Genomic DNA, 60,469 nt, shown 5'->3' on the forward strand with positions numbered 1-60,469 from the left:
TAAAAATTCATAACTTTTGAACGTATTGTCCAATTTTCCCCAAACTTTCACTGATGTGTTCTACTAATATTGTTGCATTTACTCAATCCACCTTATGAAGGTGGACTTGTCCTTAAAGTTGACTTTCTGGGGGGGTTACCAGCAAAACCAAGACACAATCATCATCTCTAACTGTAGTCCCTCCTCTAACATGTGCATCGTTGTCCAAGCTTTCAGGATTAGTGCTCTATGAAACTATAATCCATAACTACTTACATCTACCATTGACTCAAAACTTCAGCAGATTTTCCTCTTTCCCTCTGCAATGCTCATTTTCTCATAGACTTTGTATGGTACCTTCCAGGTACCAAGAGGGAATGGGTTGGGGGGGGGGGGTTGGAGAAACCAACTATAGCAGAATTTTTGAATACTGTAAACAATAATAAATACAGTGAATGAAATTAAAAATCACTGAAAAGTATAAGCACTATTATCCATTGTGTGGTTATGACTTTTATGCGCTGCATGAAATTTGGGGGAACTAGCTCTGGTATAATGGATAAGACTCGAGTTTGAATCCCGTCAAGTGCCTGTGTCCTATGTATCTCTGTATGTATCTCTACCCCAGCTGGATAAAGAAGATCATACTGATTTGTTCTATCTGTGGAACAGTCTTTCCCTCTTGGTTTAAAGTAGTTGAATGATACAGCGAGATTTAAACTGATGGGATCGGATCCCATTTGATGCTGTTGATGCTTTGAACCTATTTTGAATGGGGGAGAAGTTCCTTCCTAAAAACGACATGTAAGAAACATCATGTTTCAGTAATGCTGTTTGAATCAAATGAAAAACTTGTCCAAGAGTGGAAGGATAGTAGGGTCCCACCAGGTGCTTTAACACAGCGATATACTGTCACATGAATAATTATCCCTTTTTATTTTATCATCTACAGAATGTTCTCCCTGTCATCAGTTTTTTTGTTGGTCTTTCATACAATCACTCTTTTTTATTATTTAACAGACTTTCGTACAAACATCCTGCCTTGTGAAATTAGGTGTAAAGTCCAAGAAAAGAATATTCATTGCAGGAGGAATACCAATTCATGATATGGTTATGGATGATTTGAACTTACAATCTTTAGAATGTTTTTTCTTCATCTTATTGAAGAGGAATGAGCCTGAAATATTTCATATTTTATTTTTATGTATGTGTGTGTGTGTGTGTCTGTGTGTTTGTGTTTTATAAATTTAATTCAGTATGTTGTATCTGCAGTCTTCCCATCTGCAGATTTTTGCATTACTTCATTTGGAGCTTGACTTTGTTTTTGTATCTGAAGCATTGAAGTTGATTTTCTTTTATTCTTTAAAAACGATAAGATACACTATAGAAAAGGGAAATTTCCATCTCATGCCTCCATCAAATCCATTTCATTTTTACTCTTAGTTGAAATTAAGGAAAACAGAGGCCTGAACTGAGACGGAGAATTAAAACATGCCATACGGCATTAAGTGGTCCACATTCTGTAAATTTTTCACTTCCTCCATCCCCTTCATGGCAAGTTTTCTCGTCATAACTCCCTGTCAAGCGTCTTGTTTACATTGGTCCCCGAGTTGCGTGTAGGTGTCAGTATCAGGAACAGACACTATTTCTTATACCGGCCTTCCCTCCTCCGATATGGAGAGCGCCTCCGCCTTGTTTTTCCGATTCCTGGCTGTCACGACAGCATTGGTCACGGCACTTGAACCTGGATTATCAATCCAGACCCGCCACTTTTCATCCTTGCAGCAGGGCCGAAATATTTTTAGCATCCCAGGTTTTTCTCCTACACGGTTACGCGATATCCAGTCGGTTGCCAACAATGTCAGGAATGGGTACACTCAATTGGCATCTTCATTCTTTCATGTGAGCGTCGTCGCGGCATATTTCGCCTCTTGTCTGCGCGGTTAATATTCGGAACAAACATATTTTATTGCACCGGTGAAGATGGCTGACAGATCTTCCATTAGGACCCCACTTAAGTGTGGATGTGTCTTAAAGTGTAGGCCGTGTTTTCTGTCTGCTTTTAATGCTTTAAAGGTGCATAGCAGAAGTGTTGCAAGTGCTATGATGGTTGAATGACTCTGTTATCACCCTAAAATTTGCATGAGTCATTTTGTCTAATATTACATAAAATACATAAATTGTATACAGTTTTCTTCTGGCCCATTCTTTCCCCACTTGTTCAGATGCTTGTGCCATTGAATCTTCAAATATGTACTTTGTACAAATTATCAATGTTAGCTTCAGGTCTTGAATTAGGTCTATTGATGTAGACACCAACAATGAAAACAAGAAGTCAACTTATGAATCTTCTACAAGTAGGTCACAATGGCAGAAGCATACTGTACATTTTTCTCTTTTTTATTTTCCTTATTACATTAATATATTCGTTTTGTAATTATTATCATTGTGTCAAACAAAGGGTGATTCTGATCAAAAAGTTGACTAATCGATCTAAATATTACTGTAAAAGCTGTTATTTTTGCAAGAGCTTAATTTTCACGTATTTCACAAATCCGATGTTGGGTCGCAAATTTAACAGCATGTGAAAATATCACCACATGCTAGGGTATAAGAGCACTTACAATGGCCTAAGTGTCAAATTGCATGAACAACATCTCGCCAAAACGTATGTGACCTCCTCATTTGTAAAAATATCTGTACATGAAAATATCAACTTTTCCAGTATTTTGCACTGCTTGTCAATGCCTTATATTTGACAAACTTTCCACCTGCTGAGCAATGTGGAGACTGATTTCAATATTCATCATTTTATTCCTCTGATTTATATGTGAGTCTCAACACATGGTTTATAGACACATTGTGTGGAACTGAATTTGAGTAAATAGCAGGGTGTTTTGCATAGCAGTGCATTTTCTGAAAGGAAACACTCAAACATGATTACTGGTATCATAAGTGAGTTTACTGTTTCAGTTCATTTTTCCAAAGGTTTTATTATTTCAAAGGTATGTTGAATAATATGACAATGAAGTAAGGTTTGTTATTTCGAAGGGTCATTAATCCGAAAATGAAATAGAGTTTGTTATTCTGAAGGTTTGTTAATCTGAAAATAAAATGAGATAAGTTATTCTGAAGGTTTATTTGTATGCACCATCATTTCATTTTAGAATTAATGAGCCATATATAATTTTTTTGGTAATGAACCATCAGCATGAAGAGTTTTATTTCATTTTTCATATCAATGAATCTTTGGAATAACAAACTTCATTTTGTTTTTGGATCAACACACCTTTGGAATAATTAACATAACTCGAGTTTACAGGGTTACATTAGCTACATTTCTGTTTTTTGAAACCCCCACCATGCGCTGCCAAATAGTGCTACTTTCTGATTCCAGACTGGAACCGCCTTAAAAGTTTGAATCTTCTGAGGTGACCATCCAGAAGTGTGATGGATCTGAAATGGGAATTGATTGTGAATACAACAAGATGAAGTATTTCCACAATATTCCCATTCCCACATCTTGATGTGTCAATATCAAAAAACAGAAATGTAGCTAATGTAACCCTGTAAACTCGAGTTATGTTAATTATTCCAAAGGTGTGTTGATCCAAAAACAAAATGAAGTTTGTTATTCCAAAGATTCATTGATATGAAAAATGAAATAAAACTCTTCATGCTGATGGTCTATTATTGTCTTGGCCAATTTATGTATAAACTTTCTAATAATTTGTTGCCGTCTGTCTTCACAAGCATGTTTGCGAGAAACCGCTCGTTCCATAAATATCCAACTCGTCACTCAGATGAATTCCATCTGCCTTAACTAGAACAATGTTTACACAATCTATATTTACATTTGCTGGACCTAAATATTGGAACAACCTTTCTAACAGTTTGAGGACATCTCCAAGTTTAAGTTCCTTTAAGAGTAATCTGAAGAAAAATATTTTGAACAGTTATAAGAATTGTTGATTCTTTATTGGTTGCAAAGAAGTGTAAAATCCAACCTTATATTCTATTGGAATTACAGCTAAGCGGCTCCATCCATCCACTACCTCTCGTGTCCTTCTATTTTTTTTTTTTTGTCTCTTATCTTCACACCACGCATTAAGCTGCTTTCTCCCCCCCCCCCCTCTCTCTCATACACACACACACACACACTCACACACACGCACACACACACACACACATACTATTTTGTTTCTCTCCTCTCTTTTCCGGCATGACAGCGACTTAGTGTAGGGATTTGTTCAGGGTTTTTGTTTCGGATAAGTTAGGTTATAGGTCTTTTTGTCTTAGTTTCTTTGTTTCATCCATTTTCAATGCTTATCAGTCTATCGATCATATAATTTCTTGTATTACGTGTGGGGGGAATGCAGCCTACAAGCTCAGCTTTTTAGCATTCCTCCCCATTTCCAACATTTTCCTATACCTACAAGTTTTCTGTAAATTTATCCTTTACTTTGTATGATGAAATTTATGCACTGTATTCAATTTTTGTAATATATTTATATGTTTTTGTTGGAAATGAAAAATAAATGAATGAATGAATATCAGCTACCACACAGTGTGAAAGTTTGTGATTGTGGCCCTGGTTTGTTTGTGTTTTTGAAATGAAATGAGAAGGAGCAAGTAATAGCAGTAAAATGAATTGCATCAGTTTAACGTTCTGCACATTTGTTATCTAACTGCAGGTCGCGAGCAGACCAGAGACGAAATCAGACGAAGGAAGTCGAGTGGACGTGGATGCGGCTGCTGCACAGATGGCGTTCCTGTGATGTGGTGGCGGCGGGATTCGAAGAGGACATGAAAGGGACGGGGGAAGGAAGGGGAAAAATAGCTCTGGCCCAGGCGAGGGGAGAAAAAAAAGGAAGGACAGCTGTTTTTCCAATTCCCAACGCCTCCTTGTGCTGAGGAGGGGGTGGGGACCGCGACGCGACGACAACGAGGGAAGCTTTGATGCGTCGGTTATGAATGATGGTAGAAGTGGGAGATCATGATGCATAATGAAAATTGATCGCCGGTCTTTGACGTTTCCTGTCGGGAGAGGGGCCATCGTGGAGAGGAACAGAACGAATGAAAGATAGAGGGAGTGAAATAGACTGTGGGAGAGGGAAGAGTAAGGAGAAGAGTGAAATAGTTTTATAGAGAGAGAGAAGGAGGGGGAGAGAGAAGAGAGAGATAGGTACCGTAGTTCAGTGACATCTGTGCACACCACTTTGCCCTGGTAAACCTTTTGAAAGCAGACAACCAGGGCTTGTATTTCATGGTCTTCCAAATATTTGATGTGTCAGTACACCTCTGTGACATCTTTCTACTTGACTATACTTCACAATCTTGTACTTGGAAGTACAATCGCCACTACTTAGTCGAGATGACTTTAGAATGAGGCCTTTGACTCAATTAACCCTTTTTGTGCCAGTGAGTTAAACATGCACAAATTTTACAAACATATCAATGAACAAAAATAAATACAGCATGCAGAGGGTTAAGCAACTCCCCCGCTAGAAGTGGATCAAACATTTAGTCTCCTGTTTGGTCACAAAGTTTGGACCTGCATATGACACTGTAACTCAATATCACTTTTTACAAAGTAACCTCCGAGCATTCACTGAAGACAAAGTTTAAATCATTTCTCAAAGCAAGGTTTATCTTGGTGAACTTGTAACATGTTCTTGGTTGCATAATTTGTCCAATCAATTGCTAGTGCTAGTACCCGTAGCACATTAAATTTTAATTGAATACAGCATCATTGTGCTGATTGTTCTACGATACAGCTACGTTCCTACATGTAGCTCTGTCAGGCAAGCCATTATGTGGCTGGCTATAGTTAATTAGAGTCCACAGTGGCTTCATCATGCTGGTAGACCACATGAGACACTGTAAAGCAATAAATCCTAAATTTTGGTTTGAATAATCATTCGTACACATAGTTTGCATTACCAGGGATAGGATTCAGTCCTACACATATTGATTCTTATATTCCCGTAAAATAAATGCATTCAAAGTTTCTATTTGTGCAAATATATGATGACAAATGCATCATGTTGAACTGATACCCCATCCCTCCTGAAGTGATATTAAAAAGGAATGGCCTTGGTAATGTTGCCATGATTTTTTTGCCCATGAAAGCAGTATTCCCATGTAATCAAGAACAATAATAATTCAGTTCTTTTGGAGCATGCTTGAGATAAGTTCATTTTTTATATATCTCTCTTTCACATCTTTCTTCTCTTTCAGGATATGAAACATTGATATTTTAGCTCTTTTTTACTAATAACAAGGATGATGCAATAGTTTGTGGCATCCTTTCAAATCTGTCTGTTTCTATTAAATAGCAAGGAGTTGCAAAATTCATTGAGGTATTTTTGGAGGATGGATTCTTTGTATGGCAGATATTGCAACTGTTTGATTGTATCATTGACCAAAAATGTATGCCTCCCTTTTGGAAAATCTTCTTACATACTGTTAAAATATGTTTTGTGATCAAACATTGAATGTTTAGAAAGTTTTAATAAAAACAAGTTATGTGTATCTATCTCTTTGGCCGAGATTTGCTTGAAAGTGCTGTTGATGTGTTGCTCGTGTTTTCCCCCTACTGTAACAAAGAGATGCCAGTTTTCAGGCCCAAGTACAAACCCTAAAGGGCTTTTTACACTTGTGTTTCTTAACCCCGGACTTTCTCTGACCCAGGACTATCGTTAGTCCCGTACCAATTTTTTCAGCTTTTTACACTCGCCAATTAGTCCCGTACTATCTCTTGTCTGGGGCTAAGGAGAAAACTGACCTTTTTACACTCGTATTTCTTAGCCCCGGACTTTCCAAACCACATGAATATTCATAATTACGCTGTGTACTGTACACGTACACGCGCGCACCGGCAGCACTTGATTACCTCGTTTCTGATTGGTCAGTGAGAGTCGGACTTCGTCTCCGTCGCTTAGCCCAGGATTATTTTTTCGTTCTGTTTACACTCACTTGCTTGGCACCACAATTGCGGTGCTAGCACCGCAGTTGCGGTGCTAACCCCTGCTATTTTGCAGGGCCAGATAGTACCGTACTATCGGTGGGGCTAGCCCACTTTGGCAAAAACGAGTGTAAACAGAAAGTGGGCTAAGGATAGTCCCGTACCAACGGTGGGGCTAAGGCCCCCCCCCCCCCCCCCCCCCTTAGCCCCACCGTTGGTCCGGGGCTAAGCAAAATTTTACAAGTGTAAAAAGCCCTTAAGAGTACCAAAATTCAGGCCCTTTCTTTTGCAAAGTGGTAGAATATTTCAAGCCCCCTCTTTCACTCTGACTGGCATCCCTGTGTAACAGTCTGAATATGTGAATAAGGCTGAGATGTGGAAAAGAGGCAAGAGTGATATGGACAAGGCTAGAGTACAAAAGATACATGATATCTGAAAGGGATGGAGCATATGAAATGAGAATAATTTTACGTCATCATATATTCAAACCTCAGTTATCCACTCATATTGGGACTGACAGTCATCCAGAGAAGTGATATGGCCAGGTCTCTGCTACTTGAAGTTTATCATTTACCTCATGGTAGTAAGCCAAAATAATGATGAATGTGAAATAATTGTTGGATTCCTGCATTTCTCACCAGAATGTTGTGCACATCAGTCTGAGTGACATTTAGAAAATAGAACAGTTTGCAGAGACTCCAACCAAAAGCATCTCTTAACCTGGAAATTCCCCTGCCTGGACTCCCAGCAAACTGGTGACTCTGATCACATGCTCACATAAAGTGCACATCATGAGCACAAAGCATGACGTCCTACGCCACTGGGATCGGAAGCTCTTTGTTTTAGATTATTTCTAGTGTTATTGTAGCCTCATTTTGGAGTATATATGACAAAACTAAGGTTTGGCTTGGAAAAGCTAAGCTGTTAGTGATAGAAAATACATCTTTAGTGGTTAAAAATACACACAACGAGATTGGGAGAAATTAAGCTCATGCAGGATGAGTTGGGAGTCTGAGTTTTTAAGGGGAGATAGTGATGAAATTTTGTCAGTGATGTGACTGCAAGGTATTCAGCAAAGCACCTCCCCCCTCGGATCACCACTACAAACACATCCAAACACATTATACAAATTAAGAATGTGTTTTAAGTGCAATGACACTATAGATGCCTTTGTGTGATTTTCAGCAAGCAAAAGTAGATTTCACAAAGCATTTTGTTTCTTTCTTGGTTCATCCTTTACTCTCTCTGTTCTCAGTGTCCATAGAGGCAGCATGTTTCAAGATGGAATATTTAAATTCCAGATGACCTTTCAACCCTTCTATGTTTATCCAATCTTCACATTATATCCAAGAGCCCTAAGAGCACAAGGCCTCTGAAGTCCCACGCTCCTTCCCTCTGATTTTTTTAATTGAATTTTCTGTTGTTTGTCCTTAGGGCTCACTCAAACAAACCTTATTCAAGTAAAGTCTGATAATGTGCCCACCTTTTATGTCTGAAGATGGCATTCCTTCAGCCACCAAACATCACGCTATGAGAGACTATGTTTTCTGATGCAGGTGGAAAAGTCAATTAATTCATGTCCTTGTAGGGAATAGATGGAAAAACACTTTTCTCAATGCAAGGCTCTTTGTGAAGTACAATTCCCCGTGATGGGTTTTCCGCAGGTATCAGACCAGTGCTTTATAGTGATCTACTTTTCAGCAATTGACTATCCAGATCTGCTTATTCTTTTCATTTTTATTAAAGGAAGAAAGCCTCTGTGAAAATCACAAGGATGAAAACAGGAACTTTGTAATGAAATAAAGGTATTGTCGTGATACAGTCAAACTCGTCTGAAATGGCAAGTCAAGGGAAACGGCAAAAGTGAACTTTTTGACAAATGATCACTCAAGGCAGGTGCCAAGTTGCAAACCTTTTGAGAAAATTCAAGAAAGTTAATTGCAAAGACTCATTATGAAATGAGACATAAATCAGCTTCTAGTTATTACTGTAAAATCAGAAATTATCACATTCATAAAACTTTGGAAAATCTTGCAAGGAGCCAAAAGTAGGCGAAAGTAAAATACACTCAGAAAATACACAATGCGTTGAATACCAGTGGTGATTTGCATAAGTTTCCTGCTTCAAATGTCGGTTTTACAATTTGTACTTGATCCCAACAAATAATCTCCTCATTATCACCTATTCTCATCTTGTAAGGGTTAGTCCTCATTGTATGGTTCAAGTATTGATAATACCAGCTCGACGTTTTCTTTTGGCATTGTCTTCTGGCCATACCGACTAAAAGTTATTAACGCTGTTGTCATAAGAAAGAGATCCAATGTGTTATTTCATCAATTATGGTCTTTCAGCTATGGAAAATTAGAGGCTGGTGTATTTCACCCAAGGTACACCCTATACATTTCAGCAACAATGACCATACTTTACTTTTTCTCTCCTTTTTTTTTTTTTTGGTATATATATATATCTGGTCTCTGGTTTCATCATTCATTTGCTTGATAGTGACAAAATCTTATGGCGCTATTATATAAAGTTCTGTACCTGTAAAGCTTCTTTCTTGTTTGTTTGAGTTGTCATTTCTTTTTCTTTCCTTTTTTTTTTTTTTTTTTTTTGGGGGGGGGGGGGGGGGGTCAATGTAGCAATTGTTTTGCAATGATATGATGAAATTCATCATTTATATCTTATTCCTGTGTGTATATCCATTTTGCATCTCCCACGATGCACTGCGGAAAACTTGATTTAGAGCCGGATCGGTGAGATACGATGCTTCCAACAGTTGATACTCGCTCTGGGTGTTGCCTGACATCTTTTTTCCTTTTCCTTTGGTGGGTCATAAATGTTATCAGGATGGGAGCATCTCTCGGAATGTGATCTAAAGGTAGGCCTTCCCTGGGGAGAATTATCTTAAGACCAGGGCAGTGGCATGTACAGTATAGTCATAAATGATTTATAGGTCGGAAAACTGTCCGGTTCTTGGGTGTCTCTCTATACCTGGACGTGGCATCGTAAGAAGGAATTGAGAAAAACATGGGGTATCCGATGGACAATTCAATCCCTGCATCATTTGGGAGCTCTGCCTCCAATGGACACAGCATCAATTTGTCATTTATAGATATCTCTCCCCTGGTATCACTCTTGTTCTCAGTACTTTTTCTCCCCCCCCCCCCCCCCCCCCCACCCTTCTTGTCATATATTCATCGGTTGATCTCCCTCTCTATTTCTTTCTCTTTCTTTCTGTCTCTTCCCCTCTTTCTGTAGTATTTATTTTTTCACTCTTGTTTATTCATTTCTCTTTCCCTCTCTCTCCCCCTCATACTCATTTCTCTCTGTCCATCTCTCACTCATTCTTTCTTTTTCTTTCTTCCTCTTATAGTAGGCTCCTATTTCTCTCTCTTTATTTTATTTCAGCTTCTCTGTCTGTCTGTCTGTCTGTCTCACACTTTATTTTTGTTTGTTTCTCCCTCTTTTTGTATTATTTTTTCCTCTCTCTTTTATTCATTTCTTTGTGTCAGTTTGGCTCTCTCCCACATTCTTTCTTTCTATATCTTACTGTTTCTGTTTCGTTTTCCTTCTTCTCTTTCCCTCTTTATCTTTCTGCCTCTTTCCATTACTTTCTTTCTCTCCTTCTCTCCATTTGTCACGTCTGTTCCTTTTTCTTCTTTCATCTTTACTGTACAACTCTACATCCCATCTTTATTATCAGTCAATTCTCAGTCAGATGTTGGAGGTAAATATCACATATACATCTCATCTGATGGATTGTTTGATGATTGAATACTTAAAGGTGCATGGTCCCGGCGTTTTAGTCAAATGCGTATGCGGGCGCACGGCGCAAGTTTCCTATAGAGACCTACGCTATCGACTCCTCTTTAGCGCTTACGCTTTGGCCCACTTCCCCAAGTCCGAAGAAGTCCGATTCACTGTAGTCAGTGGTCCGATCACAGTTCAGCTCATGATTTGCCTGAGGGGGATGACAGCTTTAGCAAGCTTCTTTTGTGATGTCATAATAACAAGCACATATGCACGTACCCTGGCATTACTACAGACTGCGCGATGCACAGAGAAGACAACGAAGGCAACGTTACTTAGCAACACCGACGCACTTTACTCTTGATGACAGCTCAACTTTGGTAATCTTCGTATCAATGCTAACGGTGAATGGCAGTATCATCAACAGCACCCTCTACACTACCGGGACTATGCCCCTTTAAGAAATTATTTCTTAAAGGTTACACAAAAAAATGTGATTGTCATACAAGAGTGATAGATACAGTTTGAGGTCCCATGATTTAGTAGTTTACAACGGATGGTTATCCATTTTTTAATTTCACGTGCTGCATTAGGATTTTCTTAGACCTACTGATGCCTTTACTTGTTATTGTCAAAAAGCCTGGAAGTTGTTTTTATGATTGTTACAAAAACGAATTAAATTATTTAGGAAAGAAAAACAATTTATAGAGAGGGAGAAAAAAAATGGAAAATTGCAAATCCATATTTCAAAGTTACAAGCCTCTGTTGTCTGGCTTCTACATTTCATGTGATGAGAATCCAGAACTACATGTATGCTTTGAATGTCATTTTAAAAACAAGATTATTTTTCTCTGTCCTTTTATTTCCTCTGTACTCAAGCATAATACAAAGTGAAGGTAGCTACTTGGAGTAATTCCCTGTCACAGTAAAAAGATGAGGAGATCAATTGATATTTCACAGGTAGCAGTTGATGTATAAGGAAGTATAATCTCATGTTTTATTTGATATAGTTCTCCTGCTGTTCCTCTGCCTGTCATTCCAAATATCTATTTCACACATTTGCTTTCAAATCATCGTCGAGTAACATCTTGGTTGTACGTCCCATATTGTTTTGGGAATACCACCCTGGCACAAATCTTACTGGTTATGAGTTAAGAGAATGATGTGGATACAGTTTTTGCCTGCGTGAAGCTATCGTGAGGAGCCAAGATTTGCGAAAGTGTTTGTCCATAAAATGCACTGAATGCCAGTGGTGATTTGCGGAAGTTTAAAGGACAAGTTCACCTTCATATACATAAGGACTAAGAGAATGCAGCAACATTAGTAGAACACATCAGTGAAAGTTTGAGGACAATTGGGCAATCCATTCAAAAGTAATGAATTTATGAGTTTTCAATGCTGCCATTGCTGGATGAGAAGACTACTACAGCTCGTGATATCACATGCGTAGAACAGTATAAAGAATATATATAAAAGATTCAACATATTTTCAGTTTTCTTGCATAAAAAAGAGCACTTAACTTGTCTCTTTCAGAAGGCAGGGGGAATAATATTACCATTAACAATATGAAAGCAGTGAGTTGAGGGAATGTGTACTTTTTGCTAAATATAGAATTTTGTGGAATTCTCTTTGTTTTCCTTGTATCGTTCTACACATGTGACTTCATACACTGTAGTAGTCTTCTCGTCCAGCAGTGACTGTGCAGAAACTTTAAAAATGTATAAATTTTGAACGGTTTGTCCGATTTTCCTCCGATTTTCACTATTTCCACTAATATTGCAGCAGTCTCTCAATCCACATGTATATGAAGGTGGACTTTTCCTTTAATGCCGTGAGAGAGGCAGTTGTCTCCAATATGTGAAAGTTTCATCATGCCTGGAATGCTTCTGGTTTTACAGTACATAGCTTCTGTCTTGCTACAAGTGTGATGTGAGAATTTATCTTGCTCTTGTATGCTGATGTCTCACTGCAATCGCTGATGATGCAAACTTCATGTATGATGAGATGCAGGCTACCTGGCATGATAGCAGTACTGTCAGGAATCCTGTCGTTATCAGGGCCATTATGATTATTGATGAGCAACTTACCTTAACCTATGACATTCCTGGGAATGTGGGCAACGACCTGTTTGGGGCCATTAATCATAACACTGATACCATCATCTTATTTTCTTCTTCTTCTTCTTCTTCTTGTGTGTGCGAGTGTGTGTTTATATGCATGCATGTATGTGAGGGAGTTTGTGCGTGTGCCTTGACACCAATGATACCTCGTGTTTGATCCTCTGGAGTTGTCCCGCTAGTGATGAAATGTGTACCAGGACTTTAGCGAGCTTTGGCAACAAGTAAAGAATGTGATATAGACTGTATATGAGAAATTTATTCACTGGCAGGGACTACTACTAGTAATGTACCACTATGCATTATTACATAATAATTGCAATCACAAATATTCAGTGCCCTAACTATAGAAGAGCAAACCTGGGGGGTGTTTCATCAACGTTTGTCAGCGCTGACAACTTGAATCACCATAGTAACAGTCAGTGACCAGATCATCTCAGCCAATCAAAACCAAGGATTTTGCTGAAATTGTCAGCGCTGACAACTGACAAACATTGATGAAACACCCCCCTGATTCTTAGCTCTAAAGCGACAGGACATAAGGCCTACAGTTGTTACATTTGTGAAAATGATGTGTATGTCAGGGTTCAAAGATTATGAAATCAAATTTAATGATTCTGTTCTTTCCTGTTGAAGTTATCCACTGATGTCAGACATATGTTACATTGATTGGAAATTACTCCTTAGAATGTGGCAGATTGAATTTCAAGAAGATTTTTGCTTGGTTTACATTGCAAATATACAACAAAGTGTGTTGGATAAAGCCTGATGTACTAGGACTGACAAGTCACTCCTTGCTGCATGTTTTCTATATGTGTGTGTATGTCTGTGTGTGTGTGTGCGTGTGTGTGTGTGTTTGTATGTGTGATTGCTTTTGAGTTTGTGTATTTGTTTGTTTGTCTGTTTATTTGCATCAAATTCCACACTTCACCAGACAATTTCATCAAGAGAAAACCAAGTTTGGATCTGGATTTACCCACTCAGTGCATTTCCATCATGTTGATGTGAATTGATGTGTCTGTGCGTGTTGGCAATATATATTTATATCTATATCCATATCTACATATATATATATATATATATATATATATATATATATATATATATATATATATATATATATACGTATGTATAGTGATATATACATATATATATATATATATATATATATATATATATATATATATATATATATGTATATATATATATATATAGTATAGATATGTATTGAATCCTGACATTCTTACATATAATTGTAAATTCATCTGTCCCTCTTTACCTATATGTGTCTTGCCTATCTATCCATCTATCTATTTATTTATTTATCTATCTATCTATCTATCTATCTATCTATCTATCTATCTATCTATCTATCTATCTATCTATCTATCATTCTGTCTTCCTATCTATATCCCAATGTATCTATCTTTATATCTATCTTTTTTTCTCTCTCCTGCCTCCCTCTTCTACGTAGCTCCTTCACAAATTGATCTAGATACAGCCTTCGGCAATGGAAGTCGCTGTGGAATTCTGTGAACTGCAGACATGTACTTTGACACAATAGTTACGTTCAGACGGGAGCCCTTAACCTCGAAGTTAGGAAACTTCGAGGTTAGAGCTTGTAGTTAGGGACCGTGAAGACGCACTCGTAGTTAGCAAACCTCGAGGTTTGCTCGAAGTTTCGAGCCACGAGAAATCTTATGGTTAGCGCTCTAACCACGAGCCGCGGGGGGTCCCCACTCGTAGTTAAGCACCGTGTGGACACAAAACACAACGAACTCGAAGTTAAGAGTGACCTCGCCGTAAACTCCGGCCCCCACAATTTCCCTCTGCTTCCGGGTCAACCTCCCAAACGTACACCACAAATACACCACACGTGAAAAACCTATGACGCATGACACAACAACATCATCTTTTCTTCCCATGCGCTTGATCTCTGAAACTGAACACGTCGAATTAACATTTACTCGCTATCAAACTGTATTCTATATTCTTCTCCGACGCTAAAAAAATGTTTTCGACGAATATCTTCATAAAGGCATAAAGTCATCAGTGCAGTGCTATCTCTGCATACCATGACAGAGAAAAAGAGTACCCGTAAGCGAGTCCGACAGGGTTCGACTAAAGAATAAATAGACGCCTTGTTAGCAGTGTGGGCTGAAACTTCCGGTTTTGTGGTTTTAACATCGAGTAGGACCCACTCGTAGTTACGGGGGGCAGAAGCTTAACCTCGAAGTTTCGTAACCTCGAGGTTAAGATTCGTCGTGTGGACACACGTCGTAGTTAGGGGGCAAGAGCGAAACCTCGAGGTTTCCTAACCTCGAGGTTAGGGCCTGCCGTCTGAACGTAACTATTGTTATCTTTGTGAATGTTATCAAGGTTATGTGAAGGCATGTAGTATCCTAGGGCCTGAATATGTTCACGTGTCTGTTAAACCACATAAATAGGATTATAGAGCAGTAAACAGAGACAGACAGGCAGACAGACAGACAGGCATAAAAGATGGTGATAAGAGACTTCTCCCCAACACCAAATTAAGTATGTTTTGCCCCATTTGCTGGTTGATAGAAAGTTATATGATATTAATTATATACATTGTATGACACATTTATTACCTCCGCCAAGGGGGGAGGTTATGTTTTCGTTACCGTTGGTCTGTTTGTTAGTTCGTTCGTTAGTTCGTTCGTTTGTCCGTGTGCAAAATAACTCAAAAAGTAGGTAACGGATTGGGATGAAACTTGCACGAAAGGTTTAGACTGACACAAGTAAGAAGCGATTAACTTTTGGTAGTGATCTGATAATTTTGGGAGAATTTATGAAGGATTTTTGATATTTTGGCAGGTAGGGTCAATGAACTTGGGAGTTCAGGCTGCGCGTATTTGAGGTTTGCATGCACGCACTAAGGTGCGCGCTCTAGTTACTGCTGGGCCGAGGCGCGCTGTGCAGCTGAGGGTTTATGACGTAACAAAGGCTTCTATATTGGGAAATCGGGCAATTTTTCAGCATGTATAGACCTATGGGTGGAAATCACTAATCTCTATGGAAGAGCCCAAAGAGCTTTCCCCAGTGGTAGAGAGGACAAAAAATCTCTTTGGGAAGAGCAAGATCATTGGTGGAAAGTAACTGCTTGGCGGAGGTCTGCGCTCTCAGAGTGTTTTTCCAGTTGGAATTTAATGTACCTTGGTACTTAAATTTCATATGTCTTTGTATTATGATTTTTACAGAAAAGATGTATATGTATGTGTGTGTATATATATATAGATAGATAAATAGATAGATAGATAGATAGATAGATAGATAGATAGATAGATAGATAGATAGATAGATATTTGGTGTGTGTGTGTGTTTGTTTTAAAATTTCAGGGTGTTATTCTGCAAAATTACCATTATGTGAGAGAGGCCAGGTAGTATCTAGATTTAAGCTGACAATGAACAGTTATTCCTTTTGTATGTGCTGTGACAGTCATGCCAAGAATCATTTTTTTTTTCTTCTATTTTCAGCTTCCTGCCATGAAAAAAAAAAAAGATTATTATTGATTTATTTTTTTTTTTTTTTTTTTGGGGGGGGGGAGGATATAATGGGTAATTTAGCCAAACATTGTGAAAAAAAAAAATTAGTCATTTCTGTCTCCCAATCCTCAAATCATGTTACCCTCTGCAGTTCACTTCCTATGCAGTAACAATGAGAAAAGATTCAAGCACAATCTTTCATTTTCTCTCTCTCCTTCATTGGTCCACAGAGAAGTAAAGATAAACTTTCCCCTTTAGTGCAATTTGAGTTTCAAAACTGGAGCTTTTGATTATGTAGTTTTTATTTCTCTCATCTTTCAATATCTCTATCAGTCTATCTGCAGAGCTATTTATATATATAACACTTCTTTATACTATGTATGTCTTTCTTTGTCCAAAGTTATTTGCTGAATTAGGTGATCCGAGTATCCTCTCGGATCACCTATTGTATCTGTACGGATTCTTTCTTCTTCTTCTTCTTCTTCTTCTTTATTTCTTTCTCCTCAAATCTTGTGCAGCGATTAACTCAAAAAGTCCCCCACCTATCACTTTCAAACTTATACCATGTATGTATCATGTCCTAATGACGACAGATCTAGTGTATCAATGTGATCAGTTGACCGTGACGTCATTATGACGTCATTATCTGAAATCACGTTTACATCAATATCTCATTAATGGAACGGAATTTTTGAATGAAAGTAAGATATCATATGGTTCAAGTCAAGGTCTATTGATATATTTCATAAAATTTGGTCACGTTCATAGTAAACGAGCGCGTACGCGCGCGTTGAAATTTAAACATGCTCTAATCAACCTCAAAATTGTTTTGCACACGTTTCAGGTCATTTACAGCATTTCAAAAAAAATCGACGGACGCGTACGCGCGCGCGCATATACGCACGCACAGCTCATATGCAATAGAAATTTCCCGTCTTATCGCACGGATCGAATGTCTGAAATGTCAAGGAATATTTCTACCAAGTTTCAAGTCGATCCGACTCAATATGACGTCATACGGGCCAATCAAAGTTTAAATTCCGCGCGCGCGTCAATGGCGATATACAGTGCAACTATGCCAAAAAACCGCCAATTTTAAATCCGATTTTACTCGTCAGGATGGACGGTGACCCCCCATTTTCTTTACATATTTTGAAAGCTGATGAGTTGTACATGTCATTTCATGGGGTGGTAATGCTGACAAAATGATCAAAAGATATCAAATTTCTTAATAAAGTAAAAAAAGTGAATTTTCAAAATGACGTCATCAAATTTCAAGTTTATTCGAGCATATCTCACTAGTCCTTTGTCAATTTTCACCCAGATTTCAGTATATTGTAGCTTATTTAATGTTCTTACAAACACAAAATTACAAAGTTTTGATTGGATAACGGTATCACCTCGTAAAAATGGATTGAAAGTAATCTTGTCAAATTTGACCAGTTTACGTGTTATCTCTACGGGAGTGCAGTTTTTCTGGAAATGAAAATTGACATGACTATCTTTATCGAGCACTAGCTCACTTACCCTTCGGTAAATTTCTCCCAGATTTTAATATGTTGTAGCTGAGACTTAACGCTACCGTAAGTGTGCCCTTCATTTTTTCATACGCTGTCGAGATCACGTCAAAGATTTTGGTTGAAATTCAAGCTTATCTTCGATGTATTGAGATATTTCTTTCTTTCTGCAACTTTCTTTGCAATAACTCAAGAAAAATGGCCTCTATCACTTCCATATTTTGCACATGTTAAGTTCATGTCACGTAAATTATTTCATAAAATAACAACTACTTGATCAGACACCATCTTGGGTATGTAAATTAGGGTCAAAGGTCATAAGTGTTTCATCCTGTATCTTAGTGAATACCTGTACTATCTTCCCATATTTTGCACACGCAAAAAGCATGTTACAAGGATCATTTCACAAAATAACTACTTTTTACTCAGATGCCATCTTGTCGGTGCAAATTGAGGTCAAAGGTCATATGTACTTCTTTTTGTATCTTCGTTATGACGTGTTATCTCTATGGGAGGGAATTTTTTTAAATGTGAAAATTGACATGATTGTCTTTATCGAGCACTAGCTCACACGGCCAATGTCTCTAAACACAGATGGAACTTGTATGGTCATGCCTATTGCAATCAGGACTCTAATCATTGATAAAAAAAAATCGGATCACCTTAATTTGTCAGTGATGACAAATTACAATCTCTAGTTAAACATTGGCATTGTTAGTGGTTTGTGTAGGATTTGGAGTATGCATGCTGAATCTGGCATTTCCGGGAGTCATTTTGGCGCCCCTCCATGAAATGCATTCGTGAAGAATGAAGAGGAATGTACTGCAATGTGCAATGTAATCATGACAGGCTGGTGTGAGTTAATTTGGTGAAATGTACCAAACAAAGATGGAGATAGACAAAGAATGGGAGGCAAGTACAGTATGAGAAATCAGAGTCCTCGGGGAAAGGGTGTTTAACCTGGTGAAGTGGTCCCACCTCACATCCAACTGGACCCCATGGAAGACCAGCTATTGCAGCTGAATATGGGTTATCCAGCCATCTTCTCAGATAGAAAATTAACAAACAGAATATTAAAAAAAAAATAAAATAAAACAAATCAGAGAGAAAGACAAGAGATTTGAGTCTTAATAAAACACATAAGAAGGAAGAAAAGTTCTGGCTTGGTGGTGGTATGAGTGTAATGCTTGTTATATTGTCTATGTCTTGTTGCATAAAACTTCGGTCTGGTCAGTGCTATATATATTACCTTGTAGCACTGAGGGTGAAGTAAAACGGTCTTATGGCTGATGGAAAGTGCTAAGATGTGTGGTGTGTGTGATGATGAGCTCCAGTTGCGGAACTCAAATTGCACTAAAGTGGAAAGTTTATTTACGTTCTGCCAAGCAACAGCGTATAATCTTACTCCTGGTCCAGCAGTTCATGTTTGTTTAGAATTCTGTGACCCGTTCCCCCCTATCCGTCATTCGGACGATTTCATGTCCTATTCAGTCATCTGTCGACGGACGGCCAGAAAAAGCCTGGATCAGGAGGTCATGTGACCTACCGTGATATCAATCCTTACAGATCATATGAAACAGCATGCAATGCAGCAAAGACATAGTATCATCCGTTTTTACCTTGCCTTTGAGTCCCGTCATGGGTCTGTAATTGCATGGGCTCTATTATGGTTGCAAGCAATAGGCCTATCGCCAGTTAGTGACATGTGAAACTGTGAAAGTCATAACTTTTTGATTAGGATGACATCTCTACCATTTTTTGTCTGATTTTACTCTCTCTCTTTATCAAAATCAGTTTAAGAATGGCATGGAATTTGAGTTTAAGTGTCTTACTATTCTAGCACATTATAGGTGTATCCATTGACATTCCTCTTCTCATAAACATGCCAGGTAACAGAGAGTCATTTGGTGGTGGTGTACATTTGTATGATATATTTTTTTTAATGATGAGTACATCCCTCTCTTTCAACTAAATCATTTTCAACTCATTCTGCCCTTCCCCCTCCAACAATTGCCTTACACCCATAATCTGTCTCCCACTATTCTCTTTTCCCCTCTTTCTTCTTCTCTACCTCCCTTTCTCCCCCTTTCTCTCTATCTTTTCCTCTCTTTTTTCTTTCTTTCCTCCCTTCTCTCTCTCTGAATTGACATCTCTCTTCTGTCATTTTTTAGCTCATTATTCTTTCAAATGTCTGTCTTCTATGTCTTTTTACCCCATCTTCTCATTTAAACTCTCCTTCCCTCCCCTTCTATTCCCTCCACTCTCCTCCCCCTCCTTCTCATTTCCATTCCCTCCCGGTCCCCTTCATCTCCCCCATTTGCCCCTCCCCCTTCCTTCCTCTCCCCTTTCCTTCCCTTCTCCTCCCCTCCCTTCCACTTCCTCCCCTCCCCATCCTCTTCCCTTACCCCTCCCCACCACACCCCATCCCAAAGATGATTCTCGGCCAAATTTAACATTCTTTCTCTAGTGAAATGACTTTCCCTTCTCTATGACAGAGACATGACAATGCAGATGATGACTTCATCAAATTGACAAAACAACAAAACATTATGCAAAATATAATTTATACTTGTTGCATTGTGTTGTCAACATGATAAGTTATCTACACAGGTCATCTTCGTTTCATTGATGTGCCACAGAAGTTATTAATGAAGTTAAGTTGAAAATTTGTCACGACAAAACTGGAGTAGGAAAGGATTTCTTCTGTGATGGTTGCACTATTCACAGCAGAACAAAAAAAAAATGAAAACACTGTAGCTTACTCTATGACATTTCCATGTAATCGGACGCTGCATCAGCAAATGCATTCGTGATTAGAATTGATTTCCCATTATTTGCTACATGGCATCCATCCGGTAATTGCTGTATCTTTAGAGCAATTTACCGCTGATGTGCCTTGAACAGGAAACATTAGTGAAGAAAATTTCCTGATTCCCATCATTCGATCAAGGATAATGATACACGTCCACTGTTACATTCAATCAATGCAATTTAAATGAGTGGAAAGAAAAAGAAGATTACATTGAATGTCTTCAGATTGGAAGCAGAAATCTTCAATAATGGAATAAATGTAGAAAGAGGAGGTAGGGGAAATGAAGGAAGAAGAGGAAGAAGAAGAGAAGTAGAAGAAGGAAAAGACAACGTAAAACAAATTGCAAACTATTTGCATGCAAATCTGCATATCGTGATATCATACCCCTTTTCTTGTTGAATCCCTGGTGAACTGGCATAATTATTCAGAATCAAATCAGGGTGGTAATACTTTTTTTGAGCTTTTCATGAGTGATGAAGCCAATATTATTACATCCTCTTGTGTTTCTTCTTTTAAATCTTGAATTGAATTATCTGCATTTGTCATGTCCACAAGTGAATAAACTCATTTTTTTAAAAGTAGCATCGATTTGAAAAGAGACATGTAGTATTCATTTATAAAGTCTGAACATACTGTAAAACCAGAAATTTATGTGTGAATGAAACTCACAAATTTTGCAAGAAGGCGAAATTCGCCAAAATAAAATGCACACAAGTTTGTTTGTTTTTCTACACACTTCGTTAAATGTCAGTGGCAATGCACGAAAGTTTAATTTCGCGAATGTTTCTGGTTTTACAGAATGTACAGTGTTGTATTATGCTTTGCTTTTTGTTTTTCTTCCTCAATCAGTGCCTACCAGACAAAAAGCAGAAAGAAAATTAATATTTAACCCGTTGAGGACGGACTGATTTTGCTACAACACACATTTTCCATAGACACCTGCCCGAGTATACTCCGGACTCGTCCTCAACGGGTTAATGATAATAATGATGGCAATACTTTGGGTCCCAGTTCCATCAATTCTTACCTGAAATGAAAGTGTTCTGCCAGGATAAATTTCTTTTCTGAACAGGCTCACGATTTTAGGGGAAAATGTCAAGAGTCTCTGCAGGTGGCAAAGTTTCACAGCAATGTCAAATCTCTCCCCCCCATAAAAAGAAAGCCTGGTCAATGACACATGTTGTGCACATGTTTACACACTAGGAGATGCTTGTGATGCTTACCGCCTCCAAAAGTCTTGGGGCTATTGTTTGACTGCCAGCTAAGTTCTGAATGTAAACATGCTCATTGCTGCGAGGCGGTGTGATGATTGTATAAATGCATACTGCCATGATTTTTCTCTCTTTCTTCGACACGAATCAAAACAAAAAGAAATGCACATTGTACACGTTGAAGGAAGCTGCCAGTCTACAAGACTTGCAGAGCTTAGCTTTCATTGCATTGGTATGAATAATGCATCTTACACTGAAAGGTTTTATGCACACTTTCAGACAAATTTGATCTATCTCCCCTACACCTGCTTGAAAATCACACACACACACACACACAAATTAAAAAAATAAGGATGATCAGAACACAATGTACCACAATACAATCTGTTTCAGGTGAATGACACAAACTTTTTTTTTTCTCTCTCTCTCTCTCTCGGTTTTTTTTTTTTTCCAAGTTCACTCTTCGTACAGCTATCCAAATTGTAGTGTTTGGCAGTCATGGTCTGTGGTGGAATTTCTTTCTTTTAGCTTTCCATTGTTCTTATTAGCCAAAATCTGTGTGTCCTTCTTTTGTGATCAAGAATTGATCAAAATTTCTGTCAAGCCAAGATGTGCACTATATTTTTCTAATCTCAAGTAGTCATGCATAATGTTCTGTACTGACTTGCATCTGATTTCATTCAAGAATTTTTTTCACCAAGGCAAAATTATGCACTTGATTGTCGGCACCGACATTTCCTTGTAAATTTGAATGTGTGGAAGAAACATAATGGAGGAAACATAACTGCAATAGCATACACTCCAATGCATCAAAGATGGAAGGAAAAAACAAAATCATCACACAAAAATGCATACATGCTGACACACACACACAGACAAGTATACAAACATATACACACACACAAACACAAATCACTTGTATTAATAGCCAGCTGTCCGTTCACTTGGTGAAATACATAACATGCATTCATTTCATAATTTGAGGCAAAACAATCATATGAATCAGGCTCTGTTTTGTTTTTGTTTTATGAAAAAAATAGATCTTTCATTTCATGGAACATTTCAAAGTGTACAAAGGTTACAGCAAAGAACTAGATGTGGGTTTTACCACTCTCTGGCTCTAAAATTGCATAGATAATACCAAGATAAATACAAATGTTAAAATACAAGCATATATTAAAGGTAGGGAATCCCATTTGCGCGCCTTAAATGAAGAGCTGTATAAATACAGTGGTATGTTGAAGAGAGTATCATTTTAGAAACTCCCATAAAGTATTGAAAGTGGAAGGTAACATTTAGTACATTTTTTTGACCGTTAGATTTTGAATTGAATTGTTTTCGGGGCTCACCGTAAATTCCAGTACATTACTAGGCTACCTTTGCAGACCCATGTACTGCATGTGTGTCCATCATGTATATTTTGTGAAGAAAGTTCATCAACACTTACAAACATTTCTATATACATTCTTGCCACACACTCTATATGTTATTACATCAGCTCTTGTACTTTTAGATTTGTGTTTATAGATCACAAATACAGAAGAATGCAACAAAAAGGCTTAAGTGTGGCTGACACACAGAACTACTGAGTACTGTAAACGTGGAAATTTTCGCGGTACATTAATTTTCGCGGATTTCGCGCTACGTTCGGCTAGCGCGAATTCAAAAACGCGCGAATATATCTTCGCAATTTTCTATGCACATTTTGAACGGCCTGAATTGCGTGCGCTTCGTCGATGATACTGCTACGTAGTACAGACATGTTTACGCATTATAGCAGTATCATCGCACGCACCGCACGCACCGAGCCCATGGCCGATTGGTGTGCTACATCTCCGCGACTACAGTACTAGTACTACAGTACATGTATCGAGTAAAATACGTGTACAGTGTACTACGTAGTTGAGCGCTTGTACTCACACTCGCGCCGCTCGCTACGTCGCTTTCACACGCTGGCATCGCTGGATGAAAACAGCGACTGTGTATTAGCCCGCTGCGGAGCGCGAATTTAAGAGCCCGCGAATATGTTTTCGAGCCGCTCAGCGCGAAAAATTAATCGCGCGAAAATATTGACGTTTACAGTAGTTGAGCTTTGTGCATTATTCAAATTTTAGATAACTGTTGACTTCCAAATTTCTAAGCAGTGGCCTAAGCAAGTCCCCTGAGGTTCATATTTACTGTTTTGCTGCATTTTGGGAGGTCTGTAAAAGGTATCCCCTACCTTTAACGGATGATCAAAGCCTATCTCACACAGGTCTTCAATCTGTGCGTTGCATATGGACGGAGTGTAGGTAACTATCAACAGTTCCCTGTAAGAGAAAGGTCACTGTCACCATGCTTTGTCAGTGGTAATAGTGACTTTCTTGCAGAAAGCCAGTGTTAAAGCAGCATAAAGTGGAAAAACACATGGAGAATTTGAGAATTGATGTGATTATAATTATACATTGTAATAATAATCATCATCATCATAATGATGATGATAATAATAATAATAAGTAGTAGTAGTAATAGTAGCATCATCAACATTAACATTGCTGTGACTTTTTTTCCTCTTTTTTTTTTGAAGGAAAATGAAATGAGTACATTAGATTTATCAACAGAAGCCTGGACGAGTAAGACTACTCATCCGCACAAACGCACTTTGGGAGAAAGGAAACAAAATATGAGCTCTACGCAGGACTCTGTAGGCTGCACTCCAGGGTGACTGTTAAGCAATCAATCAAAGGGTGCTGATGATACAACTGGGTCCTCTCCCCTAGGACCCTCCCTGGAAGATGGGGAAGGGATCAAATCTCACCAGGAAGTAACGTTTCTTTACCCTTGGATGAAGAAAGGCCTTGCCCTCTTAGTGGAGTACCTCAGTAGAGCGCAACAACAAGCTGTGTTCCCTCTCCCTTCTTGTATTTTCTTCCAGTCCTTTCTTTTTTATGTTGTACTCTCTCATCTTCAAACCGACAAGGAAGAACACTTCATGTGTCATCCACATGGTAGAGAGTGAAAGCCTATACCTTTGTTCACCTGCAAGGTATGGAGGGGCAATTCTGGCCAATCAGAAGTGTATGTGTGTCGTTTTTATTTTGCTTTGTTGTAATGTAGCCACACTCTGAAATTCTCCCGACAAGTGGCCAACCAATCTGAACTGATGCTGCTTGATGTATGGTAGCCTTTCTGTGACCGGCCAACGAGTACTAAAGAACATTCAAATCTCTGGCTGATTTTGGGATCAACACCCAATAATCAAATAATTTCAGTATTCGTATAAAATCAAGTGGATAAATATATATCTTCTTACGGATAATATGTATATATATATAAATATACATATATATATATATTTTTTTTTTTTTTGGGGGGGGGTGGGTCATAGTTCCTAATGGAATGCAAACCTTTAATGAGAATTACAAATATCTCTACAATTATCAATGGCCTGAATTTACTTAAGTTAATTAAGAATCTTTTGGAATCCCATTTTCTTTGCTCATTTTTCCACTAATAAGAATCTTTTCAGCGGATGCAAATGATTTTGTCTCTCAGTCCAAATAACTATATATCTGGCGTACAGGCCCAGGCCTGTACACATCTCATTCTCAAAACCATACGTTGCTGTCAACTTTCAAAATTCACAAATGGGTCCTACAAAACACTCTCACTGTTGGAGCAAAGGTTTATGCATCCAGTTAAGTCTGAAAAGGAGGCTATATCACCTTCCACTCCAAGCAAGGTGCTGTGGGGTGACCTTTCTACACTACTAGACATGACAGACAGGTTCACAAAATGAGGACCTCTGATAACCACTGAAGGAGTGTCACGGTGGGACCTCCACAAGTTTTACATTTCCTGAATAACTGCACAACTCCTGCGCAGGTGAACGACACTTCCACAAGAGTAGAGGAGCTGTGTTCCCATAAACACATGTTCTCCTTATTTTACACTCCTGACTGACAGTGAGTTTTCAATCTCACTTCTGTTCAAGCATACGGCAGTGTTTAACCCATTGAGGACAGATTTATTTTGCTATAACACACATTTTCCATAGACACCTGCCTGAGTATTCTCAGGACTCGTCTTCAACAGGTTAAGAATAAACCTGCAGAATTCAGATCAAATAATGAAAAGCAAGCTGAAGATATCCCTGTTAATTTTTACCTCCTTAAAAGAAAAAAGACAATTTGATCAATTTGGATAACAGTAGAAATATAACTCTTATTGCAACTGTTGATATTTTCTGCATAGAGTGGTAAACTCTTGAGTGTAACATTTTACAAAGGCAACAGACAGATCATTGACAAGGGTAGTGATGAGAAGTAGGCTTAATGGAGCCTATTAAAACTCCTTGGTATGTATGTCAAAACAGTCAATCCAGGTGAGCAAAGTAATGTCTTTCTGAGCAACAAGAGTCTCACCTTACAACACTGAAAGATAACCTGAAGCATTTGACTCAATGTGAAAGAGCTGAGATGCTTTTCTCTCTCACCCATGAATCAATGACGAGTTCATGTTAAACTCTGACATGTTTTCCTCTTATTCCTCCTGCCATCTTCTACCATAATTCAAGCATGAAAGTATAAAGTATCTTTCTGCAATTTCATGTGAACTACATGTATGTGCATGAGCATTTTTGTGACACGTGTTTGTGTGATTGAATGTGTGTGTGTGTGTGTGTGTGTGTGTGTGTGTGTATGTGTGTGCTTGTGTTGCATCTGTCCTATGTAAATATGTTACTATTATACTTCTTGTTAATATGTTTAAAACTTTAGTATGTTTTGTTTTATATGTTACCATTCATTATTCTTAATGCTGTATCCTTTTGTAAACTGTCAAATGTTTAATGAATTGGTTAAATAAACTTGAACTCGAACTTGATGCATTGAGTAAATAGTGCAAAGAAGACAAATACTTCAGAACTCTATAATATCAACATTGCATCACGTCATCTAGTACATTCTCCAGGTCTGCTCAGAGAACCAGCAGAGTAAACACTTCAAGAATAATGACGTCTGTGATGAGGTTATCACCATTATTGCACAATCAGTTTCTGCCTCCTTTCCATTCAAGGTCAGCTGTATACAAACACTATGTGCATTCGCATTGAAGATGAAATACTGCAAATCATTAAAGGTTGGTAGAAGCTTAAATCTCCTATTGTATGATCTCCCCAACTGAAGAAAGTTTTCTGACTTACTGCAGTATTTCACGTGGTATTTTGAGAATACATGCCAAAGTATAGTAATATCAAGGGTGGGATTTCAAACTTTACATGAGACATGCATGCAATATTTGAGTGTGAATCAGGTCAAGAAATACCATCGATCGTACAGCGATTAGCTTCTCATGTGCTCCAACGCGTTTCCCGTGTTTTCCCCCAGAGGAGATATGCACCTGCACGGTGCTTATCACAAATACGGTATTTCATAGATGAGAATGGCATCAACTGAATTACCACACCATCTATTACTGTGGTATTTCCCCAATGTGAGCAGAGCCAGCAATTTAATACCTCAGCAATTCAATTGTGAATGCACCTACTGATGTACAATGTACTGTCATAGATTACATTACATGTCATATATGAAATAGCTTACTGTAAAACGAGGATTTTAATTTCGCCAATTTCGCGAGCGCCAAGATTTGCAAAATGAAAATGCATGTGAAAGTTCTTGTCTACACTACATGCATTGAAAGCCAGTGGCAATTTGTGAAAATTTCATGCCGTGAAAAAGGCCGTCGGTTCCAATTCATGCCGCAAATATATCATGTTTTACAGTATTATTTCATCACTGAGTGCTGCATCAATCTCTGGAATGGATAAACTCAAGTCTGTTTTCCAGGTTTTTCAAACTCCTTATCAAGTATAACAGATTGATACATAGTACATAGGACTTACAAAATGAAGTGGACTTAGAATATAAACCGACTTACAAACTAAAGCGGACTTACATAAGCCATTGGCTGTACTCTCTGAGCTTGGTGTGAGTGTGGTATGGACCTGACTCCATGGGTCAACACTGAACATCTTTTATCTTGAATCTTAAGCCAAATCTGTACCCATCATTATATGGAGCACTGGCAGTACTGTCAATTGAACAGGTGTAGACAGATCAGATAAATCAGCCGTGGGGGAACACATGATTACAGGATGCCGGCATGTCATCCCAGATCTTGGAGCTCAGAGAAGGCCTGCGTCAGTCTGCGCACCTTCTCCTCCATGAGCCTCTTCTGGGCGGCCGTCTCCGATAGCAACTGCCTCATCTCCTCCTCCACATCCGCGACCTGGGATGGAAACAGGGCAGAATTTCATCTGGAGAGTCATCACTCTTACATTGTATGTTGCCAGGCACTTGTATAAATTATGCATACCAGTAATATGCTGATTTCTTAAAGGGGAAATCCAGTCCAAATGTAAGTTAGTCTAATAAGAAAGAGTAAAATAATATGAGTTCAACGGTATGAATTTGATTGAAATCGGACGAAAAATAAGGAAGTTAAGACATTTTGAAGTTTCGCTATTTTGGAGGGAAACAGTTCTTGAACAGTCAATATGAATATACAAATGACAAAGTGAGCATGTCATTCCCTCGCAACTTCCCATATAGTTTGATTGTACATAAAATTTGGAAATTTCCAATTTGTCATTCAAACACAGTTATGCCCGAGGCTCAAATCCTCGTATATCTAACTGATCACTATTCTGCAGTTATTCAACCAGGAATAATGTCATGTTTCAGACTTCAAGGACAGAAACATTGAATTTTTGTCATTTTTTTTTTGTACACGATCAATGGAAAATTGTGAGGGTATGACATGGTTACCTCACTTATTTGCATATTCATACCCACTGTACAAGAACTGTTTGGGAGAAATTATCAAAACTTTAAAATTTCATAACTTCCTTATTTTTCATTAGATTTCAGTCAAATTTTTACCAATGAAAATTTTACTCTTTTTTTATCACACTAACTTATATTTGGAGTGGATTTCCTCTTTAAACACTCTTTTTTTAAGAGCTCTCTTTAGCAGGGGGAGGGTGGAGGGGACAGAATTTTAACCAATACGTGTCCTGCGACATTATGTATTTAATGAATGATCACTTCTCCAGTATTGCTTTCCAGACTTAATTCCAAAACACTCACAGGTGGCTGAATACTGGAATCATGTAGGAACAGGTTTTCCAACTGTATGATACATCAAAAACTTATATTCATTTTAGTATGCTATCAGAATTACCCCAAACCACTAGGAATATTTCAACACAACTATGAAACTAACATTTGATTCAAAGAAACTGCTATTTCTTTCAATATTCCAAAAGATCACAAAACCTACAAATATGGCATTTCTTCTTATTAATTCCTCACAAATTTAATGAGAACATGCTGTTGTAGCAGTCAAATTCAAAAATCATAATTCCCATGGAAACTCTTTCAAGAATAACATAGAATATGTACAGACATGCCAGTCCACATAGAAAGTCAGCTTTGTGATCTATAACACCTTGTCAATAGCCTTGCAAAGAAGATGGTGACTACTGGCTACAGGAAATCTTTAGTCCACTACAATATGGCCTCCCTGCTGGCCATTAATTGTGGCAATGGACATCAAAAGCTCTACTGCGACCTCACAACTCATTCTGTTTTCATTCACAGATTTGAGACAGGAAGTTGAACTCCCTGAGAGGAGTGAAAGGAGATTGAGGTGTTGGTTTATTTTGATGGGACTTAAACGGGAAGTCATTGACATGGGAATGAAAGCAATGTTTTGGAGGATGCTTCAGCTCCCTGACTTTAATGAGGGGCAAATTACTTGGGTGAGTTGAGTTGATTCTGGAATGCCTATTGTGGGATGAATACTTGAAGACTGAATCAAAGTGAAGTGTTTGTCTGGATTAGAGGTAACACCTACAAGCACCCAGAACTCGAGTGTCATGGATCAATGCCCACCAATGGTGTCTTTTCTCCCTGAGATTAAGCCCCTAAACAGTGATACACTAGAGGCCCAGATATCACGGAAAGCAGATTCCTGACACACAATAGACACAGGTTATACTGAAACCTAGTATATCTTCCGGTTGTGTAAAATTTCTCAACACAGGTACCCTCGAGGTCCTTGATTTCTTCTTTGAGTACACTACTGGATGAAACTTACCTACATTGAGACATTTAAATGTATGCAATCCTACATTACGACATACTGGTACACAAACTTAAAAGAAGCAAACGGCAAGCTGAATTTGACATTACGTTGATGCAGACAATCAAATGTGACAATGTTGCCGCCTGAATTTTTATTTCATTGTAACTGGAATTTTGCTAAAACCGTGTTCGTTATAACGGGAGTGCACTGTACTACTACTACTACTACTAGTACTACTACCACCACTACCACTACTTCTACTAGTTTCTACCACTACTACTACTATAACTACCTACTACTACTATTAACTACTACTACTACTACTACTACTACTACTACTACTACTACTGCTATTACTGCTACTACTGCCACTGCCACTGCCACTGCCACTGCTACTACTACTACTACTACTACTACTACTACTACTACTGCTATTACTGCTACTACTGCCACTGCCACTGCCACTGCCACTGCTACTACTACTACTACTACTACTACTACTACTACTACTACTACTACTACTACTACTACTACTACTACTACTACCACTACCACTACTACTACCACTACCACCACTACCACCACTACCACCACCACTTACCACCACAACTACCACTACATATTATCACTCTAAAGTACACCTGTTATTGGTCCTTAGGGTGTTTTACCCCAAGAAGTGTTTCATCTTACCCTGCCCATGGCTGCATCCAGTTCAGACTGTTTCTCTTGCCTCAGCTGATCCATGTGCTCCTCGTGACCCCGCTGGGCAGCCTCCATCTGTCTCCGGAAGGCATCATCCACTGAGCGAAGCTTCTCCACAGATGCCCTGTGATGAGGACACATTCATACAGTAATCGTTAGCACCTCTATCGTTTCTTCCCACAAATGCATTTTATCAGATATTTTCACAAAATCTCTGATAAACTTTTATCTACACCCGTTACATTTCGTCATGTGCCCAGAAGAAGGGCACGAATGCATGTGATGCGTGTAAGTATAACACGCGCCTCGTATGCACTCATATCATTCTGCCGGGCACACCTTCGTTGAATCGCATGTGTTTATGTAATTCTGCCAGGCACATGATGATTTTCAAATAGAGCTGAAAAAGGAAAAAAAAGTGTACAATTGAGAGGTAAAATTGCACTGATTTCCTCATAAACTTTACAATCACACTGAGTAGGGCATTAAGAAAAAGAGTGCTCAGTGAATGGTTCCCAATACTGCGTTTTGAAAGTTGTTATTTGAGACTCTTTTCGACCAGCCTTGGACAGCAGTTGATATAGTTGTATATTCACTCTATTCTGTGTCCTTTTCACATTATACAATCTACTGGGTCTTATGTGATTTTAAAAGGGACGAATTCAGCTTAACTAGGCCTAACTATGGACAGGAGACGCACTGAGAAACATAACAAATCTATGGTTAAAAACTGAACAAATCATATTAAAATGCAACCAAAACAGCAGTGTTTCTTGCATTAATTTGATGTTTATTTGCTTGTTTGTTTGTTTGTTTCTGGTATTTGTTGCTTTTGTTCAATATGAAGGCATCATCCACAGGCATTGAAGATATTATCAAGGGCATTTTCAAATGCAGTGAAGAATCATTTTACACAATAGTGTGCTCTAGTTGGTTCTAGTATACTCAACTCTACATGAATACATCGCAACGATAACCAACGAAAGTAATAATGAATAAATGAATAATAATGACGATGATAAATAAACCTCAAATAGTATTATGCTCTCTATTTTGCCAATGATTTTCCTGCTACAGTGGACCCATTTCCACTTAATGCCTGCTGTGATCTCAAGCTGGTATCTTTGAGGTCCTCAAAACATCCCTTACTGAGTCAAAGGGAGGGGGGGGGTGGGGAGGGGTGGTCAACCAAGGACTTACTTTTCAGCCTGCAGAGCTCGGTCCCTCTCCTCCCGCAGCTTCTTCTCCCGCTGGTCAAAATTCTCCTTGACCTGTCTGACCTGTGTCTCAAGCTGACGGATGATGTCTCCCTTCTCCTTCCACTTGTTGTCCAGTGCTCTGACATCACAAGAGGGTCAAGCAAACCAGACTGGACATTCATAATTGTCTTCATATTTGACCCAATCAATTCAATATGTCAAAAACAAATACAAAAATCAACAAACAGGTTTCCAATTCAAACCCTCTTCTAAAAAAAAAAAGAGTAGATTTTCGGTGCATTCAGCTAATGATGCATGATGCACAAAGGTCACTCAAATAGTAGATATCTTACAGAGCGTCTATCTCCATGGATTTGTCAACATAAATTTCAAATAAACTTCTACTTTCTGAGGCTCTGTTTGCCGTTACATATTATGATTAACTCACCACTGCAGTATTAAACCTGGAGGGTCATGTGTAAATTAAAGTCTGTTGACACCTCAGAATCTCAGAGAAAATGGATAAAAAATATATATATATAAATACACATTCAATCAATTTGATTAAATCAGTGATATAGTTAAGGGGAGAGGGGTCATATGGAGACAGATTTTTTTTTAAATAAATGAATAAAACGAAATGCTTTAAAAAAATAAACAAATAAACTGAAATGCTCTCATGGTTTCCATTGGTGGGTAGGAGGATAAAGCAAAATAGCATGCACTGTACATAGTGGTGCTTCATACATGGAAGCTTCCACTGCCAAACTTACATTAGCAAGAAAGGCCAAAACAAAAGATGAAGTAATCGAATGAAAGAAAAACTCACACCCTACACACAAAAAAAAAACCAAGAAGGAATGAAATATAGCAAGATATGGTAGAGATGGAAGGGTAGATAATTAGTAACAAGACAGTGACACAGAGAGAACAGGCAAACAGAAGGAAAGAGAGCGAGATTGGAAGAAGAAAGATTAATAGGCGCATACCATCCCCCAACAAAAAAAAAAAGTTTAAAGAGATGGAAAGGTAGAAGACTAATAACTAGACAGTAAAAGATAGAGAAAGAGCAGAGAGAGAGATATGAGAAAGAAGAAAGATTAACAGGTGCATACCACTCTAAAGTACATTCTGACAGAGATAGAAGGGTAGGAAATAATCAGAAAGACAGGGAAACAGAGAAAAAAGCTGAGAGAAAAAGAGATAGAGAGAGAGATTGCTGAGAGGGAGAAAAGATTTAAAGGTGCACACCATTCATCCAGGTTTACCTGTAAGCCCTCCGACTTTCTTCCAACTCCTCCTGGAGGCCTTCTGCCCGTTCCTTCAGCTGGTCCTTTCGCTCGGCCAACCGCTCCACCTCCCCTGTCAGCTCCTGGACGGCGGACTGCTCTGTGGCCAGACGGTCCTCCAGGCTCTGCTGGACCTTGAGAGTCTCCTCTCTGGCCGCCTTGACCTCGTCGTCCTTCTCCACCAGCCCCTGGACCAATAAAAGCCGTCATATAGAAACAATATCAAGCAGAAGTGACCGTCATGGCACATTTTCATCCATCTTTAGTAGACAATCTTTATTTGCATTGTCATCATTAACAGAGAATCATTTAGACTCTGAGTTTGAAAAACAAGCACGCAAGCATACACAAGGACCTAAAGAAATACAAAAATGTGATTCAAGTATGAAATGATATAGCTCTACATATGTTAAAAACTGTAAACGACATTATGCCTCATCAGAAATCTAATGCTGACAGTGGGAAACTGGTCACCTACAATACTCAAAACGTTCACTAAGATCCCGTTCACTTTTACTCCACTTTCTCTTTTAAGTTAAATTCGTCAAAGCAACTTTAATTTGATGACCAAATGTTCATTTCCTAAATGATTACAACCGGCACAGGGAACTCACATCTTTTAGCTTCTTGATGGAGTCTGTCTGGTCGTCTATAATTTGGGTCTTGATCCTGATCGTGTCGTTCTCTCTCTCCAGCTGCTTCTTCAGTGAAGCAACCTCCGCATCCAGGGCTTCAATCCTGGCCTCTAGACGACCTCTGTCCTGGGCTAATGAGGCACCTAATTAAAGCAGTGGATCATGTCTCATATCAAAGCAAACAATTTCCTTCTTTTTTTTTAATTTACTTTCATGTCTCCAGAAAAGTTTTGGAAATGTAATAACATTTGGGGCATAACATTGCTATTTTTTCCAAGCACACAATGTCCAAAGTGGTACTTCTTGATACTGTGGACTTCAAACATTTACACATGACTAAGATTGGCAAAAAAAGATCTTTTAGACTGAGAAGTACTAACACGGATGTAGGTATGTGGGATGAGTATGACTGCTACGAAATAGCCTCTCTTCATGGATGACTATAGATTACAATGCACTTACTAGTTTGCACATTCCACTTCACAGGTTTTACTCAAAGCAGCTTAAAGAGGGGAAAAGCGTACCTAAGAGGAGGAGCTTGATCTAAAGGATGGAGAGGTCATGGGTCAAAGGTCAAGGGGTTAGGGGTCAAAGGGAGTTATGGGTTAAGTTCTCTGTCCTACATGATGTCCATAGTACCTTGTTGGGCCAGCTCTTGACCCCACAACTTCCTCTCCTGTTTCAAACCCTCCATGACAGAGTCCTGGGCCACAAGCTGGGCTGCTAGCCGAGACTTCTCCTGCCTCAGAGCCTCCAGGACCTGTAGCTTCCTCTGACTCTCTTCAACCTGGTGCTCCAGGCTCTGGATTCTAGACTAAAAACAAACAAGGAAACAATAGCACATACAAAGTAATTTCTTGTCTTTAAGCAGGGATGCCACCTTTGTTTACAGCAATGCAGTATCCCAGTATTCTGAGGGTTCAAAAGGCAAAGGTTTGGTGGAAAAACAGTATTTTTGCCTTTCCTGCAATAGACATCTGTAGTAGGTATACAGTTTGAGAAAAACAGTACTTCCCATGAAACCTGCAGTATTTTTGGAGGAAAAAAAAAGAGAGAGGACAAAATACTGCCAAAAGAGCAAAACTTGGCCTATCCATATTTCATCTTATCTATGTGCTAGTTTCATGTCACACAAACACAAGAAAACTTCTACAGTATCTCATACTTCCTGTAACAACTGTAATGTATGGGATAAAGTGACCTCCTTTAGGTTAAATGACATCACACTTATTTCTTTCTACACCGAAGACAAGATTAGCTGACCGTCCTGAAAACCGACAGACCTGAAAACCAATAGACCAGACAATCGCTGGCTTTCACAAATTTTGAGATTGCTTTTCTGTTCCGTTTGCCAACCTCTTTGGCGACTGACTTGAAATCAAAGGCTTACCACTTTCTACATGTCTGTACTGTCACATGTCTTTGCACTTCTTAGATAGAGGAAAAGGGAGGACTTCCAGGGAGGAAAGATCAACTCACCCTAGTTGAGGATACAGCTTCCTGCTTGGCCCTTGAGAGTTCTGTGATGCGCCCTTTCTGCTCTTTCACCATCTAGAAGGGTAACAATGGTACGCTACTCCCTCAGCACCAGGAATGTCTGACATTATATGTTTCTTCCTTTGTCTTCAGTAATGCAATAACATGTTTCAATGTCATCTTTCTTTGACCATGAGGCTTTCTTGCCTGTTTGGTTAATACAGAACATTTATGAGAGTAGCCAGCGAAGAAAAGAATGGAATATTACTAGCTCCAATTGCCCGTCACACAGCTTGATGTACAAACTCATTCTAAACAGGTAATTCCTACTTTTGAAGTCGCTTCAAATTCATTCTGTACCTCTTCATTACAGGCAAAATAAACAATCCCCAAACTTGTTACCCATAGTTGCATGGTGTCACCAATTTCATGCATCTAAAGTGACCATAGAGGAACTGGGGCAATCTTACATGGAAACAATGAATGCCTACAGCAGTAAAGGTGACATTTGGAATCATTCTTAGTCAAAGTTACTGTCTCGTATGAGGAAGCCACACATGAAAAATGTTGTAAAACCACTGTTTTTCCTTCACTATCCAAACAACAAAACAAAACATACTAGTGCCTGTGACTGTGTATGCCTGTACATAACGTTTCAAAACAGAATGTACACTTACAAGATTAGAATATCTAATAAAACCATTTACAATTCATTCATGGCAATATAGGTTTCCTTTTCATCTTGGAATTGTCTCTGAAATTAGATGACTTGTGAGTTTTATCCATTAGACAGCTTACAGCGGTGAGTTCCGAGACTAGACTCGAGGCTCGCTTCTCCTTCTCCACCGATGCACTCAACAGCTGCCTACACTGGGCTGCATCATGGCTAGCCCTCTCATAGGCTTCCTGGACCTAACATACGCAAACATCAAATCTGACCCGTCATCTTCTATTAAAACATTGCATGTTAGTAGTTTCAAATATAAAATATGTTTTTCACATAGATATACCAGTGCATATCTTGTCTTCATTTTTGCTTCTCTCATCTTTCATAGTCTTAATCAATCAAATCAAAATCCTCATCTGTCAAAAAAAGAAAAAATGACTGAGAACAATGTAAGCCTTATAATTCATATGTTGATATGAGTTTATTTCTGCACTTCTTTAAACAAATAAACATGAAAGCAAACATGATTAAATAAATAATGGAAAAGAAATGATACAACATATAATCCTAGATAATTGTAACAGTAGATCAATAAATGTGTAAAACATACATCACTTCAAAATCCTGGAGAAAAAAAAAGGGGATTGTTATGTTTCAAAATGCATGCAAACATGACAGTGGCTATATGAACAGTGCAGGCTGGATTTATTTGAATAAGTGGGAATGATCATTATCACTGCGATACAAAGTATACAGGTACAACAGCAGGATGAAAAACTTAAAATAAAGATTGTGTATTAAGGGATTATGAAGGTACTCAACTCCTAATGATTGAACATGACATTTTCACACTCTTCAATGGTTACTCATCTGATAGCTCACCTCCTGGAACCTGTTAGATTCTATCTGTAGGGCCAGCCGGAATTCATCCTCCAGTTCTGCATATTGCTTGGTCAGGGTTTCGATCCTGTCAGCAATAGATTGTGGATCAGATCTTATTTTTTTACATTTATATCATTATAGCAAAGTATACAATAGATGGATAGATAGATAGATAAATAGATAGATAGATAGATAGATAGATAGATAGATAGATAGATAGATGGATAGATAGATAGATGGATGGATAACCAGACAGATAGAAAGAGAGATAGATTCTATAAACAAGTTGTAGATAGATACTGTAGATAGATAGATAGACAAGCTGTTTATTGGTTCCATAAATTGCAACAAAAGCAATCAAAGTGTTTATTGATTACAATAGCAAATTGATAAAAACAAAATGCTTGAATGTAATTATACATAAAATTAATTTATTGGTTAACATTCATATGAATAATGAATGTACTTACATCAAATACTTCAACAATAAATGGATATTCCATTCAGGATGATTATGATATGAGACCAAAGCATTCTATTTCGAGATTTCTTCCAACCTTTCTTTGTAGAAGATCTGGCCATGTTCTTGTTTCTCCTGTTCTCTCTTCAGCTCTCTGTCAATCATCTCCTGAATCTCCTTGCTTCCAGGCTTGAAGTACGACTTGAGTTCATTTCTGTGGACAGACAAAAGCCTCCTTATCAGACATGGCAAAAAGCCCCACTAATGGTTGATAAGATCTGGCATATGTCAATCAAAATGCAGCCCATGTCAAGTGCATTCTGTGACACAAGTGCATACTGTGACAAATGGCTTGTGTTCATGTTAACAGGGGGAGACACAGCATGAAATTTCCACTCAGAGTCATGTCTAATTCCCCTCTAGAGAATGATGGCCTGAGAACATGGCTACCAGAGGGTCAGGACATGCTAAGAGTGAGCTATAATCAGACCAGTGCCACCTCTTTACCCTCCTGTAGTAATATCTAAACACAACTTACCACTTCACTAATGCTACATAATTGAAGTTAATCAGCTGTGTGACAACCACATTGTAGCCTAGCACATATACGAAGTGTTTGTTTCAAGGCATGGTTCTTACATAACATTCTAGAGATGGGCATGCTAACAATTCCCTCTCTGAGCTCACTTCAAACCAGGCGTATCAAAGCTAGCATTATGGCTGCTTCATATCAATCAGTACTGAGGTAGCTTTAAAATGCTCCTGGCATATGACAAAGTTGAACTCATTTACAGAGAAATCTAACAGAAACAAAAGCAAATGAGGCTCCTGCAAATGAATGGGGGGCAAGACAGGGGAACGAAGGGAAGTGGAATAAGGGGGTGGAGGAATTCCCCTCACCTGTGCTCCTGTTCCCTGTTGGCAAGGAGCTCCTGTAGCTGTTGGATCTTAGTCTCCTGTTGACTGGCCTTTACCCTCACCAACTCCACCTCTCGCTCCATGGCTGCTGCCCTTAACTGGTACTCCTGGAGCCGCTTGGCCTGAGGATTTCATTAAAAAGGCAATTCTGTGGAATTCCTCTCTTATGTTCTTTATATTGTTGTACATAAGTTATGTGATACAGTGTTGTAGTCTTCTCATCCAGCCATATGGCTGCACCAAAACTTGAAAAATTCCAAACTTTTCAACTGATTATCTGATTTTCTTCAAACTTCACTGTTGTCTTCTGTTAATATTGCTGCATTCACTCAATCCATATATACATTTGGGTTTCATTCCAGCTAAAACACTCATCATGACAGTCTTTGTTGGCATCACATAGCTGTCATAGATGACATTCATATTACTGTTGAACAATCACATTAGTTTCTTCACCAATCATTATGACTGACAGAGGCTACAAATGCATAGAGCTTCATGACTGGAGGAATGCATAAATATAACCCACAATTCTGCAGTGACTTCATTACCAAACATGGAGAAATACCACCATATATACATGCCTCCTCTTCTAATCCTTAAAAGCGTAAGATGTGCAACATGGACAAAAGCACAAGTACACTGCAGTATCTCCTGAGGTACAACTGTTCACTGTTATATATCTATTTCAACAATCTTGTAGAAACTTTTGATCTTTTCTGATTTGAAATATAATATTAGCATACAAGAAAGGAAAGTGGGAGAGAGAAAAGGAAAAAAAGGGGTGGAGAGAATATACCGTAAATCCTGACATGTTCACATGCATCAAACTCTCACGAATTTCGAGAGGACCCAAGATACGCAAAAATAAAAAGGCACGCAAAAGTATTTTGCTACGCAATGCACTCAATGCCAGTGGCAATTTGTGAAAGTTTCATGTCATGAAAAGGGCCATCAGCTGTAATTCATGAAAGTTTTGTTCCACGAATGCTTCTGGTTTTACAGTAAAAGAGAAAGTGACTGGAAGAGACAAGCACTCTTACATTATGTGCTTGATCCTTGAGTTTCTCAGTCTCCATCTTCTTGGCTGTCTCCTCCATAGCTCTCAGGGCTTGTCTCTGGTCCTCCTCTGACTTCTGACCGGTGGCCAACTTCTGAGACACTTCTTTTAACTTCTCCTGCAATATCATTTGAAATATTCATGTGAGGAAATCATTTCCAGATAGAATGAAGTCTTCCAAGTGAGAGTTTGTTTCTTTGTTTGTTTGTTTGTGTTTGTTTCTTTGTTTTTTCCTCTCTCTGTTCATTGCAACAATGGTGCATAAATCAAGATTACTTTATGCAGCATATTTTGCAAAGTCAGACCTGTAAGACAATATCACAGGTGAATTAATTAGTCATGAAGAGTCACAATGATGGGGGAAAAATGGTATCTTCCATTTCGGAAGAAAACTCACTTATTTTCCACCATGGATTACAATATACAGCATGTTTGTGTTGCGGGAGGTATTATTTCTTTAGTTGATAGTATCACAAATAAAAATGCTGCAAAATATACTGCATATAAAATATCCCATTATTGATGACACTGGACCATCTTGGCAATGAAGTGGCATACATGATAGATATAGACAGCAACTTTTATAATTTTGTTTGTTTCTAATGTCATATAGCAATTTCTGGATAAACAGGTAGAGAACATATATAATTTCCTTCTTTGTTCCTCTTTTCAAGTATGAAAAGTAGGAGTACCACTCGGAGTATATATTCGTGTATTTTGAGTGCCATGTCAAAATCAACATTTAATATTCTTGTATGTTTGTGCAATGAATCAAAGTGTGAATGTACGTAGCCAGGTCTGTCTCCTTACCTTAAACAATTGGAGCTGTTCATCTAGTCTTGTGTTCAGTTCTTTCTCGTTCATCAGGGCTTGCTTCAGACGGCCGCTGGCTTCTACTGCAACTTCCTGCAGCTCCTTCTCCTCATTTGCTGTCAAACGACAAAATAAGACAAATAAATAAATAGATAAATCAACAAATAAAGTAATGAATAAGTAAACAGAATGAACAAAAATGTAAATAGAAGCAAAAAGAATGAATGAATGAATAAATGAATGAGTAAATAAATAAAAAAATACTTAAATAAATAAATGTTTCATTAACCCTTTGTGCTGATTGGCATAGAATAACCAACTCACCACGGCGGTGAGTTGGCTCAGTCCGTAGCGCGTCTGCCTCACGATCACGCGGCCCGGGTTCGAACCCGAGTCTGGACTGAGCATGTTGTGTGTAAACATACCGTCCCCTCTAGCAAGAGGCAAAACAATCTGTCCCTCGGATAGGACATAAAATGAGAGAGTCACAGCTCATGCACGCAAAAGATCCCGCTTCATTCATTCATCGCAAAGAGCAGGGTGTCTAACCCAGTGAAGTGGTCCCACCCCACATCCAACTGGACCCCATGGAAGACCAGCTTAGTGTAGCTGAATATGGGTTATCCAGCCATCTTCACAGATGGAAAATGAACAACAACAACAATAGCATTGTACATACTGACCAAAGTCCCTGGCACGGAAAGGGTTAAATAGTTTCAGTCTCTGCAACCTATGGTGTATCAAGATCCTAAAGTACAAATTGTACAGCTGTGGGAATATATGCTTTTACTTCCACAGAGCAAACTATAATGAGTTTGTCTCCAAATCACCTTTATTCTTTGGAGTTGTAATTTTGTACAGCTGTGGGAATTTACGCCCATATTTCAACAGAGAAAGCAATGATGGGCTTGTCTCCAAATTATCTTTATTCTCTACCTCTGTACATTTTAACCTCTATTTCATGACTCAGAATGTCTTCCCATAAATCAATCATATTCACAAGACATTTTTAATGCTACAGGCATCAGTACGTAAGAATCGTTAAATCTTGAAAGATATGTTCACAGATAGTGATCACCAACCCAACAGATGGCTGTAGGGAGTGCTGGATGTGTATGATCATACAATACAAGTTCACTACCTTACATTAACACATCAATATGTAAACCAGAGAAGAACTTCATGTAGAAATTCCCTTGAACTTGAGGTCCATAAAAATTAAAAGCACTTGCAAACACAAATGAGTACAACACATGTGTATCTTTACAACACTAGATACACAGCTAAACTTTCACGTTACTGACAATCTGGACCATCTGTCAAACTTTGCTCAGTGTATGATATCAACAATGAACAGAACACCTGATTTCATTTTAAATATCATTATCACATTCAATGTATTCAAAGCAGTGTTGACATGGGAGGCGTTTCATGAAGGAACTTGTCGGATAAAATGTCCGACAAGTCAATTATATCCGACAAGTTTTGAGAAATTCTTTAGTCTGATTGGCTGATTTCTCTGAACTTGTCGGATATAATTGACTTGTCAGATATTTTATCCGACAAGTTCCTTCATGAAATGCCCCCATGAAAGGCACTGACCTTTGCTTTGTAATTCTTTGATGTGATCAGCCAGCCTGATGGCGGCTTGCTCCGCCTTCCATCGTCTTTCTCTCTCATTGTCCAACTCCTGGAGAAGAGACTACCAAGAGAAGCAAATACAAAACAAAAACTCAAAGACACGTCTTCATTTTCAAATCTCTTGAACTCTTGTTGCTCACCATGAGCTCAAGATAGAGTGCAACGTATGCTGCCATTAAATCATTCTCTCAGAATATTTATTCCTTTCCTTTCATTTAATTCATATCAGGAATTTTAAAACATTGCCCTTTAAAGGTAGGGGGTACCTTTTACAGACCTCCCAAAATGCAGCAAAACATTTCATATGAACCTCAGGGGACTTGTTTAGGCCACTGCTGAGAAATTTGGAAGTCAACAGTTGTCTACAATTTGAATAATGCACAAAACTCAACTTCTCAGTAGTTCTGTGTGTCAGCCACACTTAAGCCTTTTTGTTGCAGTCTTCTGTATTTTTTATCTATAAACACAAATCTAAAAGTATAAGAGCTGATGTAATAACATATAGAGTGTGTGGCAAGAATGTATATAGAAATGTTTGTAAGTTTTGATGAACTTTCTTCACAAAATATACATGATGGACACACATGCAGTGCATGGGTCTGCAAAGGTAGCCTAGTAATGTACTGGAATTTACGGTGAGCCCCGAAAAAAATTCAATTCAAAATCTAACGGTCAAAAAAATGTACTAAATGTTACCTTCCACTTTCAAAACTTTGTGGGAGTTTCTAAAATGATACTCTCTTCAACATACCACTGTATTTATACAACTCTTCATTTAAGGCATGCAAATGGGATTCCCTACCTTTAAAGGTATTAGCCCACATTTGCAAACCCGCAGCAATTGGTCTCATAGTTAGCATGGAGTTTGGGTATGATTGCAGTAACACCTGTGCAAAATTTTGTTCCAATTAGTCCATTACTTTCATAAAAATAAATGAAAATGCACCGTATGCATGCGTATAAAAACGCTCACTAGCTCCGGTCCACGCACGTACTACATGCATGCGATACATGTGTAAGTTAATGTACGTAGCTAGCCCGCGCTCGTAATTCGATTTTGGGTCGGGTTGACCCGGTTTGAGAATTGATTTTAAAACGATTTCTCTCTATTATCGAATGGTATAGACAAAGAGCAACAGGTGAGGTATGTTACTGTTATAACTTGTACTTGAAGTCATATTGGACCTGTTTTATGCAGTTTTGAGTTTTGTGGGTTTGTAAATGTGGGCTAGTACCTTTAAAATATAAATAATGTTATGATATGTTGTAATATGACAAGCTGCTAAAATCTTTAAAAAAACAACAATCTAAACAGTTTAGAGAGGGTTTTTACCAAAAGCACTTGAGGGCTTATTGGAAATGATCCTGGAACAGTTGACAATGAGCAGAAATATACAGGAATATTTAATCAGTTTGACATTACTGGCAGATGGATGGAAAGAAGTTGAGGAAAACTCTACAAGGTATCTTATGTGTTTCTGTAACATCAATTTGCAGAGATAACGATTCCAGCTTTGGGGATTGGTCAACATCTGAAAGATACAAAAATTGCTTACTAATTTGTCAGCATCCTGCTCAGCGGTGGTGTGAATGATGTGTTCAGTGGCAGAGGCCTTACCCCTGCCTCTCTTATCTTGGCCGCTTGAAGGCGACGTTGAAGCATCTTGGTCTCTGTGAGAGGATGGGCTCGATTTGACTTTGGACCTGGTCGGTCTGTGGAACAAATGGCGTACAGCGGACTTTAGTTATGAAGATAATTTTTGTCAGTGATTTTGCTTGTCCTTCTCAATGGAGAGAGTTAGGACAATTAGAACTACACAAAGAACTCGCCAACACTGGGTAATTATCAAAGGGTTGTAGGAACTTCCATGTTGTTTTTATTTTCTGTCTTCTTTTTTTCCTTGAAGGGAGAGAGTAAATTTACTAAATTCAGGACTACATGATATGATCCATGAATCGTAAATCAACAAAGCATTGTTTGCATTTGAGGTGAATATAAAAATTGTTTTATTTCAAATGGCAAAGCTATGGACAGTTTGTTTACTACATCAGATAACATTCTTGACATAATAACAGTTACATAAAATTCTTGAAAATATCTCATTTACTTTGAACACTTAACTTACTTTTTACTTGTTGTCTTCAAGCCTTCACCTGACTGTCTGCCAGGTTTGACACCAGCTGGTATTTGTCTTCCTCCTCCTCTTCCTCCACCACGAAGCTTGTCTCCCTTCCTCGTCTCTGACCCAGAGTTTGCATCCTTGTCACTCTCATCCGTATGATCAGTGTCTGACAAATATGTAAGACAAAATATATGATTCATCAAGGCAAGCCAGATACAATGTTTTGGCTTATCTTACACCCAATTAAATGCTCTGCTTAAAGTTGTGTCTGTAAAAGGTTTATTGATTAAGCAATAATTGATATATTTCACATGATAATTTGTAGTGTCTAAATAGTCTGATATCCTATGAAACAAGAAAAATGAAATATATCTGCTCAAAGTTGATATTAGCCTTTCACACCAGTTAAGACACATCATGTTCTGGTTACTGTAACATCTATCACCAGAGATGGGGTAGCAGAAATTGCACGTTAAGACCAGCTTTATCATCCTTATTTGCTGCTACTAACTCATAAACCAGTGGTACGAAATATGCATCTCACTGGAAAACTTCACCTATTCCCAGGGCAGGGCTTGAACTTACGACCTTTCTGTGCAAAGCATAGTGCACAAACCACTGGACCACATGGATTGGTGTGGTGAAAGGAGAATTCATACCTCTTTTAGCCACTCTGCCAGCACCAGCTCTTCTCCTTGGTGGAGGATGGAATGCATCGTCCTGGCTCTCAGTACTGGGAGAAACATCCACAGCCTGTACAGGACAAACAAAGAACAGACTTGTGTCACTTTGGCAGCATAATATATGTCAAACAAAATTTACACAAGCTTGGTCAGTTTTCTGTTCACTGATTACATGTTTGCTGTATTTCACAATAACTGTATCCACAAGAGGGATGTTTATTGCACACATTTTTAATATACAAAAGAAAAGGAGTCAAGGTTACATTTTAAAAGTTGTATAGATGCTAGAACTAAAATCAAATTTCCATGTCATCTCTTTATACATAATTTGAACAATAAAGAAATGAAATGAAATGAAATGAAATGAAAAATGCAGATGGGACATGCTGCAGTAACTACAACTACTGATACTATCATTACTCATTGTTATATTTCAGCAAACCACTAAAATCAGAAAAAAAAACAGAAGGCATACATAGAATACAACTGCTTACCCCTAGTCTTCTGGCCATGACATCATTGAGCTGCTGTTCCAGCAGCCTTAGTCTCTCCTCATGGTTACTGGCAGAGTGCTGAGAATGTCTGACCTGTGAAGAGAAGAGATGAGTGCATACAGATGATAGAATCATCCACTGACTGTGGCATGATGGTTGAGGAATGGTGTGAAAGTGGGATGACTGAACTCAGAGGACACACAACTTGGGACAATACCATTACCAGGAACAAGTGAAAAGTGGATGGAATGAAAAGATCACACAGATATGCACTGGTGGGACTACACCCAGAACAATGTTTTAGTGCCCTCACACGCTTGCATTAAAAAGGTTCGTTGACAGAGGGTTGCAGAGCTATTTATGCCCATGGTATACTGATGCTTTATCATCCTTAACCCTTTCTCTGCCACAAACATTAGACAGTGTGTAGAACACTAAGGGATTTTCTGTGCCAGTTGGAACTCAAGGTACACAAAAAGTTAAAAGATATGTAACATTGATAATGATAGATAACATATAAATAAAAAAATGAATAAACATATCCCCGTCAGTCATGAAAGACACCAAAACATGAGTTACAATTTTTGTTCTCATTCTACTTCATACACAGAGGTCTGCGGATCCTGTTTGAAGCCCAGGGACACTTTTTATGGCTAATCATAAGTCACAATGATTGCAAGTTCCCAAGGCGCAAGGCAGAAAAGAACCAAACCGCTGTAAGTTTTGAGGGCATTGCTATGCTAGCAATAACCATTGCCACTTACGAGAAATGTACACTCCTTTCTGAAATGGGCCCCTGATCCATGGAGGTTAAAGGTTAAATTATATCCTTCCTCACCTGTGGCTGCTTCAATGGAGCTGGTATGGTGTCTCTTCTATCCTCTGGCCCATTTCCACTCCCGCTGGTCCCAGATGACGCCAGCGCACGCTGCCTAAACCGCTCCAGCACCTGGTCTATCTTGGGCGTTATGATTTGAAGAGGTGTTTCCTTTTGCAGAACAAAAACGGAACAAGGAGGCACCACACAATGTAAAAAATCAGGGAAATAATGACATGAATACATTACACATGCTTGGTTGTAAAAATGACCATCTGCTCTTTGAGAAATTGTAATCTTAGAGAAAGAGTAAAGAGAATGACATTTAGCACTTGTTATGTTTGTGTGACAACCTATAGGGAAAAAACTGAGTCCACTACACTCCCATTATAACAAGGAAAAGTAGAAATTACGCGGTGCGTAATATATGTCCCCGCCGGAAGTAGCTTTTAGTAGCAAAATGTACAATATAGGTAAAAACTCAAGGTCAAAGGTCAAAGAAGTCAAAGGTCAAAATTCTGTGTAGAAGTTTTGAAGCCCTCACCTAGTGCCATCACATAAAGCAAACGGAATCGAAATTGGGTTAGAAATGGCGAAGGAGTAGCATTTTGTAGCCAATGTACAATATAGGTCAAAAATCAAGGTCAAAGGTCAAAGAAGTCAAAGGTCAAAATCCTGTGTAGAAGTTTTGAAGCCCTCACATGGTGCCATCAAATAAAGCAAACGGAATCGAAATTGGGTTAGAAATGGCGAAGGAGTAGCATTTTGTAGCAAAATGTACAATACAGGTCAAAAATCAAGGTCAAAGTTCAAAGAAGTCAAAGGTCAAAATTCTGTGTAGAAGTTTTGAAGCCCTCACCTAGTGCCATCACATAAAGCAAACGGAATCGAAATCGGGTGAGAAATGGCGAAGGAGTAGCATTTTGTAGCCAATGTACAATATAGGTCAAAAATCAAGGTCAAAGGTCAGAGAAGTCAAAGGTCAAAATTCTGTGTAGAAGTTTTGAAGCCCTCACCTAGTGCCATCACATAAAGCAAACGGAATTGAAATCGGGTTACAAATGGCGAAGGAGTAGCATTTTGTAGCCAATGTACAATATAGGTCAAAAATCAAGGTCAAAGGTCAAAGTCAAAGGTCAACGGAATCGAAATCGGGTTAGAAATGCAGAGACTCCAACCCTAAGCACCTTCTGATCGGGAGATTCTCCCGCCTGAAACCCCTAGCAAACGGGAGACTCCAATTTGATATGTGCGAAGTTCCTTGCTCTAGGGTTCTAGATGCTCTCTCGTGCTATCTAAGGCTTATTTTTTCAACATACAATGAGATTAAGTAAGAAATCATTTCAACCGGGAGACACAGAGCCCTGGCGGGAGAAATTAAAAGCGGGAGAACGGAATCGAAATCGGGTTAGAAATGGCGAAGGAGTAGCATTTTGAAGCAAAATGTACAATATAGGTCAAAGGTCACAACTGAAATTCTGTGTAGAAGTTTCAAAGCTCCCATGTAGTGCTATCATATAAAGCAAACAGAATCAAAATTGGCTAATAAATGACAGAGAAGTAGCAAATTGAACATTTTGATCACACACGGACGCACAGACAGACAGACAGACAGACGGACGGACGGACACACGGACACACACACGTACGGAGCCCGTTTCATAGTCCCCTGCTCGAACTCGTTCGGCGGGGACAACAAACATGAATATAACAAAATTCTTGTTAGAATGAGGTAAAAATTCAAGTACCACAATCATCCTCACTAATTATACCTTTACATAATTTAATGTTCAGCTATAACAGAGATTTGATATAACAAAAGAAAACTGCTGGTCCTGAGGGCTTTGATATCAAAAGGAGTTGCCTCTGATAGAGTTTGAGCCTGGCAAAATATTGATGAATTATGACTTCAAAACAAGACAGTTAGTCAGACAGAAGAGTTTCACCTGTTCAGGGTTGCTAGCAATATCTGATGAAAGAAGGATGTCAAGATACTGTTCCAGTCCTGGGGAAAACAAAACAGAGGAGAGACACTTGTATATAGAGCAGAACACAACTTAAATATTCCCTTGCAGTTCATTCCATTCACATTACACCAACATTGTAAAGCTAGTTACCCATGTGTGAGAAGAAAACAAAGAACAGCAAGTAACAAGAAAATGTGTGGAAAGGAGCAAGAGATTTAACAATAAAATTACAGTGAGAATCCTTGCTAAGCTCAAGGTAACTTCTACAAAATCACATCAAACATATATAGAACTTGGAGAGTTTCTTTAAAATTGGACTGACACCAACTAAAAGGTTATACCACCTTAAAATCTGAACAAATGATTATGGTGATGTGGTATTAACATCAGAACATCTGTCTTCATGGTCACAGAATAACAGCTAGCAGGGTACCTGATATATTGTACCCTTGTAAGTGTATGATTAATAAACTGTAAGTTGCCTTCTGTAAACTGTCCTTGTGGAATCTGGGGAAGTATAGAGAAACCCCAGGCATTACTTCTTTTTCGTCGCCAAATAGACTTGTATCACAGCATATGTCCTACAGTATGTGAGATTAGAAATGAACTACGACTGTAACTCGGATGAACGATTCTGACCTGGTACATCTGACAGGCCATCCTCAGACTGGGCAGGCATTCCTGTCCTGTCTAGACCATCAAGAGACACCAGCTGGGGCACCGAGTTGAGGAGTGCAGCTCTGTAGCCTGTCACGGAAGACGACAATTCACATCACAAGATGCTCACGTGGAACTAATTGGTCTCTCGCACTAACCACAAAATGCAATTTTAAATCATATATGTGACAATCAAGATCAGTTTGTTTGTACAAAGATCACTATGGCCCTGTTGCATAAAAGTTTATATCAAACATAAGTCAGAAAATCAAACATAAATCTTTCAATACTCAACTCTGATTGGCTGATATCTGATTTATGTTTGATTTTCTGACATACGTTTGATTGCATCTTTTTAAGCAACAGCCAACTGGGAAGTAAGTTGATGTCTACAGAAACTCCTCTGCCATTTCAGAAGACATTCCAACCTGGATGAGCCATAAAATGAATACCATCCCCATCCAACCCTCACCACCCATCCCCCCCCCCCCAACCCCTTTACCATTGATCAGAGTACACATAGGAATTCCTCATGGGTTTGTAGTAACTGTCCTATAACACTGATTAAGTCCATTGTATTCTCTCTCAGAACTTACAAATGAGGAGCTAAATGGCACTTCTCAAAGACAACAATATCAGAAACTGAAGATAACACATACCAGGCAGTCGGCAAACTGGATTGTCGCTTTCCTCATGTTGAAACGTGGCATGCTGGAGGTGTGACAGGCCAACCAAACAGCCAATCACATGTTCAGCTGAAGACAATTGGTTGCCATGGAGATGTAGGTGTGCCAGACTGAAGTTGGGGCCATGGAGGTCACGCAGGCCTGTCACATCTTGGATTTGGTTGTAGGAAGCATTGAGTCTCTTCAGCGACCTAACAAAAGAAAATATGGAATTTAAGAGGTAGTGATGAATACATCATATAATTCTTGTTGACATTAGTCCTGTTGCAATACAGTCTTTTCATTCAAATTACTACAAATACATTGTAAGTAACACTGACAGGCAAACAGCTTGATTCAATAGATCAATGAATGTTGTACAGTGACATTTTGAGTTATGTGTACATGCCTCTGTCAATGTATCTTTTTTCTGGTTCTTATTCTTGACAAACTGATTTCTCAAATTCAAAGGCGGCAAATGGGCAATGGATGTAAGTTCCTTCTTTTATAAAATATTGTACAATGTGCTGGGTTGATCCAGACTGCAGACCAGTGCTTGAAGTACCTATTGGCGAATCATGAGGGTCAGTATCGATTGCCAATTTTCTGGATTGTGCATCACATGAACCACTTCATCAGGTTTCCTCTCTTGCCTTGTGGGATGGGTGGTGGAATACTCAGTATATTAGTGACTCTCCTACAAGTGGGATCTCTGATTCCTGTCCTATCCAATGATCGATGTGTGTCATATCTCGAATGAGAGGTCAACATAATAATACTTTGCCTTGAGAGTGTAAGGTTAAAACTATGGGAAGAGGTTACTCAAAACGATAATCACTGAGGGACACAGCCCTGAAGTGAATGGTAGTTTTGGAGACACCAAGGCCAATAGTTTTATCCAGTTAAAAAGAACATCAAAATTAGGCAGTGCATATTTGATTTATATTTTGGATTAAATATTAAAACAAAATTAGAAATGTCGCTATGGCGACCGATGCCTCCGCCATAATGCATGATTCTCCCAATAGGTGTATAGTATAATGTCTTTGCAATGTGAGATAACAGTTTCACATAACTGGCAAAATATTGAAATGACAGGTTTGTCAGAAATATCTTAAATGTTCACTTTCCTTGACCTACGTTTGCTATAATTGTCTATTAAAGAGTGCAGGTACATGTATTTGGGGAATTGAGGATTTTTACTTGACTTCTGACCAACCCTTTTATAAGTTTATGCATTGAGTAATTTTCAAGGTATAAAGAAAGAATGTAATTACAGTACAAAATAGATTTTTTTTTTTGCATTTAAACCTGGCCTTGACCCTTAACCTTTGTCCTTTGACCTTCTGGCAGGAAATTTCCAAGAGAATCTCCATTATGTAATACATGTATATTAAGTTTTAAAAATAATAATACAAGCATTGCATATACTAGTATATGAGGGAAACAGTAAAATTTTGATGAGTTGACCTTGACCTTTGACCCCCTGACTATTGACCCATGACCCCTAAATTCCCTAGATAATCCCTGCCAGTCCGTACATGCGTATACAGTACCAAGCTCCATGAATATACGTCGAACCATTTGTGAGAAAAGTGAAATTATAACATTTTCACCTAATCTTTGACCTTTTGACCTTTGACCATATGACATGAAACTCTCTCTGGAGAATCTTTATGCAGTAGTACATGTCTACATGGGGAAATAGCAACATTTTTAGCATTTGACCTTGACCTTTTGACCTTTGGCCTCTTGCCAATGCCACTAAAATCTACTCAACTAACTGCCGTATCATACATCATCCTTGGACCAAGTTTGGTGGAAGTTGCTTCATCCAGTTTTGAGTTATCACATAAAAAGATAAATTTTAGGATTTGACCTTGATCGTTGACCTTTGACCTCTGTCCAATTTCACTCAAAAATTAATCAAGTAATTGGTCCCACCATACATCATCCTTGGACAAAGTTTGGTGAAATTTGCTTGATCCAGTCTTGAGTTATCGCGTAAACAGATACAATTTCATGATTTGACCTTGACCTTTGACCTTCGGTTAATTTCACCTAAAATCTAATCAAGTAATTGCCCTATCATACTTTATACCTGGACCAACTTTGGTAAAATTCCAGGCAATATTACTCAAGTTATTGCCTAAACGAATGCGGACGGACGTACGGACGTACGGATAACCCGAAAACATAATGCCTCCGGCACCACTTAGTGGCGGAGGCATAAAAAGGGAAAGTAAGGCAAGAAGTTGTGTGGTGAATGCACTGTTCTGGAAGGATTCTACAGTGATCAAAGCAGCACATAGCATAGCAATTGCTTTAAGATGTCACAATTGCTTTGTGACACCTTTTCAAAACTTCTATTGTAGTGTACTATTTTGAAAATGTTGTCATAAAAAGTGACATCATTTTCCAAACAGTATACCCTGAAGTGTCAAACAGGCAACATTCTGAGATAGTAGAAAATACATGTAATCACTACAGGGTACACTTTTGACCAAAAATATAAAACACATTGTTGGGTCAATTGGTCTCAAGGGGTCTCAAACCATGACCTCCTATTTGTAGACACACTATCACTTTTAACTACCGTGGTAAGCCAGGTCGTCATTCCAACATAGTAATAATGAATCGAAATCTTACTTCAAGCTCCCAAGTCCAGACAGAGCCACCAGGCGGTTGCATGCAACATTCAGTGTCCTCAGGCTGCCCAGCCGCTCCAGGCCCTCGATGCGGACAAGGCGGTTGGAGGATAGATCCAGGTGGCGCAGGTGGGGGAGGTGCTGCAGGTTCTCCAGCTTGGAGATACTGTTGCAGTGGAGGTTCAGGGTCTGTATGCGGCCCACGAGGGGAAGATTCAGCATGCTCTGTATGCCGGCATCAATGAGGCAGAGCTCTTGGGGTGCTGCCTCATCGGATGCTGCTTGGTCTGTAGGCAGGGATACTCCAGACAGGGTCACCCTCAGATTACTGCTGCGATCTTCACGCTCCATCATGCCCTGGCAAGTATAATGATGTTGTCACAAAGTAAAGAAAAGGTCTATAGAATAAGGTCATATGTCAAAGATGCCAGCCATCAAAACATACCTTCTTTGTTGGCAAAAGATGTATGTAGGCCCTATGTGTATATTGGCAGATACCTATCGTATACCAAGGCCCTGCTTCATAAAGCTGTTCGTAAAGTTACGACCAACTTACGAGCAACTGGTGATCAGTTCTGATGTGCTATACTTATCAGAATTTCCATAATTCAGCAGAAGAACTGATCACCAGTCGCTCGTAATGAAACACCCCCAGGTACTAAATATCGTCTATAGACAGCTGGAAAGGCCTATGTGAAGTCTGTGCAATGATAAGATCAAGAGATCATCTGAAATTTCTGATCTGAGTATTCATTATGTAACATAGGGTCTACATCAAATTTTAAGTTGAAATCATGGCTTCTTCTGCTGAACTGAAAAAAAAAGTCATAAATAAATGCAATGAGAGTAACTTATAGACCCTTAAATGCACTTCAACCCTTCTGAAGGACATGATTAAATCTTCTACTACGACCACTACTCAACCTCTAACGTTAGATAGAAAATCGGTTATGTCTCATACATGTAGGCCCCAATGCAAGGCGCAGTATTGCAGTGCATGTACATGCATCTCCGTGTAAGCCATGATTTGATAGCTACGTAGTGTATGTATGGGGGGAGATTAAGAGGTTTCTATCAAAATAAAAGGAAGAAAGTAAAGAAAGACAGAAGGAAGAAAAAAAAAGAAAGGATGGAAAATGCTCTGCTACATGGTCTATGCTGTGGAAATCAGTCCTGCTGCTGTATATGTAAAAGCCTCCTGGTGGGGGAAAATTCGCAAGTAGTACTAGATGGATAAAGGAGACATCTGTCTAGGCCCTACCATATTTACGTAAGTCGTAATTGTTGTGGCTAGCTAGGGAGTGTAGGGTGTTAAAAAATGGAAGCTATTGTATCGCAAACTACCTCATCGCACTTTGCACCCTGATCATGGCAATTTTTTGAGATGCAACATTTTATGCAAATATAACTTTAAAGCTCAATAATCCTGCATAAAGCTGCAGCAGAGAGCAAAGACACGCGATATCACACAGTGTTCGATATTATGTGTCAAAATTACAGGGTGTGGAGGCTGGGTTGTGTTATCACTTGTCAAACCGTGTTCCATGTTATAGCAAGAGAAGCTCGCCGGCTGCTCAGCTCAGCTCAGTACGTGGTGGTTCATGGGATATCACCTTGGCGTAACCTACGGGGAATGAGGTAGATTGTCTAGGGTTTTACTCAGATATTACTAGGTATGTGACTATCGCGCAACGAGATCTCGTTATCGCGGCACCCGGCAGTTGTTTCAGAACCAGCGAGGGTAACAGTGTAGGGGGTGGCTTTAAATGAGTGTAGAATTGGCGGTTTCTCGCCAATGCGGCTTATTTTTGCCAAGAACGGAGTTGACACTCTTCACTTCAGGTCCAGCTTGAAATTTTGTCATGCGATGTTCAGAGGCTGAAAAAATTGGATTCGTGAAGCAAGGGTATCTTTGCCAGCAATATTATCTATGAAGATATATATAGATCACTCTAAAACTTATATATTCTTGTAGTATATTTATTTAATTATATCTGTGCGAAATATCTCATGTATTTGGGCACCGGAACAATGTTTTTGACCATGATTTATCTCACGATGTGCATGATGCTGAAACAAAAAAAACATCGCGCACGAGCGACACTGTGTGAGCCGTCGTGTTATCGGCCAGCCGGCCTGCGACATCGACACCACACACACACGTAAAGGGTACTAACCAAATCACAGAAGAACACCGGTGGCAAAGAAAAAAGTATCCACAAATATCACTTTTCATCGATGCAATCGACTCTCCCGCAACTCAATTTATATCAAAAGGCGCATATTCTAAGCATGCATCTAAGGAAATATGGTTGCCAAAAATAACTTGTATTTTAAGAAATATCCAGTGTTAGATCACGTATTCTCGTCTATAGCAAGCAGTCAGCACACCCCCATCCATGCGGTGCACATGGCAATGTTATGATCACATTGCGCACACGCTAGTTAAGACCGCAACCGTCAGAATTTCGGATCGCTGCTGGTGTTTTCGCCGCCTGAAGTTCAGGCATGCCTTGCCACCGCGATTCGCTCCCCCTGCGCACCGGGGCCCAAGAATTAGCATGCACGGCCGAAAACCCCTGCCAACACAAAGAAAATGTAGACAGCCGTTGCCGTGGTATTTCTTAACCATTTTCAAAAATATTTTTTTATTCAATCAAGTACAAACTAGATTTTCATTATATCTTTGAGAGTGGTGAAATTAAATGTGAAAATTGAGAAACTGCTTGCTGACAACCCCCTCATTTACTCTGTGTGCAGTTCGTGCACGACTTGAGCATTCTTCAGGTTCATCAGCAGAAACAATTTAACGGTGACTCTCCCAACTTGTTAATAAAAATAAAACAATTGAAATTGTTTGTTTGTTTGTTTGAAATTTAAATACACGAAAGATTTCCTTATGTCCCCCCCCCCCCCCCACCAACTTGCACAAAATAAACAAACCACTATTCCCCCTTACTAATAATAAACTAAATAAAGGTTAAGGAAGTCTTCCCATAAATAAATGGCATAATCTTTATTTAATCCTGTATGATAGTCAAAACAATAGCAATCTATCCATTTTGCGCAAACTAGTGGGGGGGGGGGACATAAGGAACTCTTTCTGAAATGGATACATAGCATTACAAAATAAGCAAAGGTTAAATACATAAGAAAAATTAGTTAACTACAACTACAACAAATAGCATAATATAACAACATAAAAATATTTAATATAAAATGAAAGAGAAAGAGTGAGAGAGTCAGAGAGAGCTCGAGAGATAGAGAGAAAAAGCCACAAAATGGTCACAGGCTTCACCATTGTTTTAAATTGAAAATGAGGGGCCGAAAATGGGCATAAATTGCAAATGAAAATATCCCGTAACTCCCTTTCTTTGTCCCATGTTGATGATCTTTTATTCACCTGTATTCACCGGTCTTGTCGGGCTTCTGGAAAGACAGAAGTCTTGTAATGCCCTCCCACTTTCAGCAAGTTTCCACTGTATGTCAACCTGATGCTTCGTCTATATTGCAGTATGACTGCTACTAATCCATGTAATTATTCGTCTGAGTATGAGAACTTATTGTACTTCTTGGATAGGAAGGCATCTATTTCTGACTTGAATCTGTTGACTGTAAAATAGTTGCTTCCACAGCTGAAATTGGCAGCAGTCAATCTTGGTGTCATATTTTAGCTCTTTCAGTGCTCTTTTCATTGGTACCAATCTTAGTTTGATTGGATGCTTTTGAAAATTTTTGTCACATACCGGTACCTTTTCTATTACCACACCCGGCCAGGGCAATAATCGTGATAACAAGTTTTGACTAGAGTAACTGCGTCAGTAAGCGGCCGTGCAGCCGTTCGCGGCAGGTACAACATACACGGTATATATACCGCTAAACACAGCACTGCACTGTTACATGCACACTACACACATACTAACACACTAGCAATCAACAAAAACCAACCGATAAAATGGGCACAATCTCTGACAAAAGTGAAATTTTCTCACCGAAATGACAACATATCGCATCCAAAATGAAATTTTCGGTACTTCTTAACATATCAGTTAAGAAACAATAGTCCAAGAAACTGGATTTTTTGTCGTTTTCTCGATGTTCATGGATTTTGAAAACACATCCTATCGTAAAATAGAACTTTCGCGAGCCGATGTGGGCCGCCATTTTTTTCGGAAAGTGGATGTTACCATCGAAAAAAACGGGAAAAACACGAGAAAGACATCAACAACACCGCCAGAATTGCGATCTTGTTTGCGGCCAATGCATGTGCGCACGCTATTTTCACGTGCTTTCGCAATGGGAATTGGCGCTTACGCAATGTTCGCGAGACATGTGAAGGCGTTTCAGCTAAAGATCGCGGAGCACGCGCGTATTGCATAGGGATTGTACATCGTGCCGCAAGCAGAAATACTACGTCGCATATCGCCCTTATCGGCGAAAATTGTGCCGGGTTTTGCCCTGGTAAATCATGAAAACTGCGTTGGTCAATGGTTAATTTCTTTTACGAAAACAATTGCGTTAATGAATAATCTTGTCTATGATATATGAAATGGTTGAAAATAATTTGCCAGATTTGTTTACAAGTTGGAAAAACCCTTAACAATGCTTAAACTGCCGCAAACGGAATATTTTACTCTATTTAATTGTCCAACAGTCAACACAATTTGCAACACAACAGTGATATGAATATTCGTTCAGTTCAATACTTTATCAGACTACATATGACAAGTATATACAGGTAAATTTACTCGAACTCTGCCAGGCACATGTTTAACCTTATTAGCCAGGCAGGGCGGCCCGGCGGGTCCATAATGGCATAAAACTGACTGTTAAAACTGCCACCCTGGCTGGTGGCTAACCCCGTCGCGGGGCGCTGTAACACGGTACGTATTTGTCCGTATATGGGGTCGCTGCTGCTGCCGCGGTTAGCTGGTGCGGCCTGCGCTGCGTAAACCTGAACAAAAAATGTACGCGCGGGACTAAGCTGTGCAGTAGTGTGCAGTATCAATACTGTTCATTGCATCGTGTGCAGTACTTCAGTATCAATTGTATGGTAATGATTCCACACGAGGAATGTAGTGACATACGACGAACGGACTAAAACGTACCCAGTTCTAAACCTTGTAGAGGTTGTAGAAATCTATGTCCAATCCTTTCGGTCAGTTGCACTATTGAAGAGCAGCGAAGTTAAATATTGCGCCACCTTTTCTCGTTGTGAAGTGTGATTGCAAACATTTTGCGTAGTCCGCCCTCTATAGGCAGTTTAGCCCTCATGGTAGGGGGAAGTTAGCAGGAACCACTGCAAAAACGCGACGGTGAACAATCCACAACTTTGCGTTGCCAATTTAATTGTGTATGCAAGTTAAAATAAATGATCACTACCATCCACTGATACTCTCACATAGAGATCGATGATGTCAAATATTCTGAGACAAGCGACAATATTAAACAAAAGTATAATAGATTAACTACTCATGGCATTGCTTTAGAAAATATGATACTTGCAAATCTGAAACAACTCATCTTTTGATGAAACATATCATTGATTCAGCATGTGTGGCTACATTGTGCAGAACCGTGAAGAAAAAAAAAATGCATAAGTGCTGTTGATTAAATTTAGTCTTGTCTCACCTTTTCTCGTCGAATCTGATTATGATACACTTTTAATCACTGTTCTCTGTGTGATATTGCACTTGGTGCATTTCGTATATTTACATTTTTTACATAATAATGCCTTAATCATAGTTTGGCGGATCGACTTGATCTCCATGCATATATTCCGGCTACATTTTGGCAAACATTTGGCACCTCTTTTCGAGTCCTCTTTGAATGTGCACCCTTTTGACCAAATAGATATTGCAAAAGAATATCTCCTCTTCATTTTCATTACATTTTCTGACAAAAACAAATCATAATGTCTTTGCTCTCTATGGCCGTATCAAGATGCTATACTTGGGGTAACTTGCAGCACCTCCTATTGCACCCTTTTGTCATTGCAGACTTTATGGAGCAATGCCTACTCAATCGGATCCTCTTTATCACACTTTATCTATAAGTTTTGGTTCGTACGTTTGCCATTCAATTTGATGATCGGGTTAGTCAAAATTGCGCAAAAATAGCTCCACGAAAATAGTCATTCAATTTCGTTTTTCGATGATTTTGATTTTAATTTCGCACTCCGGTCAATCGATTTGATATTCAGCATGTGCATCATTCATATTGAATGTCCGTCAGGGAAGTTCAAATCGGTCGGAATGCGAGGGTGCGCTTAATGCCGTACATCAGATTGGAAGGCATAAACATTGACGTAATCACTCTAAAAAAAAAGAAAGAAAGAAAGAAAGAAAGAAAGAAAGAAAGAAAGAAAGAAAGAAAAAGAGTTCGTTGATATGGACACACCCAGACCTACCTTCGGATCATTCACATCGTACATATAGGGGATGCAACCTTTACGTTTTATTGGATGTATGTGAATATGGCCTACTTTGTAAGAGTATAATGCAATGTATAGTGGATATCTACTTAAGATATTAACCTTTTTATTTAAATCAATATAATACCAAATTTAAAAAAAAAATCATTCAACGCTTTGGTATCGCTCAATAAGATTTTGATGTTACAGTCGTATCAAGCCTGACCTCATAGATCAAAGTGATGAAAAGAAAAAAAGAATGACTTGCGTGTAGTTCAGCAGGTGCATATTTTATAATGCACGCTTTAATTCGCATGCATGCGCCATTTTCTTTCGATGCCCGTTGCTTTGAGCCCGTGGACGTATGATATCGCAAGATTCCTCTCTTTTTTTCTTTTTTTTACCTTTGATCGCACGTGACTTGACACATTGTTTTTTTCTATATAAGGTTCTAATATTATAGGCCAGTGATGTTTCGGTAACGCACGTTTAATTTCAGCGCTGACACCAAAGATTTGAAGTCGCTGCTGAAACCAAAATAGATCGTTTGAACAAGGTCGCAGAGGCTTACATCATGATAATCCTTTTGTAATCATTTCAATATATCAGAGTTTTGGAGAGGGTACAGTCTGCTTTTCTTATACGTGTAACCATTCCTGGTCCATGCTATAATTAATGCATTTTTCCTCGAAAGAAGAGGGTATGTGATCGCCTTTGCGCTGGGTATATACTTTCAAGAGTTTTTAGGGATTGTCCTGACAAAGGAATCATATAAAACGATACAGGTCATTTGAAAAAAAGTGCTATGCCACAGTGTTTGTTTGGTTTATCATTATGAATGTTTCAAGGACCTTTGCGACAATTTTCTTCGATATTAAACAGAATGATTATTTCTCTCTGAGATGTTTTACTTATAATTTTGGGGGGTTTCCATCTGTATGAACACCTTGGTCATTGGTATGAAACCTATAGTCAGGGTCAGAAAAGGACGAATGAAAGCAAATATTTATTTAAAAAAGAACAAATAAACAAGCAAACACCGCAAAGTATAGCTGAATTCAATTGTTTGCGACATCAGAATTTTGAATAGTTCGCTACCTAAAATGAAAAAAAAAACCTTGATGTAGAACGTACTAGAATAATCAAGCCTGCATGCTAAAAGTTCAGAACTTGTTTAATCAGATGATTTTATTACCGACATCTCATGACAATATAATATCTGTCTCTATTATAGTTGATTTACTTATATAACACACAGGTACAAAAGAAAATGACATACGTGCATGTGAACATTTATAACACATATCATTTTCGAGGTATACAAGTGGAGGAGACTATGGTATAATGCATAGAGCATTATGCGTTTGATGATCGAGTTTATTGCACCTGACTTTTACAGTTCGATCAACCGCATAATAGCAAAAACATTTCTGCTTTCATAAAAATGTGATGGAAACGATATAGGGAATTTATTGCTCAACAATATCTACGTAGTCAAAAGGAAGCGCTTTCAAAAGCAATATACCACTGGGAGATGTCATAACCCCCCCCCCCCGGCAGTTCTCTAAAAAAAACATGCATCCATCAAATACAGTTCTATGCATATCCATGGATTCAAAAACTCTTTTCGGCCATATAGCAAAGACATTTTAACTATACGAAATGTAATGGAAATGATAAAGGAGACATTGCTCTATACAATAGTGAAAAGGTATATCCGCACAAGTTTTGGGAGGTGCCCAAATGAGATAATTTTCGTTACTATAAGTATTCCGAATAAAGTTCGATCATCCGAAAGTGAAATACGGGTCGTTATTCCGAAAATTTGATAATGATATAGATAGCGAAGCAGGGGAGGAAAGGGGAATCGTCGTTTCTATCAAGTGTAGAAAGCCCCCCCCCCCCCCCCCCCCCCCACTCAGGTGGTCATCCGTATAAATACCGCATGCGCGTTCCCGTTTTCGGGAAAGGGGTATAATCATTTTCGGGGCTCAGCTCGGGGGAAAAAAATCCCCGAAATTCCTTAGAATATATATAGGGTTTTTTTTTGTCATTTCCCCCGAAATATTTTTTAATTAGGGGTAGTTTGCAAATCTTTCCCAACATCTTTCAGACATGTCCATCTGTAGAAATCCCAACCTGGACCCTGAGTGAAGGAAAAGTGCTGCAGGAAGTATATACATTCGCGAATTCTTTCTGTGGTATACATTCAGCAAGAGAACGTCTCTATATATTCCTGTCCATGCATGCAGGTGCTGAATCTGTGG

The 60,469-nt window shown here is 38.8% G+C and overlaps 1 protein-coding gene across 1 annotated transcript; it reads right to left on the reverse strand.

The window, feature by feature from the left end:
* Nucleotides 1–28,011: 28,011 nt before the first annotated feature.
* Nucleotides 28,012–52,141, reverse strand: LOC139744632 (leucine-rich repeat and coiled-coil domain-containing protein 1-like). Its single transcript, XM_071655061.1, has 23 exons — nt 51,792–52,141; nt 49,137–49,354; nt 48,460–48,567; nt 47,799–47,858; nt 45,875–46,029; nt 45,037–45,129; nt 44,519–44,612; nt 43,863–44,025; nt 43,293–43,449; nt 41,698–41,797; nt 40,093–40,211; nt 39,266–39,400; nt 38,205–38,344; nt 37,402–37,518; nt 36,845–36,929; nt 36,094–36,207; nt 35,299–35,370; nt 34,459–34,633; nt 33,799–33,962; nt 33,164–33,372; nt 31,897–32,034; nt 30,685–30,820; nt 28,012–28,134 (listed from the first exon to the last, which is right to left on the reverse strand). The coding sequence occupies exons 1-23, from the start codon at nt 52,139–52,141 to the stop codon at nt 28,012–28,014; spliced, it is 3,225 nt and encodes a 1,074-aa protein (XP_071511162.1).
* Nucleotides 52,142–60,469: the final 8,328 nt, after the last annotated feature.

The sequence above is a fragment of the Diadema antillarum genome, unplaced genomic scaffold (assembly GCF_040938485.1).
Source record: "Diadema antillarum isolate AM-2024a unplaced genomic scaffold, OU_Dant_1.0 seq00001199_RagTag, whole genome shotgun sequence".
Taxonomy (NCBI): Eukaryota; Metazoa; Echinodermata; class Echinoidea; order Diadematoida; family Diadematidae; genus Diadema; species Diadema antillarum.

Bases quoted from the DNA above. Each gene is read 5' to 3' on its own strand.
- LOC139744632 (XM_071655061.1), bottom strand. From the start codon at position 52,141: ATGGAGCGTGAAGATCGCAGCAGTAATCTGAGGGTGACCCTGTCTGGA. The intron at 45,130-45,874 runs GTGAGGAAGGAT...TTCTCTTCACAG, and splicing joins CTCCATTGAAGCAGCCACAG to GTCAGACATTCTCAGCACTC. The intron at 44,026-44,518 runs GTATGAATTCTC...CATATTTGTCAG, and splicing joins TGGCAGAGTGGCTAAAAGAG to ACACTGATCATACGGATGAG.